This window comes from Triticum dicoccoides, chromosome 3A (assembly GCF_002162155.2).
Source record: "Triticum dicoccoides isolate Atlit2015 ecotype Zavitan chromosome 3A, WEW_v2.0, whole genome shotgun sequence".
Classification (NCBI taxonomy): Eukaryota; Viridiplantae; Streptophyta; class Magnoliopsida; order Poales; family Poaceae; genus Triticum; species Triticum dicoccoides.
Window position 1 is genome coordinate 120,982,770 of NC_041384.1, and position 72,089 is coordinate 121,054,858.

At 47.1% G+C, this 72,089-nt stretch overlaps 2 protein-coding genes across 2 annotated transcripts; both read left to right on the forward strand.

Annotated features, from left to right (window-relative positions):
- The first annotated feature begins 6,154 nt into the window (after positions 1-6,154).
- Positions 6,155-10,414, forward strand: LOC119267501 (mitochondrial dicarboxylate/tricarboxylate transporter DTC-like). Its single transcript, XM_037548890.1, has 6 exons — positions 6,155-6,469; positions 7,555-7,638; positions 7,787-7,848; positions 8,524-8,885; positions 9,647-9,861; positions 9,954-10,414. Exons 1-6 carry the CDS (start codon positions 6,329-6,331, stop codon positions 10,008-10,010), a joined length of 921 nt encoding a protein of 306 aa, XP_037404787.1. The 5' UTR covers positions 6,155-6,328; the 3' UTR covers positions 10,011-10,414.
- Positions 10,415-22,612: 12,198 nt separating this feature from the next.
- On the forward strand, positions 22,613-24,673 carry LOC119267502 (putative CBL-interacting protein kinase 13). Its single transcript, XM_037548891.1, has one exon. The coding sequence runs from the start codon at positions 22,725-22,727 to the stop codon at positions 24,291-24,293; it is 1,569 nt and encodes a 522-aa protein (XP_037404788.1). The 5' UTR covers positions 22,613-22,724; the 3' UTR covers positions 24,294-24,673.
- Positions 24,674-72,089: the final 47,416 nt, after the last annotated feature.

Genomic DNA, 72,089 nt, shown 5'->3' on the forward strand with positions numbered 1-72,089 from the left:
TGTTGACCCTCCATTTTGGTCACTGAATCGTCATTATTCATGTTTTATGACCTTGTTTTGACCAAATTCAAAAGGTCAACAGTTGGCCGTCAAGAACAAACAAACATGACCTTTCTAAAATTTTGGTCGCAGATCTCTATTGACCAAAATTTTGGTTTGGTCATTACCCATTTCTCTGAGCCACATAGGATCTGATGTGGCTAAGCTGACGTGGCATTGCTAGTGACCAAATGAAATCATCATAAATTTCACAGCCCGATCCACCAATCTAGCCTACATGGGCCTGGCCCAATACATATTTTATTATAAGAAATGTCTAATTTGTATGGGTTGATGCATTATTTTGTCAGAAGCATGCATATATCAAGATAGGCCCATTAAAAAGCAAGTACAACAAAATACAATATTGCAGATAAACTGTATATTTCATTTCAGTAACACATCACATCACATGAAATACAATGCATCATCCAATGACTCCTCGATACACCAAGGTTCAAGGCCCAACAAGTGCACCGCAAAATGATTCTAAAAGTGCATAGAAAAATAGTTATATATGTGCAAGTGCACAACAAAAGGATCCAACAAGTGCACAAGCGCACAGCAACATAGTTCTACAAATATTGGATGAGAAGCACAAGTTTTAAGTTATCACACATAACATCAATGAGAAACAAAGCTTCTTGTGCCCTCCTTCTACTCTCCACTTCTTCTGAGTGACTCAGATCATCCTGGTAATAGGAATAAGCAAACATAAGAAAGCATACAAAATATGAGAAAAAGAAAGACAAATGGTGGTTTTACATTCAGCAATGAGACTTAAAAGTTCACATCAATGAACAGAAACACAAGACATTAAGACATACTCCCATAGAAATTTCAGGACTTGCAAGATTATTCGTGTGTTAGCTCTGAACACTTTGTGCAAAAAAAGCTCACATCAATAACTTCCAAGATCAAGATACGTGAATAGTGTATCTTTAACACAGTATAATAAACATCACAACCATGAGCAGTGCAACACAACACAGCTCATAAACAACCAAACCAAACTGATTGCAAACTACTCCCTCTGTCCCATAATATAAAAGCGTTTTTTACACTACACTAGTGTCAAAAACACTCTTATATTATGGGACGGAGGGAGTATAAGTTAACCTCAATGCAATGGATGCATTTGTCTGAATTTGTGTGTGATTGTTGCTCATTACATGTTGTGGTGGCAGGCAATAGTTACTACCATTTGCAGATCAAAAAGGACCACTCTGTATATATGCAACAATTACATGATGTGGTCAGTGGTCACACGTCTCATACTGCATTATTAGTGCAGGGAAAAGGACAATGCATGCTGCATTATTTGAGTCTGTCAACTGAAAACAGTAGTATTTCTGGCCATTGCTAGCTAGCATGTGAAATAAAGAAAGAAAGAAAGAAAGAAAAATCACTAGTATTATGTCTGAAAAATCACTAGCTAGCATATGTTTGCATGGCTAATATTCTAGCATATACAATACTTAAATCTATAGATTTACCATCACTTTCTCAGTTATAGCATATAATAGAAATCCAGCAACATAAGTAAGCACATATCATTTTTTATGATAGCCATTGGGCTTCACAACTATATGCAAGAAACAAACATTTTTTAGTTAACATACAACAGAAACATTCCAACAACAGGACTGGGCACAGATCAGTTTCCTTTTTCTTGTTTTGAATGGTCATACGGAATCAGAGGCATCCTCTTGCCTGTCTATCAGGAGCCTAGGAACCATATCACTGCAGCTAAACATCGCAAATACAATGCCCCTAGGCGAAATTCAGAATTCCTCAACACCAATACTGTACCCACCCAGCCTTCCTCTCACGCAAATTCAGAATTCCTCTCAGGCAGCACATGCATAGCACAACATGGATAATAGAGAGAGAAGAGGGGAATGAATGAATATTACTACCTCCTGATAGAGCTTGAGGTGCAGCTTGAGGGGCTCGACGTAGTCCTCGAAGGCGAGCGTGCCCATGGACCAGATCAGGTCATCTCCGTTGACGATCTTGCACTTCTCCTTCACGGACTTGTCGTTGGCCCTGCGGCGCCTGGGATCACACACGAGTGAGCTCGTACCAGAGCGGGCGCACCCCTCCACCGCCTCCCCCTTCGCCGGCCTCCGCGTCCTCGCCCTCGTCATCCTCCACGGGCGGGAGGAGGACACAGCCGACCCTCGCAGGAACAGCGCGCGGCGACAGCCGGCCCCTTATTTCCATTCCGCGGCGAGCGGTGATGAGAAGAAGTTGGCGGTCCCGCCCCATGGCGCACTGCTCGTGTTGCTCCTGTGGATGCGCGGCGGCGAAGATGGGCGGCAAAGGTAGGGGAGAGGGAGGGGAGGGGAGGGTGCAGACCGGCGGCGAGCGAAGAGGGAGGCAGCCAGCGGAGAGGGAGGCGGATCTGGATCTGGAGCGGCGGTGGGAGGCGGCTGCAAGGGATAGCGCTAGGGTTCGCGTGCGGGGCTGTGGGCCAGGCTTCATGGGGTGAGAGGGTGAGGGAGTTTTTTGTTTGAGACAAAGATGGGGTGAGGGAGAAAGGGCTACCGTCGGATCCGGGAGCATCCGACGGCATTGAAGGCGCGATCCGCATGACATGCCTATGGACCAATCAGAACCCAGTACACGTTATGACCATCTAAATTGGTCGTAATCGACTGAAAATAAGGTGTTGAATCATATAAACAGTTTTATGATATGAGAAATAAAAAAACAAAAACATTCTCATTGTGTCAGCAAATCTGACCTAGTTTTTAGGAAAACTAACAAACTTGGAATTAGAATAAGACAAATATCTTTAAAAAGTGTTATGAGAAATGAGTTTTTAGGAAAAAAAATATTTTCTATTTTTGGAGTGAAAAAATTCATTTTTTTGAGAAGAATCTACCAAATATTTGTTTCAAAATGGCACCACACCATTTCCAAAACTATAAGACATCATTTTCTGTACAGTTGACCAAATCTTAACATGTAAAATGTTTTCGATCCACCTCTCATCAAAAAGACAAGTTATGTTTCAAAAAAGAATCTACCTGAGCATTCTTTTGTTTTTCTTCTATATTTTCACATGAAAAACTAAAAAATGATCTCATATTTTGCACAAGAGTGCATCTTGGAATTCCAAACAATGTTCACTAAGGGAGTTTTCATTTTCTTTGCACAGATATTTCATTTTCCATTTTTTAGTGCCCGAAATGAGTTTTTTTGTGAAGCACCTACCATATATTTCTTGCAAAATCGAAACAAATCATGTTTATAAAATTTGAACTATAGCTGGAAGCGGGTCAAATTTGAACTATAGCTGCCTTGTAGTTTGCTCTTTATTTTTTCCAAAAATCATTTCTAGGTACGTAAGTATCTATTTAATCAGAGAAACACCAAAAAAAATCCAAGATTCAACCACTAGCTAGGAACGGTCATTCCCGCCGTTTTGACCGCATTTTGAAACATGCATAAAAAATTCAAAAAAAAATCAAAAAATTGGGAAACCTTCGCGTTGTGTCATTATATGTGGCTAAGTTCCCAGGAAAAATAACAAACTTGTAATGCGACAATTATTTTAAAAAAGTGTCTTAGAAACGAGCTATCACATATGGAGATCAATGGCTTTCAAGCCAAATGATCAATCTTATGGCCACATTCATGGCATAGTTTGTTCAAATGATCTCATATTGTGCACAAGGGTGCATATTGGAATGGCAAATAATATTGCCTAAGGAAGTTTTCATTTTCTTTGGACGAAAAAACCATTTCCCATTTTTCGAGTGCCCAAAAGGAGGTTTTTTGTGAAGGACCTCCCAAATAATTGTTGCAAAATTGGACCAAATCATTTTTCTAAAATACTAGGACATATTTAATGCACAATTCACCAAATGGTTGGGTGTAAAAAGTTTTGAGCCACCTCTCGTGAAAAAGACAAATTTCCTTCGATTCAGTTGGAAGCGGGTCAAATTTGAACTATAGCTGCCTTGTAGTTTGCTCTTTATTTTTTCCAAAAATCATTTCTAGGTACGTAAGTATCTATTTAATCAGAGAAACATCAAAAAAATTCCAAGATTCAACCACTAGCTAGGAACGGTCATTCCCGCCGTTTTGACCGCATTTTAAAACGGGTATAAAAAATTCAAAAAAAATCAAAAAAATGGGAAACCTTCGCATTGTGTCATTATATGTGGCCAAGTTCCCAGGGAAAATAACAAACTTGTAATACGATAATTATTTTAAAAAAGTGTTCTCAAAAACGAGCTATCACGTATGGAGATCAATGGCTTTCAAGCCAAATGATCAATCTTATGGCCACATTCATGGCATAGTTTGTTCAAATGATCTCATATTGTGCACAAGGGTGCATTTTGGAATGGCAAACAATGTTGCCTAAGGAAGTTTTCATTTTCTTTGGACGAAAAAACCATTTTCCATTTTTCGAGTGCCCAAAAGGAGGTTTTTTTGTGAAGGACCTCCCAAATAATTGTTGCAAAATTGTACCAAATCATTTTTATAAAATACTAGGACATATTTAATGCACAATTGACAAAATTGTTGGGTGTAAAAAGTTTTGATCCACCTCTCGTGAAAAAGACAAATTTCTGCCGATTTAGTTGGAAGCGAGTCAAATTTGAACTGCAGCTGCCTCATAGTTTGCTATTTATTTTTTACAAAAATCATTTCTATTTACATAAGTACCTATTTAATCATAAATACATGGTTTGGTGGCGATACGTTGAGGTTTGGCCGGTGGCCGAGGGCCCCAACTCTAGATCGCGTAAACTCGCATGCCCGCCGCGTGGTCACCGCGTGACCGTGGCGTTGCCATGTGTTCTGGGCGGCCTAGGCATGTCTGGTGGGTTGGGCACTCCCTAGGTAGGTGATAGGAAGAAAATTACAACATAAAATTCTCACGAGGAGACCGATCGATGCTCAAACATGAATTAGCAGCCAAGTGTTTGATTAGCGGTCCGGGAAATGTAAATGGCTAATGGGCGTGAGTTTTGGCTGAGGATGATCAGTTGCTAAGAAGACCGTCTTCACAAATTTTTATCTCAAAAGGAGGAGCCTAGATGGTACTTGCTTTGCAAAGTACCACACTGGACATAAATACGAATGTTGAAGCTGGGCTCAAAATAATGAATGGATTGAGCTGGCATTTGGTGGAGGATGGTTATTCGGGTATTGGAAAGCACTGTAGAAAATGGATACTATTTCGACATGCCAAAGTGGTACTTCCTTCACAAAGTGCTGCTCTGAACAGAATAGGAAAATGAATATTGTTGAATTATTTTTGAACTAGGCAAGGGAGGTTTTTGACATATTTGATGAAGATATGATCCAAACAATTTATGAGATTTTTTTGGGAATTTTTGGAATAACAACAATATAGGTTGCTTCACAATCTAAGGCAAAAATTGACAAATGGACAATGACACATAGGCAAAACTGATGAGATGGCGCCTAGTCATCGCAACCCACCACAATTTACAAGGCTATGACCATCTATATTGGTCGTTAACAACTAGAAATAAGGCAACGGACTAGCGTTGTTTGCTTTATGACCATTTCGTGTAAGGAAATTATGATCTTTCTGACCAAAATGGTCGCAATGGTTTAGGGTTTGGAGCCCCCCGAACAGCTTTTAACCAATTGGTCTCAAATGGTCATAGATCTATGACCAATTTTTTCAGGGTCACTGACAGAAGTCACTAGTTGACATATTTCTTATAGTGACACGGCGATTATTCAAGAGTTTCTAGTGGAGAAGATGTTTCACCATGTTTCTTTTCATCACGAGTATCAAGGAAGTAATGTCTGAAGTGTTGGCCCCATGTCTGGCTCACTTCCCTCTGGATATATCTGAACATAGCTTAGCTTGAAACATTATATGCAAAAAAAAAACATTGTAGAAAAAGAAAAAATAAAAAGCATACTCCCGCGTGGCCCCGTCCCCTTCCATGGCCCCACGCCCCCACCCACAGCTACGAGCGCCAAGCGTCACATGTGACATGTCACACGCCGCTGATGCGAAGCGAGCGCGGACGGCGGAGGCGGTGCGGCTTATCGCAATTCACCGGAAATGATTCGCGCGCACCAAGGGAACGGCGAGAGGAGGAAAATCATCCGTGGGCTCACGTCGAGGCATCCAGCCGCGACACCACACGTCCCCGTCGCCTCCCAGCCCTCCGCTTCCCACCACCTCTGCTTCTCCGGAGGCCCAGGCAGCAGCCAGCAGCCAGCAGCGGGAGCGCCTCCTAGCCCGGGGCCAGTCGGGAGCTGATACGAGGAGGCGGCGGAGATGGCGGACGCGAAGCAGCAGCAGCCGCCGCAGACGGCGCTGGCGGCCAGCGGCGTGTGGAAGACGGTGAAGCCCTTCGTGAACGGCGGCGCCTCCGGCATGCTCGCCACCTGCGTCATCCAGCCCATCGACATGGTCAAGGTACGCGTGCTTGCGTGGTCGCCGGAGGGGGCTTCGGGCGGGGCAGCCAGCGGAGCCGCGCGCTCTCCTTGATACTATATAGTTCGGCAATTTGAGTTCTGCGCTTTCATTTGCCGGAACGCGAGGGAGCGGGGAATTCGAGCGGGGCAGCGGGGGTTGTGTGTAGGTGTAGGCGAGCTGTTTGGTATTTTGCGTCCAAGGAGAGTGCTGCTCCACTTGGTTGGAAATGCCGCTATGCGTATGGGGGATTTTGAGAAACCGAATGGGTTTGCTGAGTCAGGTCTGGGAGTTTGATCGTAACTTTCTAAGTTGCCTATCTTTAAAAAACATTGCCTAATGGATTTGAAGATTGCTGGCTTATTTCGTGATGTATTTCGTCAGGAAATAGCTTCACAAGATTTCTAACGAGTTTTTGCTCCATTTTATTGAAAATGCCACGCCACAGCTCATGTATGTGGTAATTTTGAGGAGCTAGAGTAAGGTCTGGGTCTGTTTCGAAACTATGGAGTCGGGTCTGGGAATTTGATTGTAATTTTCCTATCATTAAAAAAAATGTTGCCTCGTGGATTTCAGGCATTGTTGACTTATTCCTGATTTATTTCGTCAGGAGATTGACAAAATTTCTAATTGGTTTTTGCATTTACGAGTACATTAATCAGGCCGAGTTGATATTGTGCATTCTACTATTTTTTAGTTCACCTCCAAGATGTTGTCCCATTAATGACTTACGATCATAGGACGTAGCCCATCTGTACTATCCATACAGAGCAGTTTTAACATGGTCCCTCTTACCCCCTCTTTTCACATGAGAGGTAAGAGTATAAAATAGATCTTAGCCGTTGATCTCATCAATGAATGGCTTGATTGACTCTTACCTTCTTACCTCACATGTAAAAAAAGGAGGTAAGAGGGACCATGTTAAAATTTGCCATACATTATGGGGATTTTTCTTGTAATATTGTTGTTATTAAAGTCTTGATTTCCATGAGAACTGCCTGCTCTTAGGTTTTTTCTTTCGTGGAGTGGTATTCGGTCTAGATCTCTAGGATCCAGGCACTTAGTTGATGGTTGCTGTTTTGTTTCAGGTGAAGATCCAGTTGGGCGAGGGCTCTGCAACTAGTGTCACCAAGAAGATGCTTGCTAATGAGGGAGTTGGTTCCTTTTACAAGGTGTGCCCTCTTAGGTCTTCTGTCATACAGATTCTGATCATAGTGTTGAGTATTGAATTATTGATATTGTGTTTGGCAACAAACCTGTGTTACTCCATTTGCTAGAGAATTAGTCTATTGATTTATGACTGGCATTTCGTTTGTGCAGGGATTGTCTGCTGGTTTGCTAAGGCAAGCAACATACACAACCGCTCGACTGGGATCCTTCAGGTTTGTATGTAAACCAGTAACTGAATTCATCAGTAACTTCCGGTTTTTTTAAGACCAAATGATTTGCACACGAAGGTTTGTGAATTTGACGTTCATAGTACGTTTAACCTTTAAGCTCGTGAATGGACATGCATCAACAGTGTGAAGTACCATTTTGTATCAAATGATTATGTCTCCTGGAGTAGTAGTTTAGATATTTTGAATAACTTTTTGTGGTAATGCTTGCTGTTGGTCATTGTATGCCCAAAGATTTTTTTACAATCTAAGTGTGCACGTTGGCATGACTCATCAATTGTGGGATTACTTCTGAATCAACAACGGTTTATTCAGGATTTATCAATTTCTATTGAAAATATTTTAAAGAGGGAATACTGATATCAAGTTAAAGTTGAAGTTGTAAGATTCATCACTCCTGGCGATGAATAAAATATTAAAGTTGAAGCCATCATACAACATCAATCATTGTGTTTTTACATCACTCTGTACTAACTGCAATGGAGAGATGATACGTTAGCTGTTGTGTTACTACTATAAAGTGTATTCAGGAAAATTGCTTGCACATAATCCGCCAGCTATCTTGATCCTATTTTATCTTAGAAGAAGTTAGATCCTGACTACACTAGCTGTTGTTCAATGTTTGACTTGATTTTTTGTCTTCACACTGTACTTTCTCAGGGTTCTAACAAATAAAGCAGTTGAAGCAAACGAAGGAAAACCACTGCCCCTAGTTCAGAAAGCTGCTATTGGTCTCACTGCTGGAGCGATTGGAGCTTGTTTTGGTAGTCCTGCGGATTTGGCACTCATCAGGATGCAGGCTGATTCAACCTTGCCAGCAGCCCAGCGCCGCCACTATAAGAACGCTTTTCATGCACTTTACCGTATTATTGCTGATGAAGGTGTTCTGGCACTTTGGAAGGGCGCAGGTCCAACTGTAGCGAGAGCGATGTCACTCAACATGGGCATGCTTGCCTCCTATGATCAGAGTGTTGAGGTACTTAGAGACAAACTTGGTGCTGGAGAACTTTCTACAATGCTTGGTAAGATTATTTTAGTTTCATTAGATTGGATGCAGTATTTACGTTTTATCATTTCTCTTCCGAGAATTGGCTGTGCATTCTGAGACATGAAGCAGAGTGGCATTCAGGTCACGTTATCTATAGGCCACGGACTCGACGGCATCTTTATTGCATTGTCTGGAGGACATAAAAGAATAAAAATGCTAGAATTATGAAATGATTCAGTATAGAACCTGTGGTCACCTTAACTGTTACACCACGTTCTAAACTTAAGATCTCCGGATTTCTAGCAAGGTACTTTGCTTAGTTCGTTACCCGACCTTATGCTGCAAGGTGCATCTTTCCATCTGTATGCTTAACTCATTCTTCCTTAGATCAGGCAGCATTCCAGCCAATTTCGTTTCAAAAGAAAACCGGTAGGTTTGAATGCTCTGTTGACCTGTTAAAGCTAGCTGCTTGATGATAGGCATGCTGAAATTATCCTTCCATTTGCTTACTTTGTGCTCTGATCGACAGATTTGCATGGACCCTCCCTACTATTTTCCCCAAAAAAGAAACAGATTTGTATCACACGTGTTGATTAAGTTGTGCGCTGCTACCGAAATAGCTTTTCATTCATATGCCTTCCATTACACACTGTTATGTTAGGCTTTTTTTGTTATAGTTTTCACCATGTTATGCTTGCCTTTTCGTTCTTTTAACACTACGCGGTCCTGCTACCCCCATTATTCTTACGCTTGCTCTACTCACTCCTTATATGATTTATTGAATTTCTCTTGTAGGGGCCAGTGCCATTTCAGGATTCTTTGCATCTGCTTGCAGTTTGCCCTTCGACTATGTTAAGACACAGGTTCAGAAGATGCAACCTGATGCTACTGGAAAGTATCCATACACTGGGTCTTTTGACTGTGCAATGAAAACCTTGAAGAGTGGCGGTCCGTTTAAGTTCTACACTGGCTTTCCGGTCTATTGCGTCAGGATTGCTCCACATGTCATGGTAATGCAAATAATACACGGTGTTTCTCTGCTTAAAAGTCAACTGTTCATCTTCATGCCTATCAAACTTACGAAATGACACCTTGTATGCAGATGACATGGATATTCTTGAATCAGATCCAGAAGGTCGAGAAGCGCGTCGGCCTTTAAAGTGTCGTGCTATGCTATCCTCACCTACAAATTATAATAGTGTAGCTGCTTTGTACCTATAAACCAGCAGTTGGTTCTGATATACAAAATCTGTACTTATTTCCTTGGCATATATGCTACCATGCTTCTTTGTTCCTTCCAGACCAAATAATCATATAATTTCTGGGTAACTTTTGGCAGAAAATAGTGTTGTTAGGAGCAGATATGCCACCACCGGATTGAACCCATGTCATCAATGGAGCCGGACATCAAACAAACTTTTCATTCTGTACTTGTTTAGGCTTTATTTTTGTCAAGTGTCAACATGTACTCCGTATATATTTTTGGCGGGGTAATATGTGTGGTTAATTCTCGCTGTTGTTGTAATTTCTTGGTATATCAGGTACAAACATTTTTGTTGGTTCTGTTGTGTGGTGTGCCACTACTGCATTCCGAGAAATGTGAGAGTGCATGTTTGTGTCAGCTGTTGACCATGCTAGGTATTGTACGGTTTCTGGTTTGCTGCTGTCATTCTGTATGAAATGCGATGTCGGACTGCCACATTTACTGATCCGAAGTATATATGTCGGTGTACTAGAATAGGGGTACCCTAGTACCCCGGTACCCCGAACTTGTGCACGAGCAGTTGCAGCACCCCGCGGCAAGGCTTGCCGGGAGAACGCCAAGATCCTCCGTGGTTCCCTTGGAGCCATTCAAGAACAAAGTATTTAAGCTCAGGAGACAAGGCACCGGCAAGAGGAGCTTGCCGGGAAGGCCAACCAAGGCACTCCAAGGAACTTGCCGCGACGCGCCACGCGCTCCGGCAAGGCAACAAGGCCCTGGCAAGAGGAGCTTGCCGGGAAGACCAACCAAGGTACCTCGAGGCCCGGTGAGCGACAAACTTCCGGACCCGACAAGATAACAGCAGCGGCAAGGCGCTTGCCGCGGCAGGCGGCCACTCTGTGCCCACGCTCCAGCGCATCCACCAACGTGTCGCTCTGGGGACCTCTCCAGGCGCGCGTGGCGGGAGGCTGTGCAGCCAGCGGTGCGCAGTGGCATGCGAAGCTGACAAGATCGCCATCGTGGCGAACGGTGGTGCCCCTAACGGTCCTTTTTTGCACTGTTTGGGCGACTCAAACGGGCATTTAATGCCCTTGTCCCCTGCCGTCAGGGTTAGGTAGGGTGCACTGTACAAGTAACTGTACCAACCACCTCACTTTTTACATTTGTACCCTTCTCTGCGTTGCCACCTGTCGGTGACCCCTTTAGCGTATAAAAGGAGGCCCATGCGCAACGTAGAGGAGGTTCGACTGGTTCGGAACCCAGAAAAACACTACGCTCTCTCTTTGGAGCAAGAACACAAGATAATCAAACAAGCAGCAGTAGGAGTGTTATCTCTCCGGAGAGCTCCGAAGCTGGGTAAACTGCTCGTGTGCTTCGCCTCGATCTGCTCTTCGTGTGATCTCCGCCCCCCGCCGAACCGAAAGGGGCTCGGTCCGCCGGCCCCATAGGTGTTCGTGGATCAGTTTCCCCGACATCTTTGGCGCGCTAGGTAGGGGGCGTCGAGATTGTGTGAACCTGATCCGGCGTTCACACGAGCTAGATCTTCATTCCCTTCATCAACATGTCACCGAAGAAGAAGACTTCGGCGGCAGCCGCTCCGTCCACGTCACTTCCGCCACCGTTGGAGCAAACGGGTGGTGGAATGGACGCCGGCGGAAGAATGGACGTCGACGAGGAAGCTTATGATGCTGCCAGGTCCAAGGACAAGGCTGCACAAACCTCGGCGACTGTACATGTTCCGCGCCACTCTCAGGAGGCGCAAGACCAACAGCGTCATGGCACTCGCAGTGCCATACGCATGATAGGCCAAGACCAAGCTGGTGGATCTCGGGGCGCTCAAGACCAGCATGCACGCCAGCGTGCTGGCACGAGCGGGGCACGGTCGCCTGGACGGGATACTGCTCCTTCTAACATCTTTAGAAGTCCGAGCACGTCCCGCTCCTCGCGCCGTCCGCCACTGCCACCCACCACTCCAGCAGAAGTTTTGGCGCGAGCTCAACTGCTCCTAGATTACCCTCCGACATCGGACAAGATCGACGAATGGAGGGCCACCATTCAGAGTCTCATCGGCTACGCCAACGGCGACACTCCACGGCGGCCGAGCGTGTCGCCGCCGCGGCAAGGTTGCCGGGCACGAGCCGGTGACGACAAAACGGGTGGAGGTGCAACTACCATGCAATCACCACCCCGAAGGCCAAGATCGCCGACTCGCCGGATCCACCTCGACAGCGACTCCACCGCATCGTCGGATCCACGAGCTCGTCGCGATCAGCGCCAAGTTCTTCATGATCGACAACAAGAAGACGCTCGAACTCGCATCGAGCGCCAAAGAGAAGCGCGACGTCAATCCGACAAGCGCGCTGGGCCCTCCATTGACATGCATGCGCCAGGGGAACCAGGCGATCTGCCGTACGCGGTAGGTTGCCCTGCATTCACTCGTGAGCTGCGGCAAGTCCAGTGGCCCAGCATGAAGAACTTCAAGCCAGACGTATCGGAGAAGTACGACGGCAAGACGCATCCGTCGGAGTTCCTCAGCATCTACACCATTGCGGTGCAGGCTGCCGGGGGACAGGATGACAAGATCCTTGCCAACTACTTCCCGCTGGTGCTCAAGCCCAATGTCAGATCCTGGCTCATGCACTTGCCGGACAACTCCATATCCTCTTGGGCTGATCTGTGCCATCAGTTTGTCGGCGCCTTCACAGGCGGACACAAGCCTCATGGCCGGGAGAGTGATCTTCATCTGCTCGCCCAGAAGGAAGGAGAGCCCCTGCGCAAGTACATCCAGAGATTCAGCAGTGTGCAGCACAACATCCCAGACGTCCACCCTGCCGCGATGATCAGCGCGTTCCATCAGAACATGCGAAACCGCAGGATGCGGGAGGAAATGGCGATGTGCAAGATCAGGGACGTCAGTGAATTATATGCACTGGCCGACAAGTGTGCACGTGCTGAGGAAGGGAGGAGACTCCCCGGAGAGAATGTAGGAGCGGGAGGATCTGACAGTGAAGATGCTGCCCCGGCAAGGAAAAACCGGCGGCGGAACAACAGGAAGGGGAAAGGCAAAGAGGTGCTAGTTGTTGAGCAGTCCGGCAACGGTGGTGGCGCCAAGAAAGCCAAAGCTGGTGACTTCGGCAAGGAGGTTGCCGCGGAGATGGCGGTCGCTGACAAGCAGGACGGCACCAACAAGCAGTATTGCAAGATCCACCGCACCAAGGGCCATGATCTCCAGAGCTGCAAGAAAGTCGAGCAGCTTGTTGAGCAACAGAAAGCTGAATACGAGCGGCGCGACAAGGAGAAGGCCCAGGAAGGTGCTGGGGGATCCGGCAAGAAACGTCCCGGCCGAGGAGGACGCTGCGGCAAGGCCAAGCAGCGGCAAGGAGACAGACCTCCTCGCGGCCGCGACAAGGATGGAGATGACGACGACGATGAAGACATGGATGATGAGGAGACTGATGAGCAGGAGTTCCAGAAAGCCACAGAGGTCCTGTGCGTTGACGGTGGTGCTTCTCTGCATACCTCGCACCGTCAGCTCAAGCAGTGGGTGCGGGAAGTTAATGCAGCAGAACCACCCGTCGAGTCACGCAAGCCTCTGAAATGGTCCAGCACGCCTATCATCTTTGATATTGAGGACCACCCTGATCGCATAACTACGGTCGGGTGCTTGCCGATGTTGGTTTCACCAACAATCCGCAACCTCAAGGTCACTAAGATGCTAGTTGACGACGGGGCCGGCTTGAACCTGATCTCCTCCGCGGTGCTCCAGAAACTCCAGATCCCTGACAGCGAGCTCGAAGAGACCGGTACATTTCAAGGAATCAACCCGGGAAGGAGCAAGCCGAAGGGAAAGATCACGTTGCCGGTAACATTTGGCAGCGAGCTGAACTTCAGGACTGAGAGGGTCACGTTTGATGTTGCTGACTTTCCATTACCTTACAATGGAATCATTGGTCGTCCGACACTCGCCAAGTTCATGGCAGCCTCTCACTATGCGTACAACATACTGAAAATGCCAGGCCCGATAAGCGTCATCTCTGTCCCTGGCGACAAGAAGGATGCTCTTATCTGTGCCGACAAGATCTATCGGGAAGCAGCAGCCGCAGCAGAACGCAAGACACTTGCCGCTGAAGCTCCCAGGGGGAAGAAGAAGACCAAGTCCGGCAAGAGCTTTGATGCCCATTCCGGCAAGCGCACCTCTTCGGAGTGCTGCGCTACCGTCGAGGACGCACCATCGAGCTCCACCGGCAAGTGTAAGAAGGCAATGGCAGCTCCACCTGAGACCAAGAAGGTGTCCGCCAAGGAGGACGGCACTGGTGGTACCTTCACCATCAGCGCCACTCTTGACCCCAAATAGGAAAGCGCGCTCGTTGCTTTCCTGCGGGCGAATGTCGACGTGTTTGCGTGGCAACCGTCTGATATCCCCGGTGTTCCCAGGAAAGTAATTGAGCACCACCTTGCCGTCTGTCCTCATGCGCGGCCCGTCAAGCAGAAAGTCAGGAAACAGGCAGTGGAGCGCCAAGAATTCATCGCAGAAGAAATCAAGAAGTTGGAAGCAGCAGGCCTTGTCAGAGGAGTGCTCCATCCCACGTGGTTGGCCAATCCTGTTGTCGTGCGCAAGGCTAACGGGAAATGGAGGCTTTGTATTGACTTCACTGATGTTAATAAAGCTTGTCCCAAAGACCCATTTCCCTTGCCGCGCATTGACCAGATTGTTGACTCCACAGCCGGATGTGATTTGCTTTCATTTCTTGATGCATACTCAGGATACCATCAGATCTTCATGGCAGAAGAGGATGAAGAGAAAACCGCATTTATCACCCCGTGCGGCACGTACTGCTTCGTACGGATGCCTTTCGGTTTGAAGAATGCTGGTTCAACATTCGCAAGGGTAGTCCACCACGCTTTTGAGCCGCAGATGCACAGAAATGTGGAAGCCTACATGGATGACATAGTGGTCAAAAGCAAGAACAGGGCGACCCTGATTCAAGATTTAGACGAGACATTTGCAAATCTGCGCAAGATCAACCTCAAGCTTAACCCCGAGAAGTGCGTGTTTGGAGTCCCTTCCAGCAAGCTTCTCGGGTTCTTCGTGTCTCAGCGGGGAATTGAAGCCAATCCCGACAAGATCAAGGCCATTGAGCAGATCGAAGCACCAAAGCGCGTCAAGGATGTACGAAGGCTTGCCGGTTGCATGGCTGCTCTCAGCAGGTTTATCTCTAGATCTACTGAGCGCACCCTGCCATTTTTCAAAATTTTGAAAAAGGCAGGTCCAATAAAATGGACTCCGGAGGCGGAGGCTGCGCTGCAGGACTTGAAGAGATACCTGTCCTCCACTCCAACACTTGTCGCACCTAAGCCGCAAGAGAAGTTGCTGCTGTATATAGCGGCAACCAATCAAGTGGTTAGGGCTGCGTTAGTGGCGGAGAGGGAGGCAAATGATGAGCCAGCAACCACGGCAGATGCATCCAGCGACAAGCAGGGGGCTTCGCCGACAAGCTCTGGTCCCGACAGAGATGGATCTGCGCAGGAGCATGATAAGATGCAGAAGAGAATGGTGCAGCGTCCAGTTTACTTTGTCAGTTCCCTTCTACAGGGGGCTAGATCAAGGTACTCTGGTGTGCAGAAGTTGCTTTTCGGCCTCCTCATGGCCTCGAGAAAGCTGCGCCATTACTTCCAAGCACATGAGATCACAGTCGTCACTCGCTTTCCGCTGAAGAGGATACTGCAAAATCCAGAAGCGACAGGCAGGATTGTCGAGTGGGCGCTGGAACTGTCAAGGTTTGGCCTCAAGTTTGAGAGCACTTCAACTATCCAAAGCAGAGCATTGGTAGAGTTCATAGCAGAATGGACGCCAACACCAGATGAAGAAATTCCAGAGACGAGCATCCCCGTCAAAGAGGCAAACAAAGAGTGGCTGATGTACTTTGATGGTGCCTTCTCGCTGCAAGGCGCCGGTGCGGGCGTGCTGCTTGTCGCGCCCACCGAAGAGCACCTCAAGTACGTAGTCCAGATGCACTTTCCCAAGGAGCAAGCAACCAACAATACTGCAGAGTATGAAGAATTGCTTGCCGGTCTCAGAATCGCAGCAGACCTTGGGATCAAGAAGCTCATTGTCAGGGGTGACTCACAGCTTGTCGTCCGCCAAGTGAACAAGAACTACCAGAGTCCATTGATGGAAGCATATGTTGATGAAGTGAGAAAGCTAGAAGAGCACTTTGACGGCCTACAGATGGAGCATATCCCAAGAGCTCAGAATGACATTGCTGATGGCCTATCAAAGTGCGCCGCACTAAAATTACCTGTGGAACCAGGGATCTTTGTGCTCAAGTTGACTCAACCATCCGTAACACCATCAACTGAACAAAGCAAGAAGAGGAAGTTGGTTTCTGGTGACTACTTTCCGGCAGAGCTCCCCGAAGCCGCCGCCAAGAAAGTCCCCAAGATCAACACCAAGGATGCTGAGGGGCAGTCTGCTCCGGCAAGCCTTATAGTTTGTTCCGTTGAAGCAGACGCTCCAGACAAGTTTTGCTCCGGCAAGCTTGCCGGGGAACATCAAGCTCCGGCAGGGCCGCAAGTCCTTGCCGTAGAAGCGGATGTTCCCGCAGCAGCAGATGTGCCTTTAGTCCTTGTTGTCGAGCCACAAGCTCCAGCATGGGCACAGCAGATTGTCCATTTCCTTCAGACAGGAGAACTTCCCGAAGAGCAAGAAGAAGTGGAAAAAGTAGCCTGGCAGTCAAGTATGTACCAGTTTGTCGATAGCATACTGTACAGAAGAAGACTCAACGGTGTGAAATTGAAGTGTATTTGCCGGGAAGAAGGACAAAAGCTGTTGGCAGAGATACATGGAGGCATATGTGGCCACCACATTGGCGCAAGAGCACTTGCCGGCAAAGCTTTCCGGCAAGGTTTCTTTTGGCCGACAGCCCTCCAGGATGCAACTACACAAGTAACCAAGTGTGAAGCGTGCCAGTTCCACTCCAAACAGATACACCAGCCAGCTCAAGCTCTCCAGACGATCCCTTTATCCTGGCCATTTTCGGTCTGGGGGCTCGATATCCTTGGCCCTTTCCCCCGAGCTGTCGGGGGCTTTGAGTACTTGTACGTCGTAATCGACAAGTTCACAAAGTGGCCGGAAGTACAGCCAGTGAGGAAGGTGACAGCACAGTCAGCAGTCAAGTTCTTCAGGTCAATTGTTTGCCGTTTCGGGATCCCTAACAGGATCATCACCGACAACGGCACGCAATTCACGAGCCGCACCTTCATGCAGTACGTCCAAGACCTTGGCGCCAAGGTCTGCTTCGCTTCTGTTGCTCATCCGAGAAGCAACGGTCAAGCAGAGAGGGCAAATGTTGAAGTGCTGCGCGGGCTCAAGACCAGAACTTTCGACAGGCTGCGCAAGTGCGGAAGAAACTGGATCGAGGAGCTGCCGGTGGTTCTTTGGTCGATCAGAACGACGCCAAATCGAGCCACTGGCCAGACGCCTTTCGCTCTAGTCTATGGAGCAGAGGCAGTTCTCCCCACGGAACTCGTATACGGATCTCCTTGAGTGCTCGCTTATGATGAGCTTGAGCAAGAACAGCTGCGACAAGACGACGCGCTGCTCCTTGAGGAAGATCGTCTTCAGGCTGCTATACGAGCTGCTCGATACCAGCAAGCTTTGCGCCGCTACCATAGCCGCAAAGTTAAGGCCAGAAGCTTCGAGGAAGGTGACCTTGTTCTTCGGCGTGTTCAGTCCGCCAAGAATTCCAACAAGTTGACGCCGAAGTGGGAAGGCCCTTATCAGGTGAAACGAGTCACAAGGCCCGGCGCTGTCCGCCTTGAGACCGAAGATGGCATTCCGGTGAGCAACTCCTGGAACATAGAACATCTTCGTAAGTTTTCCCGTAGGGCGCTGTTGCCGGAACCCGTTCCGGCAACCACCCTTTGTACAAGTCTTGCCGCTGTTGCATGTAATCCTTTGTACAAAGCCGAGCGCAGATCCCGTGCATAAATAAAACCCCATGTGCTCCGCACAACTTGTCCATTTCATGCATTAGTTTCTTTCTTGCATGCGTTATCTGACACTTTGTGCAGCACCTACATCCGGTAAGCAATAACGAGCCGAAGGGCTCCATATCATTATTTTCTCTTCTTTCTTCTTTTCAACAAAGGAAAAGAAGGTTCCCTCGCACACAAGTTTGCCGGGGGGAAGGAGAAGATTGTGGTATGGACCAGGCGTCGTTCAAGCAAAGTTTTGCCTTGCCGGGAAGCAAACGACAGAAAAGATAAGTTGCCAAAGTTTGAGCAATCAGTTTTTAAATTTTTGAGTTATCTTCCTCGAACGGCCCTGCTTTGTATGGAAAACCTGTGCGCGGAGGAACCAACTCGTGGCTAGTTGCGCCCTTACTTTGTTTCGAGTCCGCTCAACAACTTAAGTGTGCTGCATCTAGTCGCGACAAGGTTTTTTGTCGGAAGCAGCGCCGCCAGTAGGCTGCTGACGTTCCGCACTCAGCGCTCGCGGCTCGGGTGCCTGCGCCGACAAGTTCCCTAGAAGCGTAGGGTAAAAACATACAAAGGAAGGAATCTAGTAGAGGAAATAACATAGCAATTGATAACGGAAATAAAGTTATATTACAAGATAACTTGTCGCAGCTCTAACAGACTGTTTTCATAACATGATTAGCAGCGACAAGGGAAAAGAAGAAATTGGCGGCCTAGTCTACGCGGTCGCCCTCAACCCTCTTGATCTCGCTCATCTTGTCCACAATGGGTGCGACAAGGGCCTTGAGTGCGTCCCGATCGGCGTCTGGCGGCAAGGACTTGAGGACGTTGGTGAAGCTGAGGCCTGGATTGCGGAAGGCCACCTTCATCAGCACCTTCTAGAGAACTCCGAGAAGGGCGGGCAGAGCCCGCAATAGAAGAACAGCGCGAAGAACGGGTACCCGTTTGGAGCCAGTTCCAAAGCAGCGGCCGGGAGTACCCTCGTGCGCGGATGCGCCCGCGTCTCCGTCGCCCAAAAGAGGTAGAAGTACTCCCTCAGCTCCTTCGCGCCGAGCTGGGGGGAGAAGATCGCCCGCTCCTTCCGCAGCGCCGCGAGCCGCTGCGCCTCGGCCGACTTCACGCCCTTTCCCTTGTCGGCTTTCAGAGCCATGGCGGAGGTGGTGGGGGAGATCGACGGCGTTGGTGATGCTGGTGGCAATGGGGGGCGGAGCGCTGCTCTCTCGGCTTCGAGAAGAAGGGGGGGAGCGGCGGAGGTTCGTGAAGATGGAGTAGTAGCAACCAGCGAGGGGGAACGAACTGCCCCTGTTTCCTCTGCTTATAAAGAGGGACGGGGCGGACGTTTCGCCCTTCCGAATAAAGAACCACCCACAATCTCTCCCACGACGCCGCATTCAACGCGTGCCGTTAGGGGAGAGCGCGGTGGATACGGAGCGAGATTCGGCGTGGCCCAGTCCGCGTGTGCCCGTGCCCTGTCTTGGGCCTGGCCCAACAGCGCTCGGCACCGTGTCTGGCCCAGGCCCGGGGGCTCCTGTCGGTGTACTAGAATAGGGGTACCCTAGTACCCCGAACTTGTGCACGGGCAGTTGCAGCACCCCGCGGCAAGGCTTGCCGGGAGAACGCCAAGATCCTCCGTGGTTCCCTTGGAGCCATTCAAGAACAAAGTATTTAAGCTCAGGAGACAAGGCCCCGGCAAGAGGAGCTTGCCGGGAAGGCCAACCAAGGCACTCCAAGGAACTTGCCGTGACGCGCCACGCGCTCCGGCAAGGCAACAAGGCCCCGGCAAGAGGAGCTTGCCGGGAAGACCAACCAAGGTACCTCGAGGCCCGGTGAGCGACAAGCTTCCGGACCCGACAAGATAACAGCAGCGCCAAGGCGCTTGCCGCGGCAGGCGGCCACTCTGTGCCCACGCTCCAGCGCATCCACCAACGTGTCGCTCTGGGGACCTCTCCAGGCGCGCGTGGCGGGAGGCTGTGCAGCCAGCGGTGCGCAGTGGCATGCGAAGCTGACAAGATCGCCATCGTGGCGAACGGTGGCGCCCCTAACGGTCCTTTTCTGCACTGTTTGGGCGACTCAGACGGGCATTTAATGCCCTTGTCCCCTGCCGTCAGGGTTAGGTAGGGTGCACTGTACGAGTAACTGTACCAACCACCTCACTTTTTACATTTGTACCCTTCTCTGCGTTGCCACCTGTCGATGACCCCTTTAGCGTATAAAAGGAGGCTCATGCGCAACGTAGAGGAGGTTCGACTGGTTCGGAAACCAGAAAAACACTACGCTCTCTCTTTGGAGCAAGAACACAAGATAATCAAACAAGCAGCAGTAGGAGTGTTATCTCTCCGGAGAGCTCCGAAGCTGGGTAAACTGCTCGTGTGCTTCGCCTCGATCTGCTCTTCGTGTGATCTCCGCCCCCCGCCGAACCGAAAGGGGCTCGGTCCGCCGGCCCCATAGGTGTTCGTGGATCAGTTTCCCCGACAGTATATCGCCTACGATAAATGTCGAAAACATTGCCTTGTATTTTCTTTATCTTGATGCACCGATGGAAATCCTAACTGTTATGTCTTACATTGTTCATCATGTGCTTCTTTTGATGGTGTAGGTCCACTGGCCTTGCTGCACTAACAGTTCAACAGGACATTTCAGTTACTGGTACCCTTTCTTCTTCTTCTTAATGCTACTTACTATTACAGCTATGCTTTTATCGGCATTCAAATCCAGGTACTCTCAACTTCCATCAGAGCATACTAGGTTGGTAGTGCCCAGCCTAAAAGGGCTATGCACAAAATAATAATATTCTGAAACGACTTATAAAAATGAATTTCAGTTCACTAGCATTTGGAGAAAAGAATGAGCGGATAGCAGAAAGGTTAGGGGGCATGGACGAATGGGCTGTCCGTGCCCCGACCCTGTGGCTGAATTTCAGTTCAGTAATCTAGCTCCTCACACACACTTGTAGCCAGAAACGCACCGACATACCTGCAAATTCTGATGGGGTAACCTAACCTAACCTAAATAGCTTGCAAATTGCATTTGACCAGAACTCCAATACAAACTAAAACAGAAGCACCCGGTTTTATATTTGGCAGAGAAGCCATTCAGGAAAATTTCTGTACCCTCTTTCCCTGTTGTTGGGCTGGCAGATATTAGTGGGGGTCACATCATTTTCTCGCCCGTGTGTGTGTGTGTTGGATCTGACGTGTAATGGCAGGCCCGGGGTGCCCCATCCATAGTTATATCCATATTATTGCGTTTCTTAAGCTTTTCTCGCCAAATGTTTATCCGTTCTTGAAGTTTTCTCTGGCATTTTCTATGCGCCAAGAGGTAGCCATAATGATTTTCTTTCCGTTTGTTTAAGCCCGTGAAAGTTTCATCGTGTCGACCATGCAATGCAATGCAATGCACCCCTGTGAAAAAGAAATGCAAAGTCAAATATAATGAACATGGGCGCTGTGGAAAAGTAGTTTCTTGTTTTGTTTGGAGAAGAGAAGGGAGGGGAGGAATATACTCAACCGTAGTGTCCCCTGGCACTTTGGGAGGCTGCTACGACTACACGACAATACGGGACATTCCTTCTGCTCGTGTTCTTGAGACCAACTGACCTTGGAGCAGCAAAAAGGCCACTATTCTCTATCTGAAAAGAGTGTAGTGTTATCTGATAATATTAACTTTTTCCCGGAAACTTTCAAACAACCTCTGAGGCTCCGAAGAATCCTTGCTCATATACATTGCCCCTTTTCCTCCAAGTGCAACGTGTGAGAAATATATGAACTCGGAGTTAGACTGCTCATATATATTCATCAAAATAACAACGCATTTTTTGTTTCTATTTTCTTTCTAGATCTCAGAAGAGTTAAGTAGTTGCCAGGACAAACAGGTGGCATCTAAGGACGCTGTGCCAAAATTTCTTGACTAACACAAGAAATTGTTGAAGTGGTGACCCACCAACCTTCGTCCTACGTGGAGGATAGCAACAATGTGCCTGTCAAATGTTGAAATTCGTACTGCACCGACCATCTGGTCCAATCAGAGCTGGACTCGTACTATTATTTTCCATCCAATTGTCAAATGAGGACTTGCCATCTAATTATTTCCCGACGAAATGACAGTACCATCACAGCAGAAAAGAGAACCCTGAAATGATCATCTGCAGATCAAAATCCTTACTACTCGAAACCGACGGCCAAGATAGCGTCATAATCCACGAATGAACGGTCGGATCAGCCGTCTCATCATCAGTGCCCAAATTACCTCTAGGCTATCACATATTCAGACACTCTTTCTTTTTTGTAGAATTTGCCTTTTTGCACACTGCAAAAAGGAAAATCAATTGACTTGAGAACACGAAAACTTATCTGCGCGTTAATCCACCACAATGGAGTAAAGAAATGCAAAATCTTACCAATAAGAACTGTTCACGGGGACTAATGAAAAAAATCAGCAAAAAGTCAATCTTTTCTTTAGAGTTTTATCTTTTTGAAACTCTTTTCTTCAGAGTCCAACGCCAAGCACCACAGTCCTCGGGGCATCTATTTAAGCAGCATCCCATGTCTCCATTCTATTCTCTCCTCTCCTCCCATTCTTTTGCCGAAGGGAAATTTTCAATTTTTTTGAAGGAAATTCTCTCCTCTCGGCCCATTCTTTGCAGTTAGCTAGCTAGCGAATTCTTTCATCGGATTCTTGCTCGTCGGTCGATCAATGGCGCGGATGGCAGGCAAGGGGAGCAGCGGCAGGGCACTGGCCGGCGGGGCCAGCGGGGCCAGTGGACGCGAGCGTGAGGGGAAGAAGGCGCTGCTGCTGGGGCGGTTCGAGGTGGGGAGGCTGCTGGGGCAGGGCAACTTCGCCAAGGTGTACCAGGCGCGCAACGTGGCCACCGGCGAGGAGGTGGCCATCAAGGTGATCGAGAAGGAGAAGGTCTTCAAGTCCGGCCTCACGGCGCACATCAAGCGCGAGATCGCCGCGCTCCGCCGCGTGCGCCACCCGCACATCGTGCAGCTCTACGAGGTCATGGCCACCAAGCTCCGCATCTACTTCGTCATGGAGTACGTGCGCGGCGGCGAGCTGTTCGCGCGCGTCGCCAAGGGCCCGCTCCCGGAGGGCGAGGCCCGGCGCTACTTCCAGCAGCTGGTCTCCGCCGTCGCCTTCTGCCACGCGCGCGGGGTGTACCACCGGGACATCAAGCCTGAGAACCTCCTCGTCGACGACGCCGGCGACCTCAAGGTCTCCGACTTCGGCCTCTCCGCTGTCGCCGAGCAGATGCGCCACGACGGGCTGTTCCACACCTTCTGCGGCACCCCGGCCTACGTCGCCCCCGAGGTGCTCTCCCGCCGCGGCTACGACGCCGCCAAGGCCGACCTCTGGTCATGCGGCGTCGTGCTCTTCGTCCTCGGCGCCGGCTACCTCCCGTTCCAGGACCGGAACCTCGTCGGCATGTACCGCAAGATCCACAGGGGCGACTTCCGCTGCCCCAAGTGGTTCTCCCCGGAGCTCCTCCGCCTCATGCACCGCGTGCTCGACACCAAGCCGCCGCGCCGCGCCTCCGTCGACGAGATCATGGAGAACGAATGGTTCAAGGTCGGATTCCGCCGCTTCTCCTTCCGCATCGAGGACGACCGCTCCTTCACTTGCTTCGACCTCGACGACGGCGACGCCTACGCGCCCACCTCGCCGCCCGACACCCCGCGGACGGCGGACGGCAGCGACTACGGCGACGCCACCGATCAGCAGCAGAAAATCCCGGGCGGGATGACGTCGTGCGGGTCGGCGCCGTCGCTGCTGGAAGGGAGGTTCGGGCAGCTGGGCGGGAGCTCGCGGCGGCGGTCGAGCCTGAACGCGTTCGACCTCATCTCCTTCTCCCCGGGGTTCGACCTCTCGGGGCTGTTCGAGGACGGCGGCGGCGAGGGGAGCAGCGGGGAGGGCGAGCAGCAGCAGAACGCCGCGCGATTCGTGTCGGCGGCGCCGGCGGAGCAGATCCTGGCCGCGCTGGAGCGGACGGCCGCCGCGGCGGGCATGGCGGTGTGGGCACGGGAGGACGGGTCGGTGATCATGGAGGGGACGCGCGAGGGCGCCAACGGCGCGCTGGCGGTGGCCGCGGAGATCTACGAGCTGACGCCGGAGCTGGTGGTCGTGGAGGTGCGGCGCAAGTCCGGCGGCGCGGCCGAGTACGAGGAGTTCTACCGGGCGCGCCTCAAGCCCAGCCTGCGGGAGCTCATGACCGAGGAGCCGGCGCCACGTGTCGGCTCCAAGGAGCTCACTCGGAGCGTGTGATCGTGCCGTCCATGCATGCACGCACGTCTGCTTGACTGGTCGTCTATACGGCGTCCGTATACTTGGCCATAGAGCTGTACGTACAATACGTACGTACGTATATCTGTGCATATGGTACATGTCACGCCACAATACATACGCATGTACAGTATGTACCAAAAACAAGTATGTACATACACCATTTTTTGGGGCGGTGCTATGGGTGGTGCCTATTTTGAAAGGTCCATTCCATGACACTGTGTAAAGGGTAAAATGGGGAAATTGGATGATTGCTAATTAATTACTATTAGGAGATTATGTGTGTTAACTGTTAAGTGTGAGATGTTTGATGTTGTTGATGTATGAATCCTCTGTATGTTTTGAGAAGGAAATTAATGAAACGCATGGATTCTTTTCCTTTTTTTGTTTACATACTCTCACAGCCACACAATCTTCATATGCTCCAATAAAAAAAATCTCCATACACTGATCACTGTCAAACTTATGTGTCATACACTCATGCATTATATTTTTATTTCTTTTGCGAATACACTCGTACATCAATATGATATACTCCTTTAAGGTTAGCATAAAGTTGAGCCATCTATTTTGAAACGGAGGGAGTACAAGTCTTTGCACACGTTCCACTATGAACCATATATGGATATATATAGATGCATTCCAGAGTGTATATTCACTCATTTTGCTACATATGTAGTTCATAGTGAAATCTCTATAATGACTTATATCTAGGAACAGAGAGAGTACAACCTAATACTTAATCGTCGTTGCTATACACAATCTGAAGTTCTGAAGGGGTCCAACAAGGTTGGAAAAAGCGGTAGGCGTAAGCGAGGAGGTTGGCCTTCGCCTAGTGCCTAGGCAGTGCCTAAGCGCCCTAGGCGTGGCCTAGGCGGTAATATAATTGTTACTCGTAGTGTCTTTGTGATTATTATATGGGTGTTGATATTAGTTTAGGGCATATAAATAAGTTGATTAGCATCTACTGCCATTGGAATATAACCCGTTTTGCATATTAGTGCGGTATGTGGCATGATTTCTTACTTGGATAGATAATTCCTTGCTTGCCCTGCCTAGACCTCCATTTATGCCCTAGGCAAGACGTTTGGTCACTGCCTAGCGCCTAGGCGTGCCTAAGCGCCTCCTAGGCACTGCCTTTTCCAACAGAGGGTCCAGCCAAGAAGAACGACACACAATTTACAAGTAGTTAAACAGTTAGGCCTGTCTTCAGACCACTTTCTCGCCTCTTGCCGGCGCCGCCGCTGGCTTGCCTTGTTTCCTGTGGCCTTAGGCTATGGAGGTGCGATGGGGCTTGGTCCTTGCCGGTGGAAGGGTTGTTGCATCGTTTTAGGTGTCTTTTTGTGTCTATTTAGGATTTGTGCCATGTTGAAGACGACGAGGCGGAAATGGCTCCCTAAAGATAGAGTAAGTTTCTCCCCTCCTAGCCTCGGCCTGGTTGTGCGCCTAACATGGTCGAATGGCATGTGGATGGGTGTCTTTGGTGGATCCTGCTGGATTCAGTCGGCGTTTTGTCTTCAGTGAATCTATTGAATCCATCTTCGCTCGTCTACGTTCGTGTGTCTATAGGTTGCATACTTTTAATATATGCTTCTCTTCATCGGCACCGGTTGCTGTTCTGGAGCATTGATCCTGGGGACCATAGCACGACGACTTTTCGACTGTCTACGATAACAAGGTTTATCCGGCTCTGATAAGAGAGGGGTAACGACGGTGGCGTGCATTCGGTTCGCTTCAATATTTGTAGTCGCCATTAAGTTGTCTACGAACCTGCAAGTGATTTATGTTACTTTTGATATTCTTTGTATTGCCATGATTATTGATGAATAGATCGAATGTTTTTTTGAAAAAAATAGAAGCAATTAAGAGTAACCAATTTTATTTTATTTGAAACAAGAGGGCAATCGAATTAGGACTACACTTCAAAAGCATTGCACTGTTTTTACTCCGGAATTAGCAACTCCAACAGTCTCGAATTGGCTTCGAGTTTTGGGACACCTGGTTAAACAGATGTACCTATAAGCTTACCTAAGTATATAATCTTATCTCTTGGCATCAAGAGCCACCTAATCCAAAACCCAGGAAGCTTCACAGCCACAAGCTCAAAACGGCCCCGCGATTAACCAATTTGGACGGAGCGGCCAGAGGCGCCGCGTACGCAGTGGCACTGCACCTTCCACCCGCCCATTTCGCATCGCACGGTCGTTTGGACGTTAAACTAATTTTTTTCGAAAGCGACAATTTTGGAAACATCTCAGCTGGCACGACGCTTCACCTAGATTAAATTTTGTTACGTCGCGAGATCTAAAAGTGAACAGGTCAGGTGTACACGTAGGAGTGCGCGCGCGAGTTAGGCCAGGCCGCGCGTGTCATACACAGTGGCGGAGCCGGAAACTCAATATAGAGAAGGCCAAACATATCATATAATGTTAGAGGGGGTCAAATCATCCAAATTTAGCTAATTTTGCTTGACAAATGAAGGATTTGAAGCACATATAGTTGTGTTTATGAGAGCATAGGGGGGCCAAGGCCCCTGCCAGCACCCCCTGCCTCCGCCACTGGTCATACATAGGTCAGACGTCGTCACCCGGCACGCTCCAAGCTGCGGACGGACTGGAAGGAGGTAGTGGCAGATACCTTAATCTGGCGATTAGTAGGCTACGTGCTATAGTTTGGTTGACATGATAAGATCTCGCGCCCGGTTATCAGTCCATTTTCTTCGGAAGTAGGTGTTGGTGGGCCCTGGAAGGACTGACGAGGATGTGCTGGGACCTGGGATGGCCTGCGTGGGCTAATCATACTGCGTGATAGTTTAGCCAACACTGGTGATTTTGACTAATAGCTGATTTGTTTAATCTATGAATTTATCTAGAGTTAAAAGCATTGGGGTCCTAGAACTTACTCAGGATGTGATGATTTGGTCCTAGAACTTGCAAAATGACCCTATTCAGTCCTAAAACTTGCACCATATGTGCAACTTTGGTCCTGGACCAATCACAGCGCGACAACTGGACTGCTCGGGTCCGAGCTGGTCAGCGCGCGTTTTTGCAAGGAGCCCCCTGGCTTTCCTTCTAATTAACCCGCACTCACCAAACCACCTGAATTAATTGTTTAGAAGACTACGGTCGTTTGCCCCCCCCCCCACCCCCACCCCCATTGCAGACAAACCGCACTCGTCATCGCCAAACCCCTCTCTGTTCTTGCTCTCTGCTCTCCTCCTCCTCGCCGCCGCCAAGCAAGCCGCCATGGTTTCGTGGGAGTGATACCGGATCCAGCTCCTCCTCGTCAGGTGACGACTCCGCCAGCAGTCCGGTGAGATCCTCTCCACCAGCATCTACAATTTAGGGTTAGGCGAAAATTGGGGATTTCTGACCAGATTTGGTTTTAGACTCCTTGCACTATTGAGTGCTCCGATTGGAGCGGCCTTGCTGCAGATCTACCTGTTAGATGTGAGCACCAAGCAGTGTGTGAGAAGCTGGTTGCCTTTGAGTCTGTTGACAGTGGAAGAAGATTCCTGGGTTGTGCACAAAAGGTTAGTAGATGTTCATAGTTGTAGATGTAGATGGTACTGCTTTAGTAGATGTTCATAGTTGTACATGCTTTATCCATTTAAGCGATTGAACTTCATTTGTGACATTTATAGTTTTTTGTTATGTGCCATATTGTTGTTAAGAAGAAGATCATCTTTGGGCAAATAATTTAGAGTGTTGTCCAAATATGTAGTGTTTAAGTAGCTGATGAATGCTCAAAGGTTACTATGAAAACAGTAACTTGAATCTTGTGTCAGTTAACTGAATCTTGATTTAGTCTTACTAAATTTAGTGCAGTTAACTGAATGTAGATTCAGTTTTACTGAATTTGGTGTAGTTAACTGAATTATGCACCACTCTAAAATTTTCCTCTTCAATTTTAGGATGGGCCTAAATGCCCCTATGTGCACTAGGTTGACCCAGAGTGGCCTCCTCAATTGAAGATGAGTCTAGCTAGGATGTGGGACATGTATGAAGAGGAGGTCAACCTCATGCTCAGGCAAAATGTTCTTAATGATGAAGAAAATTTTAGGGTTGTGAAAGAGAAGGAAAAGATGGAGCAAGATCTTAGGTTTTTTTAACTAGATTTTGCTAAGATGGTGGCTGACAAGGAGCAGGCAATTACTGAACTGGGCAACACAAGGCTAGTTATATCTGACCTAAAGATAGAACTTGAGAAGAAGAAAATGTCTAACAAATCTCTGACCAACATTCATTAGGTGGCAAGGGCTAAGGCAGAGAAAGAGAGGGATGAGATGAAGCAAGAGAGGGAAAAAATGATGGAAGAGAAGGACAAATTGAAGGAAGGGATCAACTGAAGAAAGAGGTAAAGAAGCTAGAGTATATTGTTGGAGATCGTAGCAGAAATTTAAAATTTTCTATGCATCACCAAGATCAATCTATGGAGTAATCTAGCAACGAGGGGAAGGAGAGTGCATCTACATACCCTTGTAGATCGCTAAGCGGAAGCGTTGCAAGAACGCAGATGAAGGAGTCGTACTCGTAGCGATTTAGATCGCGGTTGATTCCGATCTAAGTGTCGAACCACGGCGCCTTCGCGTTCAACACACGTGCAGCCCGGTGACGTCTCCTCCGCCTTGATCCAGCAAGGGGAGAAGGAGAGGTTGGGGAAGACTCCGTCCAGTAGCAGCACGACGGCGTGGTGGTGGTGGAGGAGCGCGGGACTCCAGCAGGGCTTCGCCAAGCACTACGGGAGACGAGGAGGGAGAGGGGTAGGGCTGCGCCAACAGGGAGATCAAATCGTGTGTCTTGCAGCCCCCAATACCTCAAGTATATATAGGGGAAGGGGAGGGGCTGCGCCCCCATCTAGGGTTCCCTCCCTAGGGGTGACGGCAGCCCCAAAACCCATCTAGGGTTGCGGCCAAGGGGGGGAGAGGGGGAGGCGCACCTGGGATGGGCCTTAGGGCCCATCTGCCCTAGGGTTTGCCCCCTCCCCTCTAGGAGGCGCCTTGGGCCTTGGTGGGAGGCGCCCCAGCCCACCTAGGGGCTGGTCCCTTCCCACTATTGGCCCATGTAGGCCTCCGGGGCCCGTGGCCCCTCCCGGTGGACCCCCGGACCCCTTTGGTGGTCCCGGTACACTATCGATGATGCTCAGAACACTTCCGGTGGCCAAAACCATACTTCCTATATATCAATCTTTACCTCCGGACCATTTCGGAACTCCTCGTGACGTTCGGGATCTCATCCGGGACTCTGAACAACATTCAGTAACCGCGTACATACTTTCCCTATAACCCTAGCGTCATCGGACCTTAAGTGTGTAGACCCTACGGGTTCGGGAGTCATGCAGACATGGCCGAGACAAGTCTCCGGTCAATAACCAACAGCGGGATCTGGATACCCATGTTGGCTCCCACATGCTCCACGATGATCTCATCAGATGAACCACGATGTCAAGGATTCAATCAATCCCGTATACAATTCCCTTTGTCTATCGGTACGATACTTGCTCGAGATTCGATCGTCGGTATCCCGATACCTTGTTCAATCTCGTTACCAGCAAGTCTCTTTACTCGTTCCGTAACACATCATCCCGTGATCAACTCCTTGGTCACATTGTGCACATTATGATGATGTCCTACCGAGTGGGCCCAGAGATACCTCTCCGTTACATGGAGTGACAAATCCCAGTCTCGATTCGTGCCAACCCAACAGACACTTTCGGAGATACCTGTAGTGAACCTTTATAGCCACCCAGTTACGTTGTGACGTTTGGCACACCCAAAGCACTCTTACGGTATCCGGGAGTTGCACAATCTCATGGTCTAAGGAAATGATACTTGACATTAGAAAAGCTTTAGCATACGAACTACACGATCTTTGTGCTAGGCTTAGGATTGGGTCTTGTCCATCACATCATTCTCCTAATGATGTGATCCCGTTATCAACGACATCCAATGTCCATGGTTAGGAAACCGTAACCATCTATTGATCAACGAGCTAGTCAACTAGAGGCTTACTAGGGACATGGTGTTGTCTATGTATCCACACATGTATCTGAGTTTCCTATCAATACAGTTCTAGCATGGATAATAAAAGATTATCATGAACAATGAAATATGATATAATAATAACTAATTTATTATTGCCTCTAGGGCATATTTCCAACATATATGATTGGTGACTTATTCAAGCATAAGGAAGACACCAAGTGCAAGATAAGGAAAGTTAGGGAGATGCTTGATGAATGTGAGTGATCCATTGGTGTGGCAATGCTGCCCAAATTTGAGTTATCAGTGGACTTGTTTAATTTAGTTAATGAGGATCAGTGGACTTGTTTAATTAAGTGAATTGCTGCCTAAATTGGAGTTATCTTTGATGCATTGTACTATTTGATGCAATGACCTAATATGCATTGTACTATCTGAATTTGAGTTATCTTTGATGCACTTAGTTATCTTTGGTGCTCTTATGGAATTAATATGGAGAGAACTGAACTTTTATTATGTTTTCTGAATATGGATTCAGTTAAGTTAGTTTTGATTTGGTTAACTGAATTTGGATTTAGTTAACTGATTTGTTGTGTTAGTTAAATGATTTTATTTTTCTAGTTCGCTGAAATTTTGTTTAGTTTACCGAATTATGGTTTAGTTAACCGATTTTATTTTTCCAGTTAGCTGAAATTTTGTTTAGTTTACCGGATTATGGTTTAGTTAACTGTTTTATGTTTAGTTAACTCAATTAGGGTTCAGTTTACTGAAATTTTGTTTAGATAAAACATTGACTCATACATTCCGTCATACATAGATAGAATTCATATGCATACACTGCATCATCGACAGATCTGTCATTACATTGCATTGAAAGGAGGAGCACAGAAAGGTAGATCTGTCATTACATTGCATTCATTGACATATTTCATACATAGATAGAAAGGTGGATCTAGGAGCACAGAAACTTAGCAGCAAATTCATGGGTAGAGAATCCTAGTCCACCTCTGCCTAGTGACCTGAAAAGGATAGAAATTTGCCCTCCTCCTTGCCCAGTGGATGATATTATCATCACTAGGGTTCGAGCCAAGGGGGAATGCCTCCAGGAACTGCTGCATGTCCTTGCGGTTGCGTGCTGCAAGGATCCTCACTACCAACTGCCTTCTCTCCCTCCTTCTTGCCTCTCTGCGCCTGGCTCCCCTTGGCACCTCTTCTTCTTCATCTATGACCTCTCCAGGACCCATGTCTCCTAGGGTTTTCTTTGGTGGCTGAGGGGAGGAGAAGGGAGGGGTTTGGGTTTGACTGTTGTTTCTGCCAATGGGGGTGCTTTATATAGTAGTAATGGTGGTTGGTAGGTAGGTAGAAGATTAATGGTGGCGGGTAGGCCCAATATAAGAGACAAATATTAGGCAGAAGGTTAATAAACCAGCCCATTATTAGGCCCACATTACTTACTTAATCCCACAATTGTATTCAGTTAAGTGAAATTTGTACTGAATTTGTGTTTAGTTAAATTAATATAAATACAGTTAACTGAACATGTTTACAGACAACTAAATTGTTCTCTAAGTAGTTAACTAAATATGTTAATAGAAATACAGTTAACACAGTTTGATAACTGAATTTTTGAAGAATGTAGCATATGTTCTAGGATTTGCTATTTATAGTAAGTGTTCCATATGGTCTATCAAGCTATCCGCATGCACACAGAAACAAATAAAGCAGTACAATGCAACATTTTAAGCAAAGCACTGCAGCAGTTGCAGACCAACATCATAATTAGTCCAGCTTGCAAACCACATAATTACAGATAACTTATGTACTGTATATAGTAGCACACATAATCATAGCATGTCCAAAAGAGTTCTAACTTATATGATGTGATGATATAGCAGCATACCTAGATAACAACATCATATTTCTAACCTATATGTTGTGATATATCAGCATACCCAGCTAACAGCACGATTTGCAGACACTACATTCTTTAGCGTCTTCTTTCTTCACTCCTTGAGTAGCTTCAGGCGCTCGGAGCGGCGCACCTCCACAACTACCCTCTTCACGGTTGCTCTGTTCTTCTTCTTGACCTCTTGTACTGTCGGCGGCACACCCTCCTCCTCAACCTCCTACTTGATGATGATGGATTCAGGCAGATCTGGCAGCTGGTCCACCTTAATGGGTAGGTTCCAACCACCCTCCACGCCGGCGTTGACCGACGCAACCATCTGCACCTCCGGCTCATCATCTGACAGGACGGCGACCTCCTCAACCTCCTCGTTAGATGACTCATCTTCGGAGTCATCATCTGGCTCGAGGAGGACAGATGGACCGCGACGGTCCTAGTATGCGGCGTTGACGGACGCTGGGAGGGCAAGCACGATGTTGGTGACGTGCTCAGTCCTGGACGCAGCGCACTCTGCATCCGGCTGGGCCGGTGCCACGGTGGATGAGCGGTACATCCACCAGCGGGAGCGCTGCCTGGGGTCGGGGGGGGGGCGCTGAACCTCGCGCATTGCCCACAGGAGGATGGTTGCTAGAGGAACGTTGAAGCCGGCGGGGAAGGCACAGAGCTTTTCAGCACCCGTCATCACCTTGACGAGACCGCGTGCGTGGATCCTCATCATCTGAACACTTGGGAACCACCGCGCGATATCCCTGTATTGCGCGCGTATCTCCTGGTTGTCGCCGGCCAGCTCTTCGACGACCTTCTGCCAACCGAGACTCTGGTCCATGGCAGCGGCAGTGGTGTGGCCGTCGAGACGGGTGTCTTGAGTGGTTGGTAGAGGAGAGTAGTGGAGGAGTGGGGTGTGCGAGCGGTGAGTGGGGAGGGAGAACGGGAGGTTTCCATGTATTAAAGCATGGGAAACCGAAATAACAATGCTATAATGCTACGCACGGTCGTCACACAGCGGACGTAACACACGCTAAACTGGAGGGCCCACTATCTAATAATATTAAGATAAGAAGGTGCTATTACAACAAATCACTACTTCTATCCCATTGGCATTGCACGCAGCGTTATAAATCCCAGGTCCTGGGTTCGAGCCCCAGGCCGTATTTTTTGGTTTTCCAATTTTTTTAGACTACAACAGTCAATCGGAGTTAGTTAACTAGAACAGCAGCCAAAAAATTAGTTAACTTCAGCAAGCCAATATGCACTAATCTTCATTCTCCATTACTACCCCCCTTGAGGAACTTCCCTCCAAATGTTAAGTTTACAAAAAGGGCAATGAATGCCACTATTTTGCCACCAAAAATAGGCAAAGCTTGCCACTTGATGCCAATGTTTGGCATCCTTAGCAGGTCAGTCATTAAGTTACATCACTCTAGGCCTTTACAAAAAAATGACACTAGCAACAGCCAGATAATCAGATAGCAGGTGCATTGACATCTTCAGGAGGAGCATTGAGATCAGGTATTTTGTTAATCCTGTCATCTCCAAACAACAACCAATATGCCCTGTCACCTGGAATACCTCCTCTTCCTGCAGTACCTGGACCTGCACCTCTTCGTGTGCCTGTAGGTGGAGGTGCACCTCCTCCTCTGCCTGTAGCTGGAGCTGCACCTCTTCCTATGCCTGCAGTAGCTGGAGCTGCTCCTCTTCCTCTACTTGCATTTGGAGCTGCACCTATTCCTCTCCCTGCACTAGCTGGAGCTGCTCCTCATCCTCTGCCTGCATTTGGAGCTGCACCTCTTCCTCTTCCTGCAGTAGCTGGAGCTGCTCCTCTTCCTCTGCCTATATTTGGAGCTGCTCCTCTTTTCGTGCCTGCATCTGGAGGTGCATTTCTTTGTCTTTTACTTGCTCTTCCTGTGGCAACAACTTCTTCTCTGTGAGCTATTGTGGTTGCCCTTGTCTGCCTACCAATGATCATCTATGTGGTGAGCACTGGCTAAGGTATTGCATCACCAGCAGCAGCAACAAAGGCAGACTGTTGTGGTAGTGGGACATATACCCTTTGAGGAGCTCTTCTAGCAATATCTCTTTGAGCCATGGTGAACACCATACTTGTTGGTGAATCAATTGGATCCAACTAAGGGTCTACATTGTTTGGAAAAATATTCTGCACATATTCATTTAAGCACATTCAGTTCTATGTAGTTAAGTGCTTGCTACGTAGTTAAGATCTACAATCAGTTAAGTACGGTACAAATGCAGTAGTGCATATACCTGAAGAAAGGTAGGGTCATCATAGCTTTCATCAACCACCTCTCTCCCACCTTGAATGAGAGTTTCCTGCTATTTGTAGTGGCCATTTCTATTGTGATCAGCTCTGTCATAGATTGAGTAGTGCATTGTAACACATTTTCTGTTCAAAACCCTAACACCATTCTTGATCTTCTCCTCTGGTGCCTTCTTCCTGTTTTTCTTGGGCCTTCCCAACTGTTTAGTAAACACTTGTGGATGCACCTTGTACCCATTCTGTATCTCCCAATGCTTTGGTTCTGCAAGAGGAACAAGAGTGTATCTATATGCCTTGAGATATGTCTGAACTATATAACAGTCATGAACCATTGTCTCTGGGTCAATCCTACCCCCTGCAACATGCTATAGAATGACCACATGGTACTCCAGACAACTGCCATCTTCTGTAATTATATGTGTGCAAAGCAAGATCCACTATGTAACCATTGTTATCAGATTGTACTCTGAACATTTGTTGGCCAGCTTCAGATACATGGCAATTTGCAGCAAACTCCGTGTTCCTTTTCAATTTCTTCTTGATCTTTGGGCATATTCTCTGTCCTACCCACTTTTCTATAGCTTCCCTTTGTTTACTCACTAGCCTGTGCATGATCTTGCAGATGACATATTCTAGCATACTAAGCAGTGCCATCTCTCTGCCATCAAGAATGTAGCTGTTAAACACTTCAGAGTTATTGTTCAGCAGGATGTCACATTTGGGAAATTCCCTGAAAAATGCCTTGCACCATGTGTTTGGCTCAAGTCTCTCAGTCCAGTGGAAGGCAGCTGGGCAGTGATCATCCATTTTCTGACAGTTCTATCTACACTTCACCTTGTTTGGTGATCTTGCAATGACCCACATATCTTGCTTGAGTACCTCTCCTTTGTGTTTCTCATTAAAATTTTGGTAAATATGCCTCACACAAAATCTATGTTCTGCATCTGGCCAAACCTTGTGCACAACATTTATTAACCCTTTCTACTTGTCACTCATAAGTGTGAAAGGAGATGGGTTTGTAATGTTCAGATCATCTTTTAGAGTGGTCAGAAACCACTCCCATGAACCTTTGCATTCTACTTCCACCTAGCCCATTGCAATGGGGAAAATGCAGTCATTAGGATCAATTCCAATAGCACTAAGGAGCACTCCTTTAAACCTTGTTTTCATATGACAACCATCAATGAAGAGAATAGGACTGCAGCCCTTTAGCCATCCTCTCTTACATGCATCATATGACCAATATAATGTTTTTAAACATTTTCTGCCCATTGGAAGTTTTGTATCTTTGACAAGTGTAGTTTTTAGCAAGAATGTAGACCCAAGATTTTTGCTCCTTAGCTCATGACCATAATCCCATATCCTGCTGAACTGCTCTTACTCATCACCATGTATCTCCTTAAGTGCTTGCTTTCTAGCCCTAGCAAGCTTCCATCTATTAGGACTAACATTGAATTCCTTTGTTATTTTCCTTGAAAATGTTCCAATTGACATCTTCTAGTCATGTATGAATTCATCAATGAAAAAATTGCATAGGAATTTTGCTGTCATATCCTTTAACTTCCACTTCTTCTGGCACTTATGCAATGCATTATAGGCCTTGATGACAAAACCTCCAGTCCTGTTGTCATTTCCAGCCTTAAGCACCCATATGGGCAACCACCTTGATAAACTGCCTCTAATTTGATCATGTCATTCTTCACCTCTTGATCTGCACTCAGTTCCTTATTGAATATGCCTTGAGATCTTCCCACAACTCAACCACATCAGCAAATACCATATCTAATTTAAATACAGGGGATTTCATGTCCACCTTGGAATTGAAAGCTTTGAATTTGTACTTCAGTTGATCTTGTGCTTTAGTGGAGAGGTTTAGATCTTCATCTTCAAGTACATAGTCGGCTCAACCTCCACCTCCTCTTGCTCAGCCTCTTCATCAACATCGAAGTCAATGTTGTCTTCATAAAGATCATCATCTCCATCATCTATGTCATAATCACTGCCATTGAATTCTGAATCTGACATCACAACATCTTCAAGCTGCAAATTTGACTCTGCACCAGCAACCAGCAAATTTGGGTGAGCACCATCACTAAGCATGTTTGACTCTGCACCATCTGTCAGCAAACTTGGGTCAGCACCATCATTCGGCAAATTTGGCTCTGCACCATCTGTCAGCAAAGTCTCTACTATTGTTCCATCAGCTGTAACCTCTGAAATTGCATCATCAGCATTCACAGAAATGATGCTGTGAGTAGATGTTGCACTGGCTAAACCAACAACTAAGTTTCCCATTCTAACAACAATATTAACTGCTGGCATCTTCCATATCAAATCTTCTCTAAAATTGCTGATGAAGTCTGCATGGTCAACCATAATTGCAAGAACTTTGTGCTGAGCACTAGCTGTGATCAAATGTTGCAAATCCTCATCACTTCTAATTCTCACCAAGCCATCTGAAATTGTTTTCTCGGGTAAGCACCAGTAAATTATGTGCTCATTGACAAGATATCCCAACCATGTTAGGTGCTCTTATAAGACTGTATAGGAAAATGTGCAAGCATCAACATAGTCAAGCACCTCCAAACAAGGGTCATAATACTCTAGGTTACTAATGGGTCCACAGAAAATTCCACCATGCTCCAGTTCTAGTGTAAAGAAAGGAGTCTGAACAGTCTATCCCATTGCTGAATCACAAACTGCATCCAAAAAGTGTATTAATTCAGTGCCAAATTCAGGTAAGTGCATATAATAATGAATTTGTAACACAGAACTTTGATTTGCACAAAATCAGTTAAACTGCAAAAATTTCAGTGCTTTTGGGCCACCTTCTTCATCAAGAACTTAACTCAAAGTTCTGTGATGTAGGAATAGAACACACCATCATCATAAATGGACTAAAAAGTTCAGAAATCTAGCACTACACTACAATGCCTATAAATAAATCTATGACAAAACCCTACGACCAAGTACACATGGGGTGCTTGCACACAACAGCACACTTCATGCCAGAAACACACTTCATGCTAGAAACCCATACCTCGCTGCCAAAACCCTAGATTAAATCCATAACTCAAAACCCTAGCTTTACTGGTAAGAATGCAACATAACATCATCCCAACACTAAATAACCATAAATCTGCCTCCAAATCAAACGGATCCGCCGTACTTTGGCCGTACTAAGCCCGACGCATATCAGCAGAGGAACGAGGGGGGGGGGGGCGAGGAGTGCTACCTCTTGAGCACTGCGTTGGTTTTCCCTTGAAGAGGAAAGGGTGATACAGCAAAGCAGCATAAGTATTTCCCTCAGTTTTTGAGAACCAAGGTATCAATCCAGTAGGAGACCACGCACGAGTCACCTCGTACCTACACAAACAAATAAGAACCTCGCAACTGCTACCTCTTGAGCACTGCGTTGGTTTCCCTTGAAGAGGAAAGGGTGATGCAGTAAAGAAGCGTAACTATTTCCCTCAGTTTTTGAGAACCAAGGTATCAATCCAGTAGGAGATCACGCACAAGTCTCACGCACCTACACAAACAAATAAGAACCTCGCAACCAACACGATAAAGGGGTTGTCAAGCCCTTCTCGGTCATATACGAGAGTGAGATCTGATAGATATGACAAGATAAGATTTTTTGGTATTTTTATGATAAAGAGAAATAAAGATGCAAAGTAAAATAAGGCAAAAGAAATAACTAAGTATTGAAAGATTAATATGATGAAAGATAAACCCGGGGGGCATAGGTTTCACTGGTGGCTTCTCTTAAGAGCATAAGTATTATGGTGGGTAAACGAATTATTGTCGAGCAATTGATAGAATTGAGCGTAGTTATGAGAATATCTAGGTATGATCATGTATATAGGCATCACGTCCGAGACAAGTAGACCGACTCCTTCCTGCATCTACTACTATTACTCCACACATCGACCGCTATCCAGCATGCATCTAGAGTATTAATTTCAAGAGAACACAGTAATGTGTAACACCCCTAATGTCATGCTACAGTGACCACACAGTAATGGTGCCATCTCATCGCAATTAATTTTCTAAACCTCACTTTGGTCCAAACCGAATTCAAATTGAAATTAAAATAGAGTCAAATAATTATTTCTTCAAACGGTAAAAAAATGTTCGCTGGATTGCAAAAGTTTACTAACTAATTTTCTGGAATAAACCAATATTATTTGAAATATTACATTGGCCCCAACCTATTTAAAACAGTGCCCAAAATAACCTTTTTATCCACTTGCATTTATGCAAAATTGAAAATTAATTCAATTGCTCGCCAACATTTTTATGGCAGTACTAAATATTGTAAAGTAATTATGTGGCACAACTCCATATTTTATAAAAGACATCTTGTGGACAAATATTTTGCAATTCAGAAAAGAAAGAAATAAATAAATAAAAGAAACGGGAAAAAGAAATAGAAAAGGGGCCTAAACCTATTTCTGATTAGGCCATGGTGGCAAAGGAGGCCCAGCCCGCACCCCACTTATCTCCTACCTAGCTACAGGGAACGGGCAGGGACAGCCGTGGCGCCATCTCCATGGCCGACGCCACACGTCGAACATCCATGCCCCCTCCCAGCCCTACAAGGCGCCGCCCGCGAACCCGTACAAACCCTAGCATCTTCTCCCTCTTCCTCGCGCCGTAGCTCTTGCCCCCGCACAAGTCCGAGACCCCGTCGCCACACACGTCGTCGATCTCGTGCTCCGGAGCCGTCCCGCGCCGCGCCACTTGTCCAAGAGACTCGTCGTCGACGTCTCCTTCGCCTGGATGCTTCGAATCGAGCAGGGATGCACCGCATCGTCACCTTCATCGCCGTTCTCTCCACCACGGCCGCGGCATCTCGCCGTCGATCTACAACACCGCGCCACCCCGATCGTCGCAAGCACGTCCCCGGCCTTCCCCTCGGTGAGCCGCGCTGATTCCCCTGTTTCCCCCTTCGAATCCGTGTCGTTCGCCCACGCCCTGGCCGCGCCCGTGCGCGCTCACCGTGTCGCGGCCAAGCCCCTGCTCTGCCTTGGCTGTGCCCGTGTTGTTGCCGCTCCACGCTGCTGCGGGTCATGGCCGTCGGGCCGCCTTTGTCGCACACGCGCTCAGCCGCCTCTCGCTTCTGCCCGTTCGCGGCCTAGCCGCGCTGCTCGCGTGCGCAGTCCCGCCTGCGAGCCGCCGTGGCCGCTGATGTTCGCTGCCGCTCGCTACGCTGCACGGTTGCTGCTTGCGGAGGATCTTGCGCGGCCGCCGCCGCTCGCCTCCGGCTACCCTGCGCCGGCCCCTCGCCTGTGCGCGCGACCCGCCGCTCGCCGTGGCTGCTTCCGCGCTCGCCGTTGCCTCTACTGGCCGACCGCACCACGCCCGGTTCCCTGCCATGGCTACGTGCGTGCCCAGGCACCCCTGTCATTGACTTAATTAGTAGCTTAGCCCCAATTAGAGTAGGCCTAATCCACCTCTAACACTCATGCTGAAAGAATCGTCGCGCTTTCACATCCCCTCCCTGCTCCCGCGACGCGCCCCGCGAGCGCGTCACGGGAGATTCCCCTCCGCCGCCGGCGCAAGGCTCCGCCCTCGCTCACCCCTCCTCCTCGCCGCTGCCGGAGGGCGTCCGCCGGGCAAAGCCCGTGCGGCGCTGGCAGCGGCGGGGCCCTCTCCTCCCTCTCCTGGTCGGGGTCTCGGCGGCGCGGGCCGCCGCTCGTGGGGGATCTGGATCCGGCGGGGCCTCCGGCGGCGGAGTCGTGCAGATCTGGTAGCTTTGCTGCTGGGAGGAGGCGGTGCGGCCCCGCGGCGGCGGCGGCGGGGGTTGGATCTGGCGCGGCCGATCTGGCCCCCTGGGGGCTGCGGGCGCTGCGGGTGGCGGCGGCCACTGCTGGAGCACTCGGTGCGCCGTCTTTGCCGCGCTGGGCGGCGAGTCGGCGGCGGGCTTGGAGTTGGCGGCTCGCTCTCCTCCTCTGCTGGCCGGTCTGCGGGCTTGTCCTGCTCGGCTGGTTGGTGGAGCATGGCGTTGCGAGCTCTGGGTCGGGGGAAACCCTTGACCGGCGGTGCCGGTCACGATGTTGGCGCCGCTCGCAGCGCCGCTCTCCCTCTGGTGGGCGACATCGAGACCCTCTCCTCGCCTTCGGGATCTCCATCGGGGGCGCCGCACGGCGGTGGGATCGGATCGGCGGCAACGTCACCGGTTCGGCGGAGGGTTCCGTTCCAGCCAACCGCGAGATCGGGACGCCGTGGCTTCCGGTGAAAGTCGCGTCTGACTGCGGTCATGGCGGACGATGGCGGCGTCTTGGACGTCGTTCCCTTCTCGAGGCATCGTCGTTGCAGGTCACGTCAACCTGATCGAAAGGTTCCGGGGGAAACCCTAGATCTGGATTAACCGGATCGGACGATGGCGACGTTTCGACGTTGTTCTCCCTCCTGGGGGCATCGTTTTGGAGCAAGTGTTGACTGGAGGGGACAAGAGGAGGAGCGGCGTGGCATCTGGCACGTCGACATCGGCGGGTCTTAGCGGCATGGAGCAGCGGGGGTCCCGCCGGTGGGCGTGTGATGATGGACGAGCGCAGGATGGCGGCGCTGTCTGGCGTCGTGGTGGCGTCGATGGCAGAGAGGCCTGACACGGGTCATGCAACAGTACAGCTCTGAAGATGGATTGATGGTACGTGGCTGCGGCGGCCTCATACCCGGCAGGGGGCCTGGTTGAAGAGCACGCCGGACTGGTGGGTGCCCATAGGTTGGGACCTCAGGTCTCAGATGTTAGGTTTGGCTGCGAGGTCTGTTTGGTATTAGGCCCAGACCATCAGCGCCCCTTCATCAGTTAGAGAGGAGTAGCGACAGAGGTTGCGAAGATGGTGGCTTTGGTCTTACTGTTGTACGACTTTGTAAGGTCTTGTGTTAATAATTAATAAAGTGACCGTATGCATTGTCCAGATGCAGAGGCCGGGGTATTCCCCCTTTTCGAAAAAAAAACCCTCTAACACTCATTGACTGGTGCTCCCCCCACTGTAGCAATTAACTAAATCATTGGGTCATTGACAGTAGGCCCCACTACTTAATTAGGATAATGTAAACGTGTGAAACTCTGTTGATTAATTTGAGTCTATGACACCTGGGGCCCGCGCGTAAGTTTGACCAGTCAACAGTCAACTGTTGACTGTTGACCGGGCTGCTGACTCAGCCCCCATGGCCCCACCTGTCATGCACATGGGCTAGTTACAGCTGTGTATAAAAAGTATCTGACTGTTTAATTCCGAAATAATAATAAATTCAGAAATTGCAAAATCAATAAAACTTTGTAAATCCATAGAAAATAATCCGTAACTCGGATGAAAATAATTTATATATGAAAGTTGCTCAGGACGACGAGACGAACCCGAATACGCAGCCCGTTCGTCCACCACCCATCCCTAGCATAGCGAACACGCAACTTTCCCCTTCCGGTTCATCTGTCCAAAAACGCGAAACACCGGGGATAATTTCCCGGATGTTTCCCCCCTTCACCGGTACCACCTCTTACCGCGTTAGGGCACCCCTAGCACCGCAGCTTGTCATGTCATGCATCGCTATGCATCTGTTTGCTTAATATTTATTGTTTCTTCCCCCTCTTCTCTCGCTAGACACCGAGACCGATGCCGCTGCTACCCAGTACGACTACGGTGTTGACGACCCCTCTCTCTTGCCAGAGCAACCAGGCAAGCCCCCCCTTGATCACCAGATATCGCCTATTCTTCTATATACTACTTGCATTAGAGTAGTGTAGCATGTTACTGCTTTCAGTTAATCCTATACTGCTGCATAGCCTGTCCTTGCTACTACTGTTGTTACCTTTACCTGCTACCCTACTGCTTAGTATAGGATGCTAGTGTTCCATTAGTGGCCTACACTCTTGTCCGTCGGCCATGCTATACTACTGGGCCGTGATCACTTCGGGAGGTGATCACGGGCATATACTATATACTTTACACTGTTACATTATCTGTGGTACTGTTCGGAGTTGGGGCTGAAGGGGCAGGTGGCTCCATCCTGGTAGAGGTGGGCCTGGGTTCCCGACGGCCCTCGACTGTTATTTTGTGGCGGAGCGACAGGGCAGGTTGAGACCACCTAGGAGAGAGGTGGGCCTGGCCCTGGTCGGCGTTCGCGGTTATTTCAAGATAACACATTTAACGAGATCTTGGTATTTGATCTGAGTCTGGCCACTGGCCTATACGCACTAACCATCTATGCAGGGACAGTTATGGGCACTCGACGTCGTGGTATCAGCCGAAGCCTTCGTGACGTCAGCGACTGAGCGGCGCGCGCCGGATTGGACTGGGATGCCTGCTAGGCTAGGTCTGCTTCCGGCAGCGTTTGCAACGTGCAGGTGTGCAAAGGGCGATGGGCCCAGACCCCTGCGCCATAGGATTTAGACCGGCGTGCTGACCTCTATGTTGTGCCTAGGTAGGGCTGCGATGTGTTGATCTTCCGAGGCCGGGCATGACCCAGAAAAGTGTGTCCGGCCAAATGGGATCGAGCGTGTTGGGTTATGTGGTGCACCCCTGTAGGGAAGTTAATCTATTTGAATAGCCGTGATCTTCGGTAACAGGACGATTTGGAGTTGTACCTTGACCTTATGACAACTAGAACCGGATACTTAATAAAATGCACCCTTCCAAGTGCTAGATACAACCGGTGATCGCTCTCTCACAGGGCAACGATGGGAGGATCATCGGTTAGGATTATGCTATGCGATGTTACTTGGTGAACTTACCATCTACTCTCTTCTTCTGCTGCAAGATGGAGGTTACCAGAAGCGTAGTCTTCGATAGGACTAGCTATCCCCCTCTTATTCCGGCATTCTGCAGTTCAGTCCACATATGATAGCCTTATTCCATTTGGTACCAATGCATACATATGTAGTGTAGCTCCTTGCTTGCGAGTACTTTGGATGAGTACTCACGGTTGCTTTGCTTCCTCTTTTCTCCCTTTCTATACCCGATTGCTGCGACCAGACGTTGGAGCCCAGGAGCTAGACGCCACCGTCGACGACGACTCCTACTACACCGGAGGTGCCTACTACTACGTGCAGCCCGCTGACGACGACCAGGAGTAGTTTAGGAGGATCCCAGGCAGGAGGCATGCGCCTATTTCGATCTGTATCCCAGTTTGTGCTAGCCTTCTTAAGGAAAACTTGCTTACTTATGTCTGTACTCAGATAGTGTTGCTTTCGCTGACTCGTCTATGACCGAGCTCTTGTATTCGAGCCCTCGAGGCCCCTGGCTTGTAATATGATGCTTGTATGACTTATTTTATTTGTAGAGTTGTGTTGTGATATGTTTCCGTGAGTCCCTGATCTTGATCGTACATATTTGCGTGTATGATTAGTGTACGATTGAATCGGGGGCGTCACATAATGCTTTAAGGAACATGACATGATGTAGAGGGATAAACTCATGCAATATGATATAAACCCCATCTTTTTATCCTCGATGGCAACAATACAATACGTATCGGTTCCCTTTCTGTCACTAGGATCGAACACCGCAAGATTGAACCCAAAGCTAAGCACTTCTCCCATTGCAAGAAAGATCAATCTAGTAGGCCAAACCAAACTGATAATTCGAAGAGACTTGCAAAGATAAACCAATCATACATAAAAGAATTCAGAGCAGAATCAAATATTGTTCATAGATAATCTGGATCATAAACCCACAATTCATCGGATCTCGGCAAACACACCGTAAAAGAAGATTACATCGAATAGATTTCCAAGAAAATCAAGGAGAATTTTGTATTGGGATCCAAAGAGAGAGAAGAAGCCATCTAGCTAATAACTATGGACCCGTAGGTCTGAAGTAAACTACTCACACATCACCGGAGAGGCCATGGAGTTGATGTAGAGGCCCTCCGTGATCAATGCCCCCTCCGGCAGAGCTCCGGAAAAGGCCCCGAGATGGGATCTGTCGAGTACAGAAGGTTGCGGCGGTGGAATTAGGTTTTCGTGGTGCTCCTGGATGTTTGGGGGTACGTGGATATATATAGGAGGAAGAAGTACGTCGGTGGAGCAACGGAGGGCCCACGAGGGTGGAGGGCGCGCCCAGGGGGTAGGCGCGCCCCCTGCCTCGTGCCTTCCTCGCTTGTTTCTTGACGGCCACAACAAGTCTCCTGGATCACGTTTGTTGAGAAAATCACAATCCCGAAGGTTTCATTCCGTTTGGACTCCGTTTTATATTCCTTTTCTTCGAAACCCTAAAACAGGCAAAAAAACAGCAATTTGGGCTGGGCCTCCGATTAGTAGGTTAGTCCCAAAAATGATATAAAAGTGTAAAACAAAGCCCATTAACATCCAAAATAGATAATATAATAGCATGGAGCAATCAAAAATTATAAATACGTTGGAGACGTATCAAGCATCCCCAAGCTTAATTCCTGCTCGTCCTCGAGTACGCAAATGATAAAAGAAGAATTTTTTATGTGGAATGCTTCCTAACATATTTCTCAATGTATTTTTTCTTTATTGTGGCATGAATGTTCAGATCCATAATATTCAAGATAAAAGTTTAATATTGACATAAAAATAATAATACTTCAACCATACTAAGTAAGCAATTATGTCTTCTCAAAATAACATGGCCAAATAAAGTTATTCTTACAAAATCATATAGTCTGGCTATGCTCTATCTTGACCACAAAAAATATTTAAATCATGCACAACCCCGATGACAAGCCAAGCAATTGTTTCATACTTTTGATGTTCTCAAACTTTTTCAATCTTCATGCAATATATGAGCGTGAGCCATGAATATAACACTATGGTGGAATAGAATGGTGGTTGTGGAGAAGACAAAAAGAGAGAAGCTAGTCTCACATCAACTAGGCGTATCAACGGGCTATGGAGATGCCCATTAATAGATATCAATGTGAGTGAGTAGGGATTGCCATACAACGGATGCACTAGAGCTATAAGTATATGAAAGCTCAACAAAAGAAACTAAGTGGGTGTGCATCCAACTTGCTTGCTCATGAAGACCTAGGGCATTTTGAGGAAGCCCATCATTGGAATATACAAGCCAAGTTCTATAATGAAAAATTCCCACCACTATATGAAAGTGATATCATAGGAGACTCTCTATATGAAGAACATGGTGCTACTTTGAAGCACAAGTGTGGAAAAATGATAGTAACATTGTCACTTCTCTCCTTTTCTCTCATTTTTTATTTGGGCCTTCTTTCTCTGTTTTTCCTTTTTGGCCTCTTTTTTTTCGTCCGGAGTCTCATCCCGACTTGTGGGGGAATCATAGTCTCCATGATCCTTTCCTCACTTGGGACAATGCTCTAATAATGATGATCATCACACTTTATTTACTTACAACTCAAGAATTACAACTCAATACTTAGAACAAAATATGACTCTATGTGAATGCCTCCGGCGGTGTACCGGGATATGCAATGATGCATGAGTGACATGTATGAAGAATTATGAACGGTGGCTTTGCCACAAATACGATGTCAACTACATGATCATGCAAGCAATATGACAATGACGAAGCGTGTCACAATAACCGAACGGTGAAAAGTTGCATGGCAATATATCTTGGAATGGCTATGGAAATGCCATAATAGGTAGGTATGGTGGCTGTTTTGAGGAAGGTATATGGTGGGTGTATGGTACCGACGAAAGTTGCGCGATACTAGAGAGGCTAGCAATGGTGGAAGGGTGAGAGTGCGTATAATCCATGGACTCAACATTAGTCATAAAGAACTCACATACTTATTGCAAAAATCTACAAGTTATCAAAGCAAAGTATTACACGCATGCTCCTAGGGGGATAGATTGGTAGGAAAAGACCATCGCTCGTCCCCGACCGCCACTCATAAGGAAGACAATCAATAAATAAATCATGCTCCGACTTCATCACATAACGGTTCACCATACATGCATGCTACGGGAATCACAAACTTCAACACAAGTATTTCTCAAATTCACAACTACTCAACTAGCATGACTCTAATATCACCATCTCCATATCTCAAAACAATTATCAAGTATCACACTTCTCATAGTATTCAATGCACCTATATGAAAGTTTTTATTATTGCCATGTTGTTCTAAAGGACTCTCAAAATAATATAAGTGAAGCATGAGAGAATAATAGTTTCTATAAAACAAATCCATCACCGTGCTCTAAAATATATAAGTGAAGCACTAGAGCAAAAACTATATAGCTCAAAAGATATAAGTGAAGCACATAAAGTATTCTAATAAATTTCAATTCATGTGAGTCTATCTCAAAAGGTGTGTACAGCAAGGATGATTGTGGTAAACTAAAAATCAAAGACTCAAATCATACAAGACGCTCCAAGCAAAACACATATCATGTGGTGAATAAAAATATAGCTCCAAGTAAAGTTACCGATAGACGAAGATGAAAGAGGGGACGCCTTCCGGGGCATCCCCAAGCTTAGGATTTTTGGTGTCCTTGAGTTTTACCTTGGGGTGCCATGGGCATCCCCAAGCTTAGGCTATTGCCACTCTTTGTTCCATAATCCATCAAATCTTTACCCAAAACTTGAAAACTTTACAACACAAAACTCAAAATAGAAAATCTCGTGAGCTCCATTAGCGAAAGAAAACAAAACACCACTTCAAGGTACTGTAATGAATGCATTCTTTATTTATATTGGTGTTAAACCTACTTTATTCCAACTTCTCTATGGTTTATAAACTCTTTTACTAGCCATAGATTCATCAAAATAAGCAAACAACACAAGAAAAACAGAATTTGTCAAAAACAGAACAGTCTGTAGCAATCTGTAGCTAACGCAAGTTCTGGAACCCCAAAAATTCTAAAATAAATTGCTAGACATGAGGAATTTATCTATTAATCGTCAGCAAGAAGAATTAACTAAATATCACCTTCCAAATAAAAATGGCAGCGATTCTCGTGAGCGCTAAAGTTTCTGTTTTTAACAGCAAGATTAAAAAGACTTTTCCCAAGTCTTCCCAACGGTTTTACTTGGCACAAACACTAATTAAACACGAAAAACACAACCAAAACAGAGGCTAGATAATTTTTTATTACTAAGCATGAAAAAAAGTAAGGAATAAAAATAAAATTGGGTTGCCTCCCAACAAGCGCTATCGTTTAACGCCCCTAGCTAGGCATAAAAGTGAAGATAGATCTAGGTCTTGCCATCTTTGGTAGGCAATGCATAAGTGGCTCTCATAATAGATTCATAAGTTAATTTAATTTTCTTTCTAGGGAAGTGTTCCAAGCCTTTCCTTAATGGAAATTGGAATCTAATATTCTGTTCCTTCATATCAATAATTGCACCAATCGTTCTAAGGAAAGGTCTACCATGAATAATAGAACATGAAGGATTGCAATTTATATAAGAACAATGAAATCTATGGGCACATAGTTCCTATTTGAAACAATAAGAACATCATTAATTCTTCTTATAGGTTTCTTAATAGTGGAATCCGCAAGGTGCAAGTTTAAAGAACAATCATCAAAATCACGGAAACCTAGCAAATCACACAAAGTTATTGTAGGTCCCCACTTATCATAAAGTTTTTATTCATAAAATTGCATCAAAGCATCAATGATATGTTTAGTAAAAGCCTTATTTTGACTATAAGCATGAGGAGAATTTAGCACAGATTGCAACAAGGAAATAAAATCTATCAAAGATCAATTATCATAATTAAATTCCTTAAAATCCAAAATAGTGGGTTCATTGGTATTTAAAGTTTTGACCTCTTCAATCCCACTTTTAACAATTTTAGCATCAAGATCTAAAGACTCCGAATTTTTGGAACGCCTTCTAGGTAAAGGTGGCTCATCTTCTGCCCCATCATTATCAAGATTCATATTGCAAAACAAACATTTAATAGGGGACACATCAATAACTTTTAGATCTTCATCCTTATTATCATGAAAATTTTCTGGCTTAGCGGCCATCTTATTAACTAAGGTGGCCTGCTTATCCGAGACTTCAGCAATTAATTTTTCGAGATGAGCAATGTGAGATTTCAAACCATAAAATTCTTTAGACATATCATCGAGCTCTTTATTCATATAACCCATAAAGCTTTTTTTCTTTAAGCTTGTTCCTAAAGAAATTATTATGCTCAAATTGTAAAACCATAAAACTCCTGATATTGCTTTCAGTCTCTTCTATCCTTTTAAGGTGAAGATCACCAAATCTAGGTAGAGTCATTGAGGGAGTCCTGGATTAGGGGGTCTTCGGATAGCTGGACTATATCCTTTGGCCGAACTGTTGGACTATGAAGATACAAGATTGAAGACTTCGTCCCGTGTCCGGATGGGACTCTCCTTGGCGTGGAAGGCAAGCTAGGCAATACGGATATGTTGATCTCCTCCCTTGTAACCGACCTTGTGTAACCCTAGCCCCCTCCGGTGTCTATATAAACTGGAGGGTTTAGTCTGTAGGACAACATACAATCATACCATAGGCTAGTTTCTAGGGTTTAGCTTCTACGATCTCGTGGTAGATCAACTCTTGTAATACTCATATCATCAAGAACAATCAAGCAGGACGTAGGGTATTACCTCCATCAAGAGGGCCCGAACCTGGGTAAAACATCGTGCCCCCTGCTTCCTGTTACCATCCGCCTTAGACGCACAGTTCGGGACCCCCTACCTGAGATCCGCCGGTTTTGACACCGACATTGGTGTTTTCATTGAGAGTTCCACTGTGTCGTCACCATAAGGCTTGATGACTCCTTCGATCATCGGCAGCGATGCGGTCCAGGGTGAGGTTTTCCTCCCCGGACAGATCTTCGTATTCGGCGGCTTCGCACTGCGGGCCAATTCGCTTGGACATCTAGAGCAGATCGAGAGCTATGCCCCTGGCCATCAGATCAGATTCGAAAACTTAAACTACATTGCCGACGTCCGCGGAGACTTAATCTTCGATGGATTCGAGCCCGTGCAGGTGCGCCGCACAGTCACGACGAGCACGACGTAACTCTGCCGTCGGACAGTGTTCGGGAGATCGCATCTGCAACTACTTCGACCGTCTATCCGGAGCAAATCGCGCCACCCGAGAGCGGAGGGATAGACCCCGCCATGGAGACCGCACTCTCAGTGGCGATGGAGCCGGATACTGACTTCACCCCTTACAAGAGCCGTGTCGCCGAACCACTAGATTCACCTCCGGCCACGGACTCCGAGCTGCTTACATCCGTGCCCGTCGAATCCGACTGGGCGCCGATCATGGAGTTCACCTCCGCGGATATCTTTCAGCACTCGCCCTTCGGCGATGTGCTAAATTCATTGAGGTCCCTCTCCCTGTCAGGATAACCTTGGCCAAACTATGTCCGGCTAGAATGGGATGCGGACGATGAAGAAATTCGCTGCCCACCCACCACCCACTTAGTAGCCACTGTCGATGATTTAACCGACATGCTCGACTTCGACTCCGAAGACATCGACGGTATGGATGACGATGCAGGAGACGAGCAGGAACCACCGCCCACAGGGCGCTGGACCGCTACCTCATCATACGGCATATATATGGTGGACACCCCTAAAGAAGGCAATGGCGACGAGACAGCGGAGGATGACCCCTCCAAGAAGCAACCCAAGCGCCGACGTCAGCGGTGCCGCTCTAAGTCCCACCACAGCAAAAGTAGTGATACCGGCACAGGAGATAATAACACTGGATAGTGCCGAGGACAATCACAATCCCCTCCAGCACGATGTAGAGCCGGAGGATGAACAAGCCAGCCCTCCAGAGCAGGCAGCAGATGGAGAACTGGAGGAGGACAACTTCATGCCTCTCTCCGAAGACGAGGCGAGCCTCGGCGACGAAGAATTTATCATGCCTGAGGACCCCGTCGAGCAGGAGCGCTTCAAGCGCCGGCTTATAGCCACATCAAATAGCCTGAAGAAAAAGCAACAACAGCTTCAAGCTGATCAAGACTTGCTAGCAGACAGATGGACCGAAGTCCTTGCGGCCGAGGAATACGAACTCGAGCGCCCCTCCAAGAGTTACCCAAAACGCAGGTTGCTACCTCACCTCGAGGAGGAAGCATTGAAACCTCATTCACTAGTGTACGATGCGGCTGACCGGCCCCTGTGTTGCCGAGCCAGAGAGGCGTTTCAGCCTAAAGTTCAGCCTGCACCCCGCCGCCACTCATTCAAAAATACCAAGGCCCGGGGCAACACACGGGACCTGCGAGACGTATTGGACAGTAAGGCAAAACTTGCAAGGTCAATATACGGGTCACGGGCACGCGCGCCAACATGAGACGATGATCGTCGCGCCGGATACACCAAAAGCAAATCCGGCCGGGCTGAATACAGCAAACAAGACTCACATGAACTGCGTCGGGATATAGCCCGGCACAGAGGCGCTACACACCCCCTATGCTTCACTGATGAAGTTATGGATCATGAATTCCCGAAGGGTTTCAAACTCGTAAATATCGGATCATATGATGGTACAACAGATCTCACTGTATGGATTGAGGATTTCCTCCTTCACATCCACATGGCTCGTGATGATGATCTACATGCCATCAAATACCTCCCACTAAAACTCAAAGGACCAGCTTGACATTGGCTGAATAGCTTGCCAGCAGACCCCGTCGGTAGTTGGGAGGATCTGGAAGACGCATTCCTTGACAACTTCTAGGGCACTTTTGTGCGACCACCAGATGCTGATGACTTGAGCCATATAACTCAGCAGCCAGGGGAATCGGCCAGACAATTCTGGACACGATTCCTGACTAAGAAAAACTAAATTGTCGATTGTCCGGATGCAGAGGCCTTAGCGGCATTCAAGCATAACATCCGCGACGAGTGGCTTGCCCGGCACCTCAGCCAAGAAAAGCCGAAGTCTATGGCAGCCCTCACAACACTCATGATCCGCTTCTGCGCTGGCGAGGATAGCTGGCTGGCTCGCAGCAATAACACATCGAGGAATCTGGGCACTTCAGATACCAAAGATGCCAATGGCAGACAACGTCGTAACAGACCAAAGTGCCGCAATAACGGCGATAACACTGAGGATACGACAGTCAATGCCGGATTCAGAGGCTCTAGATCCGGTCAGCGTAAAAAACCATTTAAAAGAAGTACTCCGGCTCCGTCCAGTTTGGATCGCATACTGCATCGCTCGTGTCAAAACCATGGCACCCCCGACAAGCCAGCCAATCACACCAACAGAGAATGCTGGGTGTTCAAGTAGGCCGGCAAGTTAAATGCCGAAAACAAGGACAAGGGGCTGCATAGTGATGACGAGGAAGAGCCCCGGCCGCCGAACACGGGAGGACAGAAAGGGTTCCCCCCACAAGTGAAGATGGTGAACATGATATATGCAACCCACATTCCAAAGAGGGAGCAGAAGCGTGCACTAAGGGACGTCTATGCGATGGAGCCCGTCGCCCCAAAGTTCAACCCATGGTCTGCTTGCCCGATCACCTTTGATCGCAGGGATCACCCCACTAGCATCCGTCATGGCGGATCCGTCGCACTAGTCCTAGACCCCATCATCGATGGATTTCATCTCACTCGAGTCCTTATGGACGGCAGCAGCAGCCTGAACCTGCCCTATCAGGATATAGTGCGAAAAATGGGTATCGATCCCTTGAGGATCAAACCCAGCAAAACCACCTTTAAAGGCGTCATCCCAGGTGTAGAGGCCCATTGCATAGGCTCAATCACACTGGAAGTGGTCTTCGGATCACCGGACAACTTCCAAAGCGAGGAGTTAATCTTCGACATCGTCCCGTTTCGCAGTGGCTATCATGCACAGCTCGGACGAACTGCATTTGCAAAATTCAATGCAGTACCGCATTACGCATACCTCAAGCTCAAGATGCCAGGACCTCAGGGGGTCATAACAGTGAATGGAAACACAGAATGCTCGCTCCGCACGGAAGAGCACACTGCGGCCCTCGCAGCAGAAGCACAAAGCAGCCTTTTAAGGCAAACCACTAATTCGGCGATACAGCCCCCGAACACCTTCAAGCGTGTCCGAAGTAAACTACAACAGGATCGCCTGGCACGTTCAGAGCTTGCCTAGCAATTCGGCCCCCGTCCTAGTCCCAGTCAAGCGACGAAATCCATGCCGCGCGTACATAATTACGCACTGAAAATACCATGGACATAGGCGGGGGCATGACCAGGGCACGTCCCGCAATGCGGCTTAACCACCCTAGGGGCTGTATATCTTTATCATTTCTTTTCTCTTTTAGGACCTAACCCCCTGGAAGCCCTTTCCGGCAGTACGATTGCCGGACAGATTATGGGAAGCAACAACCAAGGCGGCAAGAAGCTAAGATAAACACGGGAACCCCCGGGTGGTCTCTAATAATAATACCCGCTTTCTACTATCCATACGCAGCTTGCCCTTGGATAGGACATTTTGAATAGTCCTACTTTCTGCTTATTGCACTACCTGTACCAGTACGCCTCGAAGTATTATTTAAATAACAATGCATAGCATTAGTCTATTATTGCATTATTCGTTCCTTTTTTCCCTTTATGTCCATTCACGACAATCCGCACCCGTACGTTCGGGTACAGTCAGTACGCCAGGGGCTTTCGTTTACCCCATAATACGGCGCAAGAAGTCCGAACACTTTCGATAGTGCGGCACCCCGAACTTATAGCATTATATGCATCAGCTCCGAATCATGTCTTTGGTCAAATGTTGGGTTTGCCCGGCTCCCATGCTTTGGTACCTTATGTTCCGCTATATCAGCTAAGGTAGCGGTGGGAGAACTACTGCGATTGCGTCCCGGTTCTTCTGGACGAGCGCCTCAGTAGAGAAAGTCGAAAACTGACTATCATGATAAGGCGAGAGACTGGTCGCTGTTCGAGAGGTCTCAAGTCCTTAAAGACTTTTTCCGCTTCTGGCGAGGAGCCGGCCTTGTCCGGCTTAGGCGAGTATAGCGCCCCAAATTCGGCCTTCCGGACACTAGGGGCTTCGCCAAAGTGTAAAATTGTAGACTTCTATGGCTAAGTGAGAGTGATAAAGCCTTATAGTCCAATTGCCTGGTTCTTTGCGTTGAACACCTCCCTTGAAGGACCCAAAATTGGGGTAAAGAGTGCTCAGGTTTATCCCGAACACCCCAGTACTAGCTACATGGGGGCAGAAGCCGACGACTGGCCAACTCTTAGATATTATAAGGCCGCACAGAAGGTAATATTTTAAATTAAAAAAGTGTTGCATAGCGCAGATGAACTTGTTTCACATTACAGGATCACACGAGCATGTTCATTCAAAAATTACATCCCCGGCACATTCATCCGCCACAAGGCGGGAACCCTTCAGGACACTCTCATAGTACATCTCGGGTGGTGATGCTCCTTGCTTCCGGCGGCCCCTCCTTCACCAGCTTCACGGCGTCCAGCTTCGCCCAGTGCACCTTCGCCCGGGCAAAAGCCCTACGCGCACCCTCGATGCAGGCTGACCGCTTTATGACTTCAAGCCGTGGGCAGGCCTCCACAAGCCGCCTCACCAGACCGAAGTAGCTACCAGACTGGGGCTCGCCAGGCCACATCCGGACTATAAGGCCCCTCATGGCCTGTTCGGCTACCTTGTGAAGCTCGACCAATTGCTTCAGCTAGTCGCTCAAGGGCATCGGGTGTTCGGTCCCAGTATACTGAGACCAGAACAACTTCTCCGTCGAGCTCCCCTCCTCAGCTCGGTAAAACTCCGCGGCATCCAGTACACTGCGGGGAAGATCTGCGAACGCTCCTGGAGAGCTCCAAACTCGGGTAAGAAAAAGGAAAGTTTCCTTCACATGCTTTCTTTGCATAATGAATGCCTTACCCGCTGCTATCTTCTTCACCGCATCAATTTCCTGGAGGGCCTTGTGGGCTTCAGCCTTGGCGCTCCGAGCGCTTTCAAGCGCCTGTGGGATCTCGGACTCTCGCGTCTTAGAGTCGAGCTCCAAGGACTCGTGTTTTTTGGCGAGAGCCTCGAGCTCTTGCTGCACCTCGCCCACTCGGGTTTCTTGCTTCTCCTGCTCGATGCGTTCCTTGGCCGCTTTGTCTTCGGCCTCGGACAGCGCCTTCTTTAGGGTCGCCACCTCGGTCGCGGCCCCTGGCAAATTCATGTTGATCCTATTATTTTACAAATGAACTCCTTTTCAAAAGCGTAGACAAGGTATTGCTTACCTTTGCTCTCCTCGAGCTGCCTCTTGATAAGGCCAAGCTCATTCTCGGACCGCTCCAGGTCCTGCTTCAGTGCAGAGACCTCCGCAGTACGTGCGGCAGCGGCCAACAGGGAAGCCTAGACTTACAAATAGACATATTCTTATTAGACTCCTGACTCATCATTTGATCCTATATTCGGCCTTTCTTCTCGAACACCGAACAGAGCATCGGGGGCTACTATCTATGCGGTAATATTTTCTTATATATATTTTGATTGCTTACCTCAAAGCCTGTTAGGAGGCTAGCGCAAGCCTCGGTCAGCCCGTTTTTGGCGGACTGAACCTTCTCGATCACCGCACTCATGATAGTGCGGTGCTCTTCATCGATGGAAGCGCTGTGAAGCGCTTCCAGCAAGTTGTCCGGTGCCTCTAGATGGACAGAGGACACCGGTGATACGTCTCCAATGTATCTATAATTTGTGATTTCTCCATGCTATATTATCTACTGTTTTGGACATTATTGGGATTTATTATCCACTTTTATATTATTTTTGGGACTAACCTATTAACCGGAGGCCCAACCCAGAATTGTTTTTTTCCTGTTTTAGGGTTTCGAAGAAAAGGAATATCAAATGGAGTCCAAACGGAATGAAACCTTCGGGAACGTGATTTTCTCAATAAACAAGACCCGGGAGACTTGGACCCTACATCAAGACACAAAAGAGGATGCCACAAGGTAGGGGGGCGCACCTACCCCCCCAGGCGCGCCCTCCACCCTCGTGGGCCCCCTGTTGCTCCACCGACGTACTCCTTCCTCCTATATATACCTACGTACCCCCAAACGATTAGATACGGAGCCAAAAACCTAATTCCACCGCCGCAACTTTCTGTATCCACGAGATCCCATCTTGGGGCCTGTTCCGGAGCTCCGCCAGAGGGGGCATCGATCATGGAGGGCTTCTACATCAACACCATAGCCTCTCCGATGAAGTGTGAGTAGTTTACCTCAGACCTACGAGTCCATAGTTATTAGCTAGATGGCTTCCTCTCTCTTTTTGGATCTCAATACAATGTTCTCCCCCTCTCTTGTGGAGAACTATTCGATGTAATCTTCTACGGTGTGTTTGTTAAGACCGATGAATTGTGGGTTTATGATCAAGTCTATCCATGAACAATATTTGAATCTTCTCTGAATTCTTTTATGTATGATTGGTTATCTTTGCAAGTCTCTTCGAATTATCAGTTTGGTTTGGCCTGCTAGATTGATCTTTCTTGCAATGGGAGAAGTGCTTAGCTTTGGGTTCAATCTTGCGGTGTCCTTTCCCAGTGACAGTAGGGGTAGCAAGCCACGTATTGTATTGTTGCCTTCGAGGATAACAAGATGGGGTTTTCATCATATTTCATGAGTCTATCCCTCTACATCATGTCATCTTGTTTAAGGCGTTACTTTGTTTTTAACTTAATACTCTAGATGCATGCTGGATAGCGGTCGATGAGTGGAGTAATAGTAGTAGATGCACGCAGGAGTCGGTCTACTTGTCTCGGACGTGATGCCTATATACATGATCATACCTAGATATTCTCATAACTATGCTCAATTCTGTCAATTGCTCAACAGTAATTTGTTCACCCGCCGTAGAATACTTATGCTCTCGAGAGAAGCCACTAGTGAAACCTATGGCCCCTGGGTCTATCTTTATCATATTAATCTGCTACTACTTAGTTATTTCCTTTGCTTTTTTACTTTGCCTTTATTTTACTTTGCATCTTTATCACAAAAATACCAAAAATATTATCTTATCATATCTATCAGATCTCACTCTCGTAAGTGGCCGTGTAGGGATTGACAACCCCTATTCGCGTTGGTTGCGAAGATTTATTTGTTTTGTGCAGGTACGAGGGACTCACGCATAGCCTCCTAATGGATTGATACCTTGGTTCTCAAAAACTGAGGGAAATACTTACGCTACTTTGCTGCATCATCCCTTCCTCTTCGGGAAAAACCAACGCAATGCTCATGAGGTAGCAAGAAGGATTTCTGGTGCCGTTGCCGGGGAGGTCTACGCAAAAGTCAACATACCAAGTACCCATCACATACCCTTATCTCCCGCATTACATTATTTGCCATTTGCCTCTCGTTTTCCTCTCCCCCACTTCACCCTTGCCGTTTTATTCGCCCTATCTCTCTCTATCCTCCCTCTCTTTCTCTATTTGCCTCTTTTTGCCCGTTTGCTTTTTTGTTTGCTCGTGTGTTAGTTTGTTTGCTTGTCGTTATGGCTAGTCCCTTATCTTCTCCGTTATCTCCTGAGAGTGAAATTCTAAATTTTAAGCAAAGGGAGGGAGAGAATCTGAAAGATGCTTGGTATAGAATTTGCAATGCTCAAAATAGATCTACTAGGAAGCAATATACTTCTGTTCTTCTTCGCAATTTTTATGTAGGCATTAATCCTTGGCACAGATATGTTCTTGATACTATTACTGGAGGGAACTTTTTGGGTAGCCATACTTTTGATTCTTATAATGCTATGATAGATTTATTTGGCTCACCCCCTCTTTTGGTTGATGGAACTATATTAACTTTAGAGCATGTAATGCAAAGGCTTGAAATGATTGAAAATAAGGTTTCTACCATAGAGTTAATTGAAAATTTGAATAAAAAGATCCACAGCCGAATCTCTCAATATGGATCTAAAGTAGGAGTTACTTTGAAAAATATTAAAGAAAAGGAACCCATAGTTAACGAGAAAATAAATCACGATTCCACTAGGATCGATAAACTTGAGGATATTATTACCAACTTGGGAACCACTTTTTCTTCCGTAAAGAATACTCCAAGTCCTCCCACTAAAATTGCCAAGCTTATGTATGTTCCTGAAAATAAGGGTGAATCCTCTAGTAAGGAAAATACGGATCTCAAATCTAGAAGTATCCATCCCAATCTTTTTGCTATCATTAAGGAACCATTTGTTACAAATGAATTTTTAGATCTTGTGCCTAAAAGTTTGATAATTAATAAAAATAAAGAAATTCCTAAAGATGGTAGATTCCTCATTGAAGAATTACCTACCAAAGATGGCAATACTTAGATCTATCCTTGCTTGTTATGCCTAGCTAGGGGCGTTAAACGATAGCGCTTGTTGGGAGGCAACCCAATTTTATTTTTATTCCTTCATTTTTGCTCCTGTTTAGTAATAAATAATTTATCTAGCCTCTGTTTTGGTTGTGTTTTTTGTGTTTAATTAGTGTTTGTGCCAAGTAGAACCGCTGGGAAGACTTGGGGAAAGTCTTGTTACACTTGTTGTAAAAAGCCAGAAACTTTAGCGCTCACGAGAACTACTGCCATTTTTATTTGGAAAGCGATATTTAGTTAATTATTTTTGAATATGATTAATAGATAAATTCCTCACGTCCAGAAATTTATTTTAGAATTTTTGGGGTTCCAGATCTTGCGCTAGCTACAGATTACTACAGACTGTTCTATTTTTGACAGATTCTGTTTTTCGTGTGTTGTTTGCTTATTTTGATGAATCTATGGCTAGTAAAATAGTTTATAAACCATAGAGAAGTTGGTATACAGTAGGTATAATACCAATATAAATAAATAATGAGTTCATTACAGTACCTTGAAGTGGTCTTTTATTTTCTTTCGCTAACGAAGCTCACGAGATTTTCTACTTTAAGTTTTGTGTTGTGAAGTTTCAAGTTTTGGGTAAAGATTTGATGGATTATGGAACAAGGAGTAGAAAGAGCCTAAGCTTTGGGATGCCCATGGCACCCCCAAGATAATCTAAGGACACGTAAAATCCAAAGCTTGGGGATGCCCCGGAAGGCATCCCCTCTTTCGTCTACTTCTATCGGTAACTTTACTTGGAGCTATATTTTTATTCACCACATGATATGTGTTTTGCTTGGAGCGTCTTGTATGATTTGAGTATTTATTTGTTAGTTTACCACAGTCATCCTTGCTGTACACACCTTTTGAGAGAGCCATACATGATTTGAAATTTGTTAGAATACTCTATGTGCTTCACTTATATCTTTTGAGTTATATAGTTTTGCTCTAGTGCTTCACTTATATCTTTTAGAGCACGGTGGTGGATTTGTTTTATAGAAACTATTGATCTCTCATGCTTCACTTAGATTATTTTGAGAGTCTTAAATAGCATGGTGATTTGCTTAAAATCCTAATATGCTTGGTATACAATTTTAATAATAAAACTTTCTTATGAGTGTGTTGAATACTATGAGAAGTTCGATGCTTGATAATTGTTTTGAGATATAAAGATGGTGATATTAAAGTTGTGCTAGTTGAGTAGTTGTGAATTTGAAGAATACTTGTGTTAAAGTTTGTGATTCCCGTAGCATGCACGTATGGTGAACCGTTATGTGATGAAGTCGGAGCATGATTTATTTTTTCATTTTCTTCCTTATGAGTGGCGGTCAGGGACGAGCGATGGTCTTTTCCTACCAATCTATCCCCTAGGAGCATGCGCGTAATACTTTGCTTTGATAACTTGTAGATTTTTGCAATAAGTATATGAGTTCTTTATGACTAATGTTGAGTCCATGGATTATACGCACTACTCTCACCCTTCCACCTCTGCTAGCCTCTCTAATACCGCACACCTTTTTGCCGGTATCATACACCCACCATATACCTTCCTCAAAACAGCCACCATACCTACCTATTATGGCATTTCCATATCCATTCCAAGATATATTGCCATGCAACTTTCCACCATTCCGTTTATTATGACACGCTTCATCATTGTCATATTGCTTAGCATGATCATCTAGTTGACATCGTATTTGTGGCAAAGCCACCATTCATAATTCTTTCATACATGTCACTCATGAGTCATTGCATATCCCGGTACATCGCCGGAGGCATTCATATAGAGTCATATTTTGTTCTAAGAATCGAGTTGTAAGAAAAATAAAAGTGTGATGATCATCATTATTAGAGCATTGTCCCAGTGAGGAAAGGATGATGGAGACTATGATTCCCCCACAAGTCGGGATGAGACTCCGGACGAAAAATAAAAAAAGAGGCCATAAAAAAGAGAAAAGGCCCAAATAAAAAAATAAAAAAAGAGAGAAAAAGAGAGAAGGAACAATGCTACTATCCTTTTACCACACTTGTGCTTCAAAGTAGCACCATGATATTCATAGTAGAGAGTCTCTCATGTTGTCACTTTACTAGTGGGAATTTTTCATTATAGAACTTGGCTTGTATATTCCAATGATGGGCTTCCTCCAATTGCCCTAGGTCTTCATGAGCAAGCAAGTTGGATGCACACCCACTTAGTTTCGTTTTGAGCTTTCATATACCTATAGCTCTAGTGCATCCGTTGCATGGCAATCCCTACTCACTCACATTGATATCTATTGATGGGCATGTCCATAGCCCGTTGATACGCCTAGTTGATGTGAGACTATCTTCCCCTTTTTGTCTTCTCCACAACCACCATTCTATTCTACCTATAGTGCTATGTCCATGGCTCACGCTCATGTATTGCGTGAAAATTGAAAAAGTTTTGAGAATCTCAAAAGTATGAAACAATTGCTTGGCTTGTCATCGGGGTTGTGCATGATTTAAATATTTTGTGTGGTGAAGATGGAGCATAGCCAGACTATATGATTTTGTAGGGATAACTTTCTTTGGCCATGTTATTTTGAGAAGACATAATTGCTTTGTTAGTATGCTTGAAGTATTATTATTTTTATGTCGATATTAAACTTTTGTCTTGAATCTTTCGGATCTGAATATTCATACCACAATTAAGAAGAATTACATTAAAATTATGCCAAGTAGCACTCCGCATAAAAAATTTTGTTTTTATCATTTACCTACTAGAGGACGAGCAGGAATTAAGCTTGGGGATGCTTGATACGTATCCAACGTATCTATAATTTTTGATTGCTCCATGCTATATTATCTACTGTTTTGGACATTATTGGGCTTTATTATCCACTTTTATATTATTTTTGGGACTAACCTATTAACTGGAGGCCCAGCCCAGAATTGTTGTTTTTTGCCTGTTTTAGGGTTTCAAAGAAAATGAATATCAAACGGAGTCCAAACGGAATAAAACCTTCGGGAACATGATTTTCTCAACAAACAAGACTCGGGAGACTTGGACACTACGTCAAGACACAAAAGAGGAGGCCACGAGGTAGGGGGCACGCCTACCCCCCTCCCCCCAGGCGCGCCCTCCACCCTCATGGGCCCCCTGTTGCTCCACCGACGTACTCCTTCCTCCTATATATACCTACGTACCCCCAAACGATCAGATACGGAGCCAAAAACCTAATTCCACCACCGCAACTTTCTGTATCCACGAGATCCCATCTTGGGGCCTGTTTCGGAGCTCCGCCGGTGGGGGCATCGATCACGGAGGGCTTCTACATCAACACCATAACCTCTCCAATGAAGTGTGAGTAGTTTACCTCAGACCTACGGGTCCATAGTTATTAGCTAGATGGCTTCTTCTCTCTTTTTGGATGTCAATACAATGTTCTTCCCCTCTCTTGTGGAGAACTATTCGATGTAATCTTCTTTTTTGCGGTGTGTTTGTTGAGACCGATGAATTGTGGGTTTATGATCAAGTCTATCTATGAACAATATTTGAATCTTCTCTAAATTCTTTTATTTATGATTGGTTAACTTTGCAAGTCTCTTCGAATTATTAGTTTGGTTTGGCCTACTAGATTGATCTTTCTTGCTATGGGAGAAGTGCTTAGCTTTGGGTTCAATCTTGCAGTGTCCTTTCCCAGTGACAGTAGGGGCAGCAAGGCACGTATTGTATTGTTGCCATCGAGGATAACAAGATGGGGTTTTCATCATATTTCATGAGTCTATCCCTCTACATCATGTCATCTTGCTTAAGGCGTTACTCTATTTTTAACTTAATACTCTAGATGCATGTTGGAAAGCGGTCGATGAGTGGAGTAATAGTAGTAGATGCAGGCAGGAGTCGGTCTACTTGTCTCGGACGTGATGCCTATATACATGATCATACCTAGATATTCTCATAACTATGCTCAATTCTATCAATTGCTCAACAGTAATTTGTTCACCCACCGTAGAATAATTATGCTCTCGAGAGAAGCCACTAGTGAAACCTATGGCCCCCGGGTCTATCTTTATCATATTAATATCCTACTACTTAGTTATTTCCTTTGCCTTTTACTTTGCCTTTATTTTACTTTGCTTCTTTATCACAAAAATACCAAAAATATTATCTTATCATATCTATCAGATCTCACTCTCATAAGTGGCCGTGTAGGGATTGACAACCCCTATTCGCGTTGGTTGCGAAGATTTATGTGTTTTGTGCAGGTACGAGGGACTTGCGCGTAGCCTCCTACTGGATTGATACCTTGGTTCTCAAAAACTGAGGGAAATAATTACGCTACTTTGCTGCATCATCCCTTCCGCTTCGGGTAAAACCAACGCAGTGCTCAAGAGGTAGCAACTGGCACGGGTGGTTGGCCCCCCTTAACAGGGGACCGCCTACCGGAGTCCGGAACCATCAAAGGTTCTGACGCAGTGTTCGGCTGGGGGCCGAACTTGGAGCCCATAGGAGCCTCACTCCCTTGGTACCCAGGGTCCGGGAGGTCGCCTCGAGACGCATCCAGGACCACCTCCCCTTGGCTCGGTGCCTTTTGAGACAACACCTCGGCGTTGTCCGTAGGGAGAGGGGTGGAGGCGGTCGGAAGAGAACCGCTATTCATATCCGACGAGTCCAACGAACCGCTCGACGAAGATACGTCGAGATGCGCTCGGGACGGACGCATAATCATGTTCAGCATGAGGAGAAGTAGTGCAGTAAAACATACCATGAATTACTATGGTGTCCGGATACTTACGACTTCGCCAAGGGCTTGACCCTGGGTAGCCACTCGTCGCCGCTGTAGGCGGTCGTCGTGGAGCAGTCTGGAGGGAGGGTCCTACCCTTCTTGGACCCTTCGGCCTCCCCGGTTGGATCGGCCTTCCTTTTCTTGTCTCCCCGGCTGGGGGGAGAACTTTCCTCTTCCTCCTTCACGTTTTCATGGGAGGAGGGCGCGTCGGAGTTATCGGACGATGAGTCCGATACAACCTTGCGCCCGAGACCCTTTTGGGTCCCCGCGGCCTTCTTCTTAGCCTTCTTCACCGGCACCTCGTAAGGTGCCGGAACCAGCATTTCCGTCAGGAGAGCATCGACAGGATCTTCCGGCAGGGGTGCAGGGCAGTCGATCTGCTCCGCTGTCTTCACCCAGTCCTGTTAAAGGCATGGAAGGCTTAGATCTCGCACATGATTAAACTAGGGCAAATAGATACACTGTGAAATATAAAACTTACCAGATTGGCGTGGCGCTTTGCGCTGAGTCCGCGGTCCTCGGTGAGAGAAGGAGGTACCTCGGCACCCTTAAACAACACCCTCTAGACGTCCTCGTGTGTCATGCCATAGAGCTCTCATAGCGTCTGGTGCTTGGCTGGGTCGAACTCCCACAAGTTGAATGCCCGTTGTTGACACGGGAGAATCCGACGGAAGAGCATGACCTGGACCACGTCGACGAGCTTAATTTTCTTGCTCATCATGTTCTTGATGCAGGTCTGGAGTCCGGTCAGCTCTACCGAGGAACCCCAGGACAGGCCCTTCTCTTTCCAGGAGGTGAGCCATGTGGGGATTCCGGATCGGAATTCGGGGACCGCCACCCAGTTGGTGTCGCGCGGCTCGGTGATGTAGAACCACCCCGATTGCCACCCCTTTATGGTCTCCACATAGGAGCCTTCAAGCCAGGTGACATTAGGCATCTTTCCCACCATGGCGCCTCTGCACTCCGCTTGCTGTCCGACCACCACCTTCGGTTTGACATTGAAGGTCCTCAGCCACAGGCTGAAATGGGGCTTGATGTGGAGGAAGGCCTCGCACACGACGATAAATGTCGAGATGTTGAGGATGAAATTGGGGGCCAGATCATCAAAATCCAGCCCATAGTAGAACATGAGCCCGCGGACAAACAGGTGGAGGGGAAATCCCAGTCCGCGGACAAAATGGGTAAGAAAACTACCCTCTCATGGGGTTCGGGCGTTGGGATGATCTTCCCCGCATCTGGCAGCTGGTGCACGATATCCGCGGCTAGATATCCGGCTTCCCATAACTTTTTGATATTCTCCTCCGTGACGTAGGAGACCATCCACTTGCCTCCTGCTCCAGACATGCTTGGAGTGGTTTGAGAAGAAGAACGCGAGCTTGGGCACTAGAGCTCGAGTGTGCGGGAATGGGTAAGCAAGGAGGAAGAAGGCGTGGGTGAAAAGAGTAAATCATTGTCCCTTTATAAGGGCGGAAGAGGCGATGCGTCTCCCCACTTGCCTGGTAAAACCGCTTATTTACCAGGCGCCGTAATTGATGGCGCGGATGGGTTACCCACGTCCGTATTGATGAGAATCCCGTAATAAGGGGGACACGATCTCTGCTTTGACAAGACGTGACAGAAAAACCGCCTCGCAATATGCGCAGTGCTGGTTGAGAAAAATAGTTCAGATAAGGATCGGGCTGTGACATGATGTTGTGCTGCCGAAACGTGTCAGCAGATTAGATTTATGGAAATATTATTCTCTCTACGATGGGGTGTGGAACTTGTTTTGCAGAACCATACACTATCCTTGTGTTCAAAAATCTTCCATGAAGTATTTGGAAAAGAACCCGCCTTGCAATGCCGAAGACTGATACGTCTCCAACGTATCTATAACTTTGATTGCTCCATGCTATATTATCTACTATTTTGGACTATATTGGGCTTTATTTTCCACTTTTATATTATTTTTGGGACTAACCTATTAACCGGAGGCCCAGCCCAGAATTGCTGTTTTTTTGCCTATTTCAGTGTTTCGGATAAACAGAATATCAAACGGAGTCCAAACGGAATAAAATCTTTGGGGACGTGATTTTCTCACCGAACGTGATCCAGGAGACTTGGACCCTACTCCAGGGGGTCAAAGAGGAGGTCACGAGGGTGGGGCGCGCCCCCCTAGGGCGCGCTCCTGCCTCGTGGGCCCCTTGGTGCTCCATCGATGTACTCCTTCCTCCTATATATACACACGTACCCCCAAACAATCAGAACAGGAGCCAAAAAACCTAATTCCACCGCCGCAACTTTCTGTATCCACGAGATCCCATCTTGGGGCCTGTTCCGGAGCTCCGCCGGAAGAGGGCCGTCATCACGGAGGGCTTCTACATCATCCTAGCCCCTCCGATGAAGTGTGAGTAGTTTACCTCAGACCTTCGGGTCCATATTTAGTAGCTAGATGGCTTCTTCTCTCTCTTTGAATCTCAATACAAAGTTCTCCCCCTCTCTTGTGGAGATCTATTTGAATCTTCTCTGAATTCTTTTATGTATGATTGGTTATCTTTGCAAGTCTCTTCAAATTATCCGTTTGGTTTAGCCAACTAGATTGGTAGTTCTTGCCATGGGAGAAGTGCTTAGCTTTGGGTTCGATCTTGCGGTGTCCTTACCCAGTGATAGAAGGGGCAGCAAGGCACGTATTGCATCGTTGCCATCGAGGATAACAAGATGGGGTTTATTTCATATTGCATGAATTTATCTCTCTACATCATGTCATCTTGCTTAAGGCGTTACTCTGTTTTTAACTTAATACTCTAGATGCATGCTGGATAGCGGTCGATGAGTGGAGTAATAGTAGTAGATGCAGAATCGTTTTGATCTACTTGTCACGGACGTGATGCCTATATACATGATCATGCCTAGATATTCTCATAACTATGCTCAATTCTGTCAATTGCTCAATAGTAATTTGTTCACCCACCGTAGAATACTTATGCTCTTGAGAGAAGCCACTAGTGAAACCTATGGCCCCCAGGTCTACTCTCATCATATCAATCTCCATTACTTTAATCTTGCTTTGCTTTTTTACTTTGCTTTTACTTTTTACTTTGCATTTTTATACCAAAAATACCAAAAATATTATATCTATCAGATCTCACTCTCGTAAGTGACCGTGAAGAGATTGACAACCCCTAATCGCGTTGGTTGTGAGTAGCTATCGCTTTGTGCAGGTACGAGGGACTTGAGTGTGGCCTCCTACTGGATTGATACCTTGGTTCTCAAAAACTGAGGGAAATACTTACGCCACTCTGCTGCATCATCCCTTCCTCTTTGAGGAAAACCAACACAAGCTCAAGACGTAGCAAGAAGGATTTCTGGCGCCATTGCCGAGGAGTCTACGCAAAAAGTCAACATACCACGTGCCCATCACAATCCCTATCTCTCGCATTACATTATTTGCCATTTGCCTCTCGTTTTCCTCTCCCCCCAATTCACCCTTGTCGTTTTATTCGCCCTCTCTCTCTCTCTATCCTCCCTCTTTATTTGCCTTTTGTTTGCTCGTGTGTTAGATTGCTTGTTTGTCGCGATGGCTCAAGATACTACTAAATTGTGTGACTTCACCAATACCAATAATAATGATTTCCTTAGCACTCTGATTGCTCGTCTTGCCGATGCTGAATCTTTTGAAATTAATGCTGCTTTGTTGAATCTTGTTATGAAAGATCAATTCGCCGGCCTTCCTAGTGAAGATGCCACTACTCATCTGAATAGCTTCGTTGATTTATGTGATATGCAAAAGAAAAAAGATGTCAATAATGATGTCGTTAAATTGAAGCTATTTCCTTTTTCGCTTAGAGATCGTGCTAAAGCTTGGTTTTTGTCTTTGCCTAAGAATAGTATTGATTCATGGAACAAGTGCAAAGATGCTTTTATCTCTAAGTATTTTCCTCCCGCTAAGATCATCTCTCTTAGAAACGATATTATGAACTTTAAACAACTTTATCATGAACATGTTGCACAAGCTTGGGAGAGAATGAAATTAATGATACATAATTGCCCTACTCATGGTTTGAATTTGTGGATGATTATACAATTTTTTTTATGCCGGATTGAATTTTGCTTCTAGAAATCTTTTAGATTCGGCCGCGGGAGGAACTTTTATGGAAATCACTTTAGGAGATACTACTAAACTCCTAGATAATATTATGGTTAATTATTCTCAATGGCATACTCAAAGATCTTCTAATAAAAAAGTGCATGCGATAGAAGAAATCAATGTTTTGAGTGGAAAGATGGATGAACTTATGAAATTATTTGCTACTAAGAGTGTTTCTTCTGATCCTAATGATATGCCTTTGTGTACTTTGATTGAGAATAACAATGAATCTATGGATGTGAATTTTGTTGGTAGGAATAATTTTGGTAACAACGCTTATAGAGGGAATTTTAATCCTAGGCCATATCCTAGTAATCCTTCTAATAATTATGGGAATTCTGTCAGGACCCTGACTCGATGTCACATTGATCTAGTCGGTAACACCTCATATCACTTTGCGGCCTCACGCACGGTATTCCCACGGGTGTCGCCTTACCTTTGCCCGGGACCGTTTGCGCCTTTTGGCACACGTATATGACAGTGTCGCTAGCATCCATATGATAAGGAGCCCGGGCTGACATGGCTAGTCGTAAACCCAAAGTGACACAGACTTACAGGGACAGGCATCCATGACCCAGCATCGAACGTGTCGGTCATCAGCGAGTGAATCCAGGCTGTAGCACTGGGCTAGCAGGACTCCGGTGAACCGGGCTGTAGCGGGCTAACAGGACTCCGGTATTCATCGCGTGACATTTCCCCGAAGGGACAGACACAGGAACGAAGAAGGACACATGCCGGCCAGCCTAAGTGTTCTGGAGCAGTAGCAAGCTACCATGGCTCAGTGGAAACACTAGGAGACATTTCCCGGTAAGAGAGGCTACTAAGGATAAACAACTAGATAGCCAGATCCCACACATATCAAGCATTTCAATAACATACACACAATATGCTCGATATGTGCAAATACAACATGGCATCACAACATGACTCTACGACTCAAGTATTTATTCATTAGGCTCCGAGGAGCGAGATATTACAAACAGGGGTCTCATGACCCAACAATCAGAGCATACAAATCAAAGCACAAGCGGAAGCTATCATGTCTGAGTACAGACATCTATAAATGGAAAAGGCTGAGAAGCCTGACTATCTACTAGATCCTGCCGAGGGCACAAGATTGTAGCTGAGGTAACAAGCTAAACGTCGAAGTCCACGCGGAACTACTAGCGAGACCGAAGTCTCTCTGCAAAAACATAAATAGGCAAACGTGAGTACAAATGTACCCAGCAAGACTTACATCAGATCTATCTACATATGCATCATTATCAACAAGGGGGTGGAGGGGTTTGACTGCAGCAAGCCAGCTTTGACTCGGTGGCTATCCTAAACTACGACTGCAAGCGACTCTTTTGAGGTGGCGCACACGAGTCCACATATTCACCATATCAATACACCACTATGGATCCGCTCCCGTCTCCCTACGAGAACGCCATCCATAGCACTCACGCTTATCTTGCGCATTTTAAAGTATCCACTTTCACTTGTCTATGAACTGATATAAGCAACCCAGAAGTCCTTTTCCGCGGACACGGCTATTCGAATAGATGATGTTAACCCTACAGGGGTGTACTTCTTCATACATGTTTCCACCACTTAGCGTCTGCACACGACATGTGCTCGGCAGACTTCAAGCGAAAGCCGACGTGGGTGTAGACCACGACCTACCTAAACACTCAAGTCTCTAGTCCAGGTTTATCGCCTATTCGGGTTCCATCCATGAGGAGATCCGGCCGGAGTTTCGCTCACAGCCCCAAACGATGTGAACAGGGTTCCCGAGATACCAAACGGGCATCCGGTACACCATGCCACGTACCTACCGCATCACAGCCCACCCCTAGGGTCAGCGCTGTCCACGGCCTCCAGTAAGCTACAAACACCAGAAACTACTTGCAACTCCTGGACAGAGGACTAGGGTGAATAAGAAGTCGAGCGGGGTCATATTTCAGGGCCCAATGTATGGTAGTAGCTGAATCATGGATCACAAACACAGAACTCAGTTCCTGAGGACGGCTGCAATGAGACAACCCACCATGTACTCCTACATGGCCTCTCACCGCTACCTTTACCAAATCGTGTTCACACACTTAGCTCACACACAGTAGGACATGTTCACACGCCTCTGGTTCATCCCCGATGAACCAGACCTGACTCAACTCTAAGCAGTAGCAGGCATGACAAACAAGCATGAATGAGTAGGCACAACAGGGCTCAAACAATTCCTACTCATACTAGTGGGTTTCATCTATTTACTGTGGAATGACAGGTCATGCAAAGGTTAAAGGGGTTCAGCTACCGCAGCAAGTAACAGATGAATCGTTGTTGTCCTAATGCAGTAAAAGAGAGCAGGAGCGAGAGAGTAGGATTGTATCGGAATGAACAAGGGGGTTTTGCTTGCCTGGCACTTCTGAAGATAACATTGAGTCTTCATCAGTGTCAACGATCACATCATCGGTATCACGTCTATCGAGAGGGGACAAATACCGGCAACACAGAAGGGAACACAATCAATGCAATGCACAATATGATGCATGATCATGACATGGCAAAATGAATGTGTGTTGGGCTAATGCAACTAAAACCAGATTAAATGGAGTTGGTTTGAATCCAAGATTCAAATTCAAACTCCATATGTGGATATTTAAATGCCCTTTATATGATTTGTGCTAAACAGCAGCTATAAGTTGTTCTAACATGCATGAAAATGGTACAGATGGATTCCTTGAATTTTTCTGATAATTTTTCATATATAAATTATTTAATTTGGAGTTACGGTTAATTTTCTATGATTTATTGAAGTTTTAGCTATTTTCTGAAATTTCCTGAATAATATTAAATCCAGAAAATACTTATTGCGTCAGCCCCACGTCACAGTGATGTCAGCAGGGTCAACTGGGCTGGCTCGGTCAAACCTGACGTGTGGGGGCCACACGTCAGTGACACAGGAGCTAATCCCGGTCAAACCCAGCGCTGACTGGGGTTTGACCAGGGGTGGGGCCCGCTGTCAGTGGCCTAGGGGGTTGGTTAGCGCGTCATTAGTGGCTAATGACAGCGCCACGTCACTGGCCACCGGAGTTCGGCCGGCGGCGACCCGAAACGCGGCGGAAGTTCACCGGGGTTGCGCTACGGGCGGCGGCTGGACGTGCGAAGGGCACCAGAAGGTAGCCCGTGCCCGTGCGCATCTAGGGGGCCAACGGGAGGTGCGGGGGTGGCCGGGGTTCGCCGGAATGGAGCCCGAGGCGGCGGCCGGAGCTCGGGTGGGTGCGGGGTTAGCGCTGCAGCTTGCAAACAAGCTAGCTGCCACGCTAGCGTTGCTCCACGGGTCGTTGCGAGTGCAACGGACGCACGCGCGGGGCCATTTGGTCACCGGGGCTTCGCCGGCGACGAGTCCGTGCGGCGGAGCGTCTCGGCTCCGGTAGAGGGGGAGGCTAGAGCTCGTAATCGGGCTTGGGGTTAGGGGGAAACGAAGCAGGGACTCACGGGGATCGTGCAGGGAGGGTCAGCGAGCTCGGGGAAGCGACGATGGTGGCGAATTGACGGTGAAGATCCTCGGCGGCCGGCGATGGAAACGGCGATGCCGGCGGTGTTGTGGCGCGTCCGTAGGGCCGTGGGTCGGTGGGAAGGAAGGAGGGGTCAAGGGGGAGCTCCTGGGCGCATCGGCGAGGCTAGGGGTGGCCGGTGGCCACGGGGAAGCTCGTCGGCGGCGGCGGGTGTGTTCGGTGGCTGCGCGCGAGAGAGCCAGAGGAGGAGAGGAGCTCGGGGAGAGAGTGAGAGGCCTGGGGGGGTGCGTGGCGTCGCGGACGGGGTCCAGGGCGACGAGAGGAAGCAGGAGGTGGCCAGGGGGAAGCAGGAGGTGGCCGAGGCAGCGTCGGCGCGCGCCACGCCTCGCCTCTGTTCGTCCTCCTGGCAGAGGAGGAAGAGGACAAGGGGGAGGAGGTGGGCTGGGCCGGCTGGGCCACTGGAGTTGGGCCAGGTGGGCTGCGAGGTAAGCTGAGGTAAAACTCTCTCTCTGCTTTTATTTACATTCTGTTTCATATTTTTCTTCTGTTTTTGTTTTATTTAAATTATTTTGCCACTGTTTTGAATTTTAAAAATAATTCAAACAATGCCAAAAACTCCACTGAATATTTTATATTGCTAGATGGACTTTTCCAAAAGCTTATAAAATATTTCAGGGATATTTGAAATTATATTCTAATTATATGAATATAATTCAAATTCAAATAACTAATGAATTAAATTCAAAGTCCCAAAAATAACTCCTTAAAAATGTTCAATATTTTGGTTGGGACCAGAACCCTTACCAAAAATTATCAAACATTTAAGAGGAGCATTTTGGAGCAATGAATGAGATTTCTAGGGTTTTTGCCCCTCTTTTATTTAGGGTTTTGAGGCTTCCAATATTCCTCAATTCAAGTTTCAAAAATATAGACATGATGCACACATGAAGCTAACCTAGAGCAATGCCTGAAGCTAGGGATGTGACAACTCACCCCCACTAAACAAGAATCTCGTCTCGAGATTCAAGCGTAGGGTAAGGTGAAGGGGAAACGTAACTAGTATAATCTTCACGATCCAGGGTGCACTTCATAGAAACGTTGATTCGATCACCATCTTTGTCTTGATGTCTTGCTCTGAGAAATCCTGCCAACATGACATGGAGGGAAGAAGGAGACTCTAGAAGGGTCGATCTCCTCGATGATCGAACAACTCATGGAATGAGACATAGGACCATCTCTCGAGTTGAGACACGAGATACACATCAAGAGGGGTGGAAAGAAACGGATGACGAAGGTTCACTAGGTAGACAACAATTCCACATTTAAGAAGGTGGTAAAATATTGTCCACGTAGCGAGGAGTTTAGTTGCCATGAAACCACGACGAAACATCCTGGAGGAGGGTGATTCGTAGATTATTTCCTTAAGTGGCAAAAAGGATTACCTTTGATTCAGAGATCATTGAAAACTCTTCATACCAGCCTAAGGCAATTCACGACGATCGTTTGGAGGGGGTCGGTAGAATGGCATACTCGGACTTGGATGATGTGGACTACCTTGTTGAAGACAACGTAATGGATGAATTTGCTTATCACCGGAAATGGAAGAGACCCATGGTAGAATGGCACATTGGCGGTGCAAGCTGGGAACAAAATGCAAATGCTGGGAATGATTCTGGTAACTGGGGAAGAACCCAACACTAGAGAGTTAATTCACTGGTTGAAAAGGTCATAGCATTGCCGAGGAAACTGAGAGGAATCCCAGTTAGCGTCGATGATAACACCTAGCGCTTGAGCGTGCTCTCAAGAACTTGAGCATTTCCACATTCATCAAGGTTTTACCAACATCCGTGTCAAGGATCCTGGCAACACAACTTGCTACCATGATGGCTAATGATGGATGATGCAGATGCAAAGGAAGATAACACCTTCTCAGATTTCACCTTAGCGAGGCCAAGGAAATAAAAATCTGGATGATCGACCGAGAGACATTTAGCACTCCGCTTCTAATGTTCTCCTTGATGTGC

Bases quoted from the DNA above. Each gene is read 5' to 3' on its own strand.
- LOC119267501 (XM_037548890.1), top strand. From the start codon at position 6,329: ATGGCGGACGCGAAGCAGCAGCAGCCGCCGCAGACGGCGCTGGCGGCC. The intron at 7,639-7,786 runs GTGTGCCCTCTT...TCGTTTGTGCAG, and splicing joins GAGTTGGTTCCTTTTACAAG to GGATTGTCTGCTGGTTTGCT. The intron at 7,849-8,523 runs GTTTGTATGTAA...GTACTTTCTCAG, and splicing joins GCTCGACTGGGATCCTTCAG to GGTTCTAACAAATAAAGCAG.
- LOC119267502 (XM_037548891.1), top strand. From the start codon at position 22,725: ATGGCGCGGATGGCAGGCAAGGGGAGCAGCGGCAGGGCACTGGCCGGC.